Genomic DNA, 65,109 nt, shown 5'->3' on the forward strand with positions numbered 1-65,109 from the left:
CCGCCCGGTTTTGTCTTCAGTGGAAAGAAAAATCAGCTGTGCTGTACAATGGGAGGCTGATTCAATATCGACCACTTTATCGACCAAAGTTAAAATGACCCCCACCCCACTCTGTGTGAAGAAGTTATTCCTGGCTTGAAGGTTGTTATAAATCTCATCATCATGAAGAACCGACTCATGAAGTAACACTGGGCGGCCAGCTGGTGGTGCCGTCCAAGGAGTATAAATACTCGGGTGTGGGCCCAGCTTGCTCAGGATGTTTCTGTAACCAGGAACTAGTGATGTACAGGAAACTTTTTTTTATCCGGCACGGACGGGACCGACGTGGTGCCGGTTCATCAAAAATTCCGGATAACCGAACGCTATAGTAAAAGATACGGAGCTCAGAGCTCCGTATAAAGCAACAAACCCTGTTGCTTCAGCTTCAGAACAATGGGCACAAGTTGCAAGCATCTCTGTAGCTTGGCAACAGCTGCAGCCACACCCTTGCACAGCAACAAATGGAGTAAAAAAAGTAATAAAAGTTACCTGAACCTACTCCTGAATTTTGCCGGTTAACCGAGATTTCCGATTATTTAGGTGCTGGTAAATCGAAAGTTTCCTGTAACTAGAATCTCATGGTTGTGAAACAGTTGATTAAAGCCTTGTTTTATACTCAAACCAAGCACTTAGTAGTCTTTTTACATCAAAGGTGCTGGAGTGCGGGCTCGGGGTTGAATCCATGCAGGTAGATTTACTGTAGTAGAGTTCCAACTTTTTAAAAAAAGAAACTGCTTTTTCAAAGATACAAAACAAAAGCAAACTACAGAAAGGTCTGGTTACCGAATGCAAATGAATTGCTATAAGATGCGAACCATTAAAAGGTGCGATTAGCGTAAAATCTGAAAGCGGGACAAGGTACTTAACACAGTCAGCTTCTCAAACCAGCAGAGTCATAAAAACAGACAAGGGAATCCCCACGAGAGGGTGGACAGAGTGCGGTGCTGGGTGATGTAGACATTGGGCATCCAGCTTGGATCACGGATGCAATCTGCCAGAGCAGGACACAACTTGCCTAGAAATTATGGACCACAAAAGTGTGTAGACAGAAATAAGAATGAGGGAGAAATCCTTTTCAAAGAGTAAAACTGAGGTAAAGAAAAATGTGTCCGCTGTAAGGAGTAAGGCTGAGGTCGGAACCAGCGACGGTAACAGAAGTGGAGAAGGCAAAAGGAGATAAACAGTTTTAGGTCTATCAGAATAAAGTTTAGGAGGCCCCCTAATACCAGCTGGGCCTCACATACCGAGAATGTTCCTGCTCATTGATTTCAATGTATGGAAATTCATGGGCAATGCGCCCTTGATTTTCCGTTCTGTGATGGCATGAGGCCTTGTAAATCTTACCCTCTTAAATAGGAAGAGTTATACTTGTGTACAGATCCAGTAGTCAGATGCATGTCTGCAGATGAAAGATGGTGCATCCTAATCAACAGGCTTGTAAATGTTTTTTTTGTTTTCAGGATCCCATGGCAATAGAATACATCAGCTGGCCCATGTGGTTTGATTTTGGTTATTGAATCATACTGCCAGAAGGAGGCCATTTGGCCCATCGTGCCTGTGCCAGCTCTTTCAAAATGCTATTAATTAGTCCCATTCTCCTGTTTTTTGCCCATACCCCTGCAAAGTTATGCTGCAAAAATGTCTGATACAATAGCAAAATACTGCGGATGCTGAAAATCTGAAATAACAACAGAAAAATGCTGGAAACACTCAGCAGGCCAGGCAGCATCCGTGGAGAGAGAAACAGAGTTAACGTTTTAGGTCTGGGACCCTTCACTCTGTTTCTCTCTCCACGGATGCTGCCTGGCCTGCTGAGTGTTTCCAGCATTTGCTGTTGTCACTGCAAAATGTCTGTGTGTATATAATTGCCATTTGTGTGAGACTTGCCTCCTGAGCTTGACCTTGGTTGACATTAGTTTCGAAACAGGATTAGCAGTTTAGGTATATTACAGCAGTAAACAGGGTTCCAATTTCACAATGAATTCCACTTGCGGGATTCAGAACGTTTATCGGATACATCATAAAGTAAAATAGGGTGAATTTGAATACGGTGCTTTCACCTCCGGCATTTATAGTTGAATCAGCCCACAATCAAGGGATGAATGTCTCCTCTACCTGCTGGCTGTAAGGTTCCTACACAAAATGAGTTTGGACCCTCTCAATATTCCTCGTGGCTTGCGAGAGAAAACTGCCCCATGAAATTGCAGTCACATTCCGAGAAGCCGTAGGATGGCTCATATAACAACCGGAATTGTCACACGCCAGCACTATAGAGGTGATCTTCTGAGGCTGAGGGGAAGTCACATTGTTGGGACAAGAGTGGAGAAAGAGCGTTATCCGACAGATTCTTCATGCTTGATTCTGACACTGGGAGCTAAAGGTGGAAAAGTGTTCCAATTCTCTCACCTTGAGCATGAGTAAAAATAATGTATTGTGTTAGCAGCATGATGACAAAAGAAAGACTTGCATTTATGTAGTGCCTTTCACGACCTCAAGACACCCCAAAGCACTTTACAGCCAATTAAGTTCTTGGAGTGGAGTCACTGTTGTAATGTAGGAAATGCGGCAGCCAATTTGCACACAGAAAGCTCCCACAAATAGCAATGTGATAATGACCAGATTATCTGTTTTTAGTGGTGTTGATTGAGGGATAAATATTGGCTGTAGACACCAGGGATAACTCCCCTGCTCTTCTTCGAAATAGTGCCATGGGCTCTTTTACATCCACCTAAGAGGGCAGATGGGGCCTCGGTTTAATGCCTCATCAGAGAGATGGCACCTCTGACAGTGTGGCACTCCCTCAGCACTGCACTGGGAGTGTCAGCCTAGATCTTTGTGCTCCAGTGTCTGGAGTGGAACTTGAACCCACAGCTTTCATGAACTCAAAGGCAAGGGTGCTACCAACTGAGCCATGACTAACACTGGTAACACTCTGAATAACGTCAATGAACAATGGAAACGGACACGTTTCTCTTGAAGACAAATATGTGACCAAAGTGCCTGGTGTAAGAAAACTACTAGGCCCTTGGTCTGAGTATTAAACAAGGCTTTAATCAACTGTTTCACAACATGGGGATCTAGTTGTGTCCTTCACTAGTTCCTGTTAAAGAATGTCCTGAGCAAGCTGGGCCCGTGCCCGAGTATTTATACTCTCCCTGGACAGCGCCACCAGCAGGCCGTCCAGTATTACTTCATAAGTCACTTCCACATGAATGACAAGATTCATGTCAGTGCCGTTAACAGAGCCCAATAAAAATTACAGTAAATGGACAGTGAACTATTTCCAGTGAAGAAGCAACCCCCCCTTCCCCCACAAACAGGAAGACACCACCAGGGACACCAGAAAGGAATCACCTTAGTGATGAAGAACATTTAACGTAGTAAACCTTTGCTGTGTTTTATCTGGCAATATTAACTACAGAGCATTTAAAATCCTTCTGATAGTGGAGATTTTTAAAAATCTGCTCTACCTGTTGGCTTCAGGCAGTTTAAAAGGGACTTGACAAGGCACCGTCGGCCATGACAGTTTTTCAGTAAGGTCCTATTGGTCTGATGGTGACCTGTCTTGCAGCTCTGTGATTGGGGCAGTGCAGGGTGTGCTTACAAAGGGTAGATCTGGCCCAGCAAGGTTCCTTTTCGCCTTCTCTGCCCCCACCTCACATTTAAATTAGCGTTCTATTTAATGGCCTGACCAAGAGCTCACAACATTTCCTCAAAGAGATTAGGTCTCGGGGGACTAAACTCATGACCCAGTTAAACTCCGGTTGATTTTTTTTTTGAACTGAAGGTTATCACCAAGGTTGGAAAGAACATTAACCCAACCAAGAAGTGGTGGTTAATTCCTTACAGTTTTGACTGCGTCTTACTGTCCAGAATTCCAATTGCACCAAAGCAGTAGGAACGTATTAAGCTGTATGTGTACTGTGATTAAAAAGTATGACCCTCCCCCCAAATCACCGCCGCCCCCCCCCCCCCCGCTCCCACCACCAACTATCTAAATCCCTCAGTACAGCTGCATTCCTCATCCCAGGGTTCGTTCATGAATTGCTGGTAGTTATGTGGTTAAGAACATTAAACAGAGTTCTGTTTTGTTTAATTTGTTAATACCTGTAAAATCCATCTGCAGCTGCCTTGAAATCAATTTATTTTTATGAGGCAGTATAACCTGGAGCCCCACCTGCCCCAACATGGAATGCCTTGAGAACAGAATCCCTTTGTTGACATCTACGTGGGAGTCCACGACTCTGTTACTGGAGCTGCTGCCCACTTCACTCCTCCCCTTTACTCCACCACATTTCAAAATAAAATCGTTATTAGGAAGTTCCCCAGTCAAGGCCTGGTGCTTCCCCACAAAAAAGGGAGGGAAAACCAGTATGAGAGTGGCACTAAACTGCTCTTGTGCATCTCCCATTGACAGGTGATGGAGCAACAATGGCAGAGGGCTGGGGAGCGGGTCCCCTTGCTGCCCTCTTGGATGGGGTATAATGCAATGCGTGGAAGAGACCACGAGAGATTTTTAAAAAAAAGAAGACAGCATAAATATTTGAATGGCTTGATGATAGACTTGGCCTACTTTTCTAAATGGATGAAATGAAGCCAACTTTGACTCATAAGTGTCAGCCGTGACTCAGTGGGTAGCACTCTCGCCTCTGATGTCAGAAGGTTGTGGGTTCAAGTCCCACTCCAGAGACTTGAGCACAAACTCTAGGCTGACACTCCGGTGCAGTACTGAGGGGAGCGCTGCACTGTCAGAGGTGCTGTCTTTCGGATGAGGCGTTAAACTGAGGCTCTGTCTAGCCTCTCTGTTAGGTATAGAAGATTCTGTGGCACTATTTGAAGATCAGAGGAGTTATCCCTGGTGTCCTGGCCAATATTTAACTCTCAACCAACATCACTAAAACAGATTACCTGGTCATTATCTCATTGCTGTTTGTGGGACCTTGCAGTGCACAAATTGGCTGGCGCATTTCCTATATTATAACAGTGACCTCACTTATTTGGCTGTAAAGCGCTTTGGGACATCCTGAGGTCATCAAAGGCACTATGAGATAGGCAGAGATTTGGCAGATGGAATATAATATTGGAAAGTGTGAGGTTATGCACTTTGGCAGAAAAAATCAAAGAGCAAGTTATTATCTAAATGGAGAGAAACTGCAAAGTGCTACATTACAAAGGGATCTGGGGGTCCTGGTGCATGAAACACAAAAAGTTAGTATGCAGGTGCAGCAGGTGATCAGGAAGGCCAATGGAATCTTGGCTTTTATTGCAAGGGGGATGGAGTATAAAAACAGGGAGGTCTTGATGCAGTTATACAGGGTATTGGTGAGGCCACACCTGAAATACTGCGTGCAGTTTTGGTTTCCATATTTAAGAAAAGATATACTTGCTCTCGAGGCGGTTCAGAGAAGGTTCACTCGGTTGATTCCAGAGATGAGGGGGTTGACGTATGAGGAAAGGTTGAGTAGGTTGGGCCTCTACTCATTGGAATTCAGAAGAATGAGAGGCGATCTTATTGAAACATATAAGATTGTGAGGGGTCTTGATCGGGTGGATGCGGTGAGGATGTTTCCACTGATGGGTGAGACTAGAACTAGGGGGCATAATCTTAGAATAAGGGGCTGCCCTTTCAAAACTGAGATGAGGAGAAACTTCTTCACTCAGAGGGTAGTAAATCTATGGAATTTGCTACCCCAGAGAGTTGCGGAAGCTGCAACATTAAATAAATTTAAAACAGAGATAGACAGTTTCCTAGTAGACAAGGGAATTAGGGGTTACGGGGAGAGGGCAGGGAAGTGGAAGTGAGTCTAGATTCGGATCAGCCGTGATCCTATTGAATGGCGGAGCAGGCCCGAGGGGCCGTATGACCTACTCCTGCTCCTACTTCTTATGTTCTTATGTTCTTATATAAATGTAAGTTCTTTCTTTCATAAGATTTTAATTTACAATTGCCTCCAATGTTCTCTTCTCCTTTTCTGAGATCTGGCAGCTCTTGAAGTATCTCCCCCGAGTGCCCATCCTTCATGTATAAGCTAACGGTACAGAATGGGGTACGAGTGGCATAGTGGTTAGCACTGTTGCCTCACAGCGCCAGGGACCCGGGTTCAAATCTGGCCTCGGGCGACTGTCTGTGTGGAGTTTGCACATTCTCCCTGTGTCTGCGTGGGTTTCCTCCGGGTGCTCTGGTTTCCTCCCACAGTCCAAAGATGTGCAGGTTAGGTTGATTTGGCTATGATAAATTGACCCTTAGTGTTAGGGGATTAAATACGTGGGGTTACGGGGATAGGGTGGGATATGTGTCGGTGCAGGCTCGATGGGCCGAAATGGCCTCTATCTGCACTGTAGATTCTGTGATTCTGTGATTCTGTGAGTCGGAGACCATCTGGCCTGTGTGGCTTGGTACGAAAGTGGGTGGTGCCTTCATCCAGGAGGCTATCGGGGGAGCTAAATGCAATGTATATATCACATTCAAACAATGAAAATGAAATAAAAACAGGAAATGCTGGAAATACTCAGCAGGCCAGGCAGCATCTGTGGAGAGAGAAACAGAGTTAACGTTTCAGGTCAATGACCCTTCGTCAGGGTTATCGGAAGGTCATCGACCTGAAACTTTAACTCTGTTTCTCTCTCCACAGATGCTGCCTGACCTGCTGAGTGTTTCCAGCATTTCCTGTTTTTATTTCAGATTTCCAGCATCCGCAGTATTTTGCTTTTGTGTTAAAATGAAAACTAGAGTCCTGGCGAATCATATAACTAGGGCTGTAGAGAGGGCTTTAAACTAATTAGTGGGGGGGAGGTTTCTAGAGAGCAAATAATAGAAATGACAACAGAGAAGGTCATAGACTTAGGTAGCAGTGGGGGAATTAAAAAACAGAATGTGTCAGGAAGGGACAGAAGGCATGGAGCAAAAAGTAAAGTACTAAAAAGGAAAAAACAGGAACTAAGTGTTACAAAACATATTTGAAAGTTCTTTATCTGAGTGCACGTAGCATTCGTAACAAAATGAATGAGTTAACAGCACAAATAACGACATATGGGTATGATCTTGTGGCCATTACAGAAACATGGCTGCAGGGTGACCATGACTGGGAATTAAACATACCAGTGTTGCGATACCGCGGCAAACGTGGGAGTCGAGACAGAGCTATTGAAAACACAACTGCTTTATTCTGACCACATGGCAAACAGGAACTAGAAAAGCCCGCACATCCACTTAAATACTTCCCAGACAGGAAGTGCTCCCGGCAGCCTGTCCCTGCGGGAAACAAGTTGCTGGAGGAAAGGGCCCCCGGCTGGGGGCTTCTGCTTAGACTGTCTGTGCCGCCGTGAGCGGATTATGTCCAGTGGTGGCGTGTCGCCACACCAGGTTATTTAACAATCAGGAAGGACAGGCAGGAAGGGAGAGGAGGTGGGGTGGCTATGTTAATAAAGGAAGGAATCACTATAATACAGAGAAATGATATTGGGTCAAAGGAGCAGGATAGTGAAACAGTTTGGGTGGAGATAAGGAATAATAAGGGGAAAAAAACACTTGTGGGTGTAGTCTATAGGCCTCCGAACAGTTGCAACTCTGTTGGACGGAGTATTAATCAGGAAATAGTTGAGGCTTGTAATAAGGGAACAGCTATAATTATGGGGGATTTTAATTATCATATTAACTGGACAAATCAAATTGGGCAGAGCAGCCTTGAGGATGAGTTCATTGAATGTATTAAGGATGGGTTTCTTGAGCAGTATGTAACTGAACCGACCAGGGGGCAAGCAACCTTAGATTTGGTCCTGTGTAATGAGACAGGATTAATTAAAAATGTCCTAGTAAAGGATCCCCTTGGAATGAGTGACCATAACATGGTTGAGTTCCATATTCAATTAGAGGGTGAGAAGGTTGGATCTCAAACAAGCGTGCTGAGCTTGAATAAAGGAGACTATGAAGGTATGAGAGCGGAATTGATTAGAGTGGACTGGGAAAATAGATTAAAGGGTAAGACGGTACATGATCAGTGGTGTACATTTAAGGAGTTATTTTACAACTTCCAAAAAATATATATTCCACTGAGGAAAAAAGGGTGTAAAAGAAAAGATAGCCATCCGTGGCTAAGTAAAGTAATCAAGGATAGTATCCGACTAAAAACAAGGGCATATAAGGTAGCCAAATCTAGTGGGAGGATGGAAGATTGGGAAGTCTTTAAAAGACAGCAAAAAATAACAAAAAGATTGATTAAGAAAGGGAAGATAGATTATGAAAGTAAATTAGCAAAAAATATAAAAACAGACAGTAAAAGTTTCTATAGTTATATAAAAAGAAAAAAGGTGGCTAAAGTAAATGTTGGTCCCTTAGAGGATGAGACCGGGAAATTAATGGTGGGAAACATGGAGATGGCAAAAACACTGAACAATTATTTTGTATCAGTCTTTATAGTAGAGGACACTAAGAATATCCCAACACTGGACAAACAGGGGGCTCTAGGGGGGGAGGAACTAAATACGATTAAAATCACTAAGGAAGTGGTACTTGGTAAAATAATGGGACTCAAGGCGGATAAATCCCCTGGACCTGATGGCTTGCATCCTAGGGTCTTGAGGGAAGTAGCGGTAGGGATTGTGGATGCATTGGTAATAATTTTCCAAAACTCACTGGACTCAGCAAAGGTCCCGGCAGATTGGAAAACTGCTAATGTAACACCCTTATTTAAAAAGGGTAGTAGGCAGAAGGCTGGAAACTATAGACCTGTTAGCCTAACATCTGTGGTTGGTGAAATGTTAGAGTCCATTATTAAGGAGACAGTAACGGGACATTTGGATAAACATAATTTAATAGGACAAACTCAGCATGGTTTCATGAAGGGGAAGTCATGTTTGACAAATTTGCTGGAGTTTTTTGAGGAAGTAACATACAGGGTGGATAAAGGGGAACCAGTGGACGTAGTGTATTTAGACTTCCAAAAGGCATTTGACAAGGTGCCACACAAAAGATTATTGCTCAAGATAAAAAATCACGGGATTGGGGGTAATATTCTGGCGTGGGTGGAGGATTGGCTCTCTAACAGAAAGCAGAGAGTTGGGATAAATGGTTCATTCTCAGATTGGCAACCAGTAACTAGTGGTGTTCCGCAGGGGTCAGTGCTGGGTCCCCAACTCTTTACAATCTATATTAACGATTTGGAGGAGGGGACCGAGTGTAACATATCAAAGTTTGCAGATGATACAAAGATGGGACGGAAAGTAGTGAGTGAGGAGGACATAAAAAACCTGCAAAGGGACATAGACAGGCTAAGTAAGTGGGCAGAGATTTGGCAGATGGAATACAATACTGGAAAGTGTGAGGTTATGCACTTTGGCAGGAAAAATCATAGAGCAAGTTATTATCTTAATGGCAAGAAACTGGAAAGTACTGTAGTACAAAGGGATCTGGGGGTCCTGGTGCACGAAACTCAAAATGTTAGTATGCAGGTGCAGCAAGTGATCAAGAAGGCCAATGGAATGTTGGCTTTTATTGCTAGGGGGGTGGAATATAAAAACAGGGAGGTATTGCTGCAGTTGTACAAGGTATTGGTGAGACCGCACCTGGAATACTGCATACAGTTTTGGTGTCCATACTTAAGAAAAGACATACTTGCTCTCGAGTCAGTACGAAGAAGGTTCGCTCGGTTAATCCCGGGGATGAGGGGGTGGTCATATGAGGAGAGGTTGAGTAGATTGGGACTCTACTCATTGGAGTTCAGAAGAATGAGAGGCGATCTTATTGAAACATATAAGATTGTGAAGGGGCTTGATCGGGTGGATGCGGTGAGGATGTTCCCAATGATGGGTGAAACTAGAACTAGGGGGCATAATCTTAAAATAAGGGGCTGCTCTTTCAAAACTGAGATGAGGAGAAACTTCTTCACTTAGAGGGTGGTAGGTTTGTGGAATTTGCTGCCCCAGAAAGCTGTGGAAGCTACATCATTAAATAAATTTAAAACAGAAATAGATAGTTTCCTAGAAGTAAAGGGAATTAAGGGTTACGGGGAGCGGGCAGGAATTTGGACATGAGTCTGGGTTCGGATCGGACATGGCCCTGTGGGTAGCAGAGTGGGCCCAGGGGCCGTGTAGCCTGGTTCTGCTCCTACTGTGTTCTAATTCTGTGTTAGATTTCAGGAGATGGTTTTATTCCTGTTCCTGGCTGGGGTGGAGATCGCCTTTACAGAAGGTAAGTACTGTAGAAAATATAGGGACAGAGTGATCTCCTGGAAGAATTTCGATCGCCTAGATGGGTCGGAGAGGAATTTCCCAGATTTTTTTCTCCCAAATTGGCCATTGGGTCTTTATCTGGTTTTTTGCCTCTCCCGGGAGATCACATGGGTTCGGGTGGATGCAGAGTGATAGAAGATTTGAGGTTAGGATCAGATCAGCCATGATCTTATTGAATGGTGGAGCAGGCTCGAGGGGCCGATTGGCCTACTCCTGCTCCTATTTCTTATGTTCTTATGAAACTCAATTCTCACATCTAGCAGAACTGAATGGTTAATAGCATAACAGGGCACAGGAGCGGTGATAGACGTGTGTCAGGGGACCCGAGCCTGTCGGGGCCCAGAGCGCAACCACAGGAGGAACATCTAATGCACTGGCAATAGCTGATCCATGATCATTTTTTCAACTATTTTTACAGTAATTATTGCAAACATGCCTCTTCATGATAATACATGTGCTGATTTGGCACCAGATGAAGGTAGTATTTGGTATCATTGTCTAGTAAAATGTAGGGGCCCCAAACTGTACGTTTGCACGGGGCACCCACAAGTCAAACGTCACTCCTGCAGCTCCATTGAAATAAATGTTTGTGAAAGGAATATTTCCTTTCATTGCATTCCCCTCTGTCTGTTTAGTCCCATTAAGGGAATATTTAATTGTCACATTTTGCCATGTTTACAGCCCAAACTGCGTACAGACATTACAATCATTTAGTAAAAGTATTAATGGTTTGAGACAATTTACATTCCGGAAAGTCTCTCAATTAAAGTCTGCAGGGAACTGCGCGGCTGAAATGCACGACTGAGGTTTTACATGGGAATTTCTGAGATGTGGATAATGCTGTGCAGAACGGGGGAATGCCCATACTAGGAAGTGTGTATCTGTATGTTTATAATGAATGTGCAGGTTATACTGCCCCCTCATGTGTTCACTCACCATTCTGCAGTGCAAGTAAAAATAAAATATTTCCATTTATATAATGCCTCATATCATCTCTCAGAAATGTCCCGAAGTACTATGGCCTTTAGTATAATTCCTTATCTTATCAGAAGGTACAGTAGCTTAACAGATAGGATACTGGACTAGTAACCTTGAGGCTGTGAGTTCAATCCTACTGTAGCAAGTTGTGATAATGGATTTCAATAAATTGGGTAATTTGTGGGCTGGCATGTGGAAGATGACCATGACAGTTACTAGATTATATTTTTGTTAAAACCAAAATGGTTCGCTAATGTACTTCAGGGTAACGAAGCCTGCCACCCCTACCTGGTCTGGCTTTCATGCGGCTCACTATATGGTAGACCCCTCAGGACAGCTAGGGATGGGCAATAAAGACTGCCTTTCCAGTATTGCCCATGTCCCAAGTACATTTTTTATTAAAGATGGAGCCACTGTTGTAGATAAATGCAGCCGCAGCACAGCTCGATCACACTAACACCACTCAGATCAGTAACACAGTGGGCGAGAAATTGCGGTCGGAGGCGAACCTCTGGAGCACGCCTCCGACTCGCGAAAGAATGACGAAAGTAGCTGCTGGCGGCCAGACTGTGAAAACCTGCGGTCTCGGGCCTCGAGGCGGACGGCAGTGTAATGGCCGACGGATACCTGAGGCGCAGGCGGTGCGGAAGGGTACCTGGGATCACGTGGGCCTGGTTCTCCAATCAATAAGCAGAATTCCATTTTAATCATTAACGAAGGGAATCCTCTAATGAAATCCCGAAAAGTAATAATTATACAATTAACAGAAATGGAATTTTATTCGTAATTACCTTCATTCCACCAAACTCACTAAAAAATTTAATTTTTTGATAATTTTATATATCATTAAAACTGTAATCTGGGCCAATAGTTGCATAAACTCATCTTATACAGTGTATGTGCATAATTTAGGATATGAAATTGTTTAATTAATGGCTTGGGTATCCCCTTACACTGATGCAAACAGGCCCTGTGCCTGCTTGCACCAACCGTAACACTTCCAGGTGCAATTGCAGGCTAGCCGCTGAGCAAATAGCCCAACTCTGCGCCAGCGATTGCTTTTTCGTGGGCCATGCGGATGGCCTGTCGACGCGTACGTTGACGGGCCGCAAGTTCCGGATTTTGCGGAAATCCCGAACTTGTGGTGGATTTCTGACAGTACAACGTCACAGACATCCCAATTTCAGGGCCAACGTTTTTACTGGGTACTGTTGGTTGAGGGATGAATGCTGGCCCAGATGCCAGTTAAACTTCCCGTTGTTCCTCAAATAGTGCCTTGTGATCTTCAACATCCACCTGATGCTACAAATAAGATTATAAGCACATTGTAAGGTATCTGAAAATTTAAAAAAATAATGAATGCTAGAAATCTAAAATAAAAACAGAAAGTGTTGGAAATTCACAGCAGATCAGTGAGGATCTGAAAGAGAATGACAGGTTATCATTTCAGAACTATAGTTGTGATCAAGGGTCCCACATGGAATGTTAACCGATCTTTCTCATCCAGATGCTGACCCATCTGCTGTGTATTTCCAGCATTTCCTGTATTATTTTACCTGAAGATTTTACAATTCAGGTGTATTTAAGTAACCAGAATTCTATACTACAGGGTGGTATGTAGAAAGTAATCCTCCACTGACTCCAGATCTCCACTCATAGAAACATAGAAACATAGAAACATAGAAGATAGGAGCAGGAGTAGGCCATTCGGCCCTTTCGAGCCTGCTCCGCCATTCAACGAGATCATGGCTGATCATCCAAACCCTCGCACCCGGTCCCTACACCGACAACCATCCCACCCAAGCCCTATCCCCGTAACCCCACGTATTTAATCCCCCCTAACACTAAGGGCCAATTTTTATCATGGCCAATCAACCTAACCCGCACATCTTTGGACTGTGGGAGGAAACCGGAGCACCCGGAGAAAACCCATGCAAACACGGGGAGAATGTGCAAACTCCACACAGACAGTCACCCGAGGCCAGATTTGAAGTGAATGGAGATCTGGAGTGGAGATCTGGAGTGAGTGCGGATCTGGAGTGAGTGGTCCCTGGCGCTGTGAGGCAACAGTGCTAACCACTATGCCACTCCAGATCTCCACTCACTCCAGATCTCCACTCACTCCAGATCCCCACTCACTCCAGATCTCCACTCACTCCAGATCCCCACTCACTCCAGATCTCCACTCACTCCAGATCTCCACTCACTCCAGATCTCCACTCACTCCAGATCCCCACTCACTCCAGATTCCCACTCACTCCAGATTCCCACTCACTCCAGATCCGCACTCACTCCAGATTCCCACTCACTCCAGATCCGCACTCACTCTAGATTCCCACTCACTCCAGATCCGCACTCACTCCAGATCTCCACTCACTCCAGATTTCCACTCACTCCAGATCTCCACTCACTCCAGATTTCCACTCACTCCAGATCCCCACTCACTCCAGATCTCCACTCACTCCAGATCCCCACTCACTCCAGATCCCCACTCACTCCAGATCCGCACTCACTCCAGATCTCCACTCACTCCAGATCTCCACTCACTCCAGATCCCCACTCACTCCAGATCCGCACTCACTCCAGATCCCCACTCACTCCAGATCCCCACTCACTCAAGATCCCCACTCACTCCAGATCCCCACTCACTCCAGATCCGCACTCACTCCAGATCCCCACTCACTCCAGATCCCCACTCACTCCAGATCCCCACTTACTCCAGATTCCCACTCAAGCCAGATCCCCACTCACGCCAGATCCCCACTCACGCCAGATCCCCACTCACACCAGATCCCCACTCACTCCAGATCCCCACTCACTCCAGATCCCCACTCACTCCAGATCCGCACTCACTCCAGATCTCCACTCACTCCAGATCTCCACTCACTCCAGATCCCCACTCACTCCAGATCCGCACTCACTCCAGATCTCCACTCACTCCAGATCCCCACTCACTCCAGATCCCCACTCACTCCAGATCCCCACTCACTCCAGAACCGCACTCACTCCAGATCCCCACTCACTCCAGATCCCCACTCACTCCAGATCCCCACTCACTCCAGATCCCCACTCACTCCAGATCCCCACTCACTCCAGATCCGCACTCACTCCAGATCCGCACTCACTCCAGATCCGCACTCACTCCAGATCTCCACTCACTCCAGATCCCCACTCACTCCAGATCCCCACTCACGCCAGATCCCCACTCACTCCAGATCCCCACTCACTCCAGATCCCCACTCACTCCAGATCCCCACTCACTCCAGATCCCCACTCACTCCAGATCCCCGCTCACTCCAGATCTCCGCTCACTCCAGATCTCCGCTCACTCCAGACCCCCACTCACTCCAGATCCGCATTCACTCCAGATCTCCATTCACTCCAGATCCCCGCTCACTCCAGATCTCCGCTCACTCCAGATCTCCACTCACTCCAGACCCCCACTCACTCCAGATCCGCATTCACTCCAGATCTCCACTCACTCCAGATCCGCACTCACTCCAGATAGCTCTGTGGAAAGGTGTGCCAGACTCCTGCAGAGAGAAAGAGCAAAACTCAAGGAACCCTCATCACCAGGCAGTTCTCACACAGCAACTAATTGGGCAGATATGTCGTTGGGGGAGGCCTGGGAGCCTGTCACCAGTCTGCCCACCTTCTCAGCTGCAGTTGCTGGCGCTTGGTGGGGGTGGGGGTGGGGGCAGCTGGGGACAGGAGGAAACTATTTAAAAGAAACAAGAAGTCGCAAGCTCACAGGAAAAGAGTTATACTCAAGGTTGTGCATTTATACTTTGGCAGATCCCAAAGAAGTAGATAAGTCAGGGCTAGTGTGTGATGGGATATATAGAGGATATGTCACAGCCAGTGGCATAAGATATAAACAGCATATGATAGGCAAGTTCTTGATTGATTGATAAGGTATGTAGGAGAAATTGTGATTTCAGAAGGAGACAGATTTAGACATTGTTATTTCAATCTGCTCTTTGTGCCCCTTTGTGGCTGGTTACAGAATGACAGAGGCAGTGATCTGGAAACAAGGACTCTGATCACTCTGAACCTGGTGCACCGTAGATGGGGGAGGTGGGCGCCAAAAAGGATAAAGAAAATAACATGATAGATCATATTGCCTAAATTAGTTTAAAACTGAAACATTTCTCTCACCTTTAAAGAGAAGCATTCTTCACGGTATATTTATTTTCTTAATATTGTATAATTACATCAAACTGCATGTCGTCTGGCAAAAAATCCTCAGCTATGTGCGAGATAAAGTTGTCTCACTCTGACATTTAAGAATTCTTAAAACTATGCAGGTCATAAGGTCCCAAGTTAAATTCCCGGCCTGTGCTGAGTCACCTGGTTCAGCCAGGGCAGCATTTGTGATGCTGCAACTGGCCTCAGCATCTCCGAGCTAGGGAGGGGCAATTTCAGGGAGGTCCTAATCCCAAAACGCTAACCAGCTGGCGACCCCTGCTTGAAAATGTCCAAGCGCGGAGGTTGGGCGAGGGCAGAATCAGACTCGGAGGTGATGTCCCTTCTCGGGACCCGCTGAAGGTCAAACACCCTCCTCGCATTCACTGCCGAGGCTCCTCAATAAAGAAAGGCCACTTAGGTGATGTGGTAGAAGGTGCTGGTGCCCAGGGAATTGTACTTCAAAAGAAAAAGCTTGCATTGATATCGCGTCTTTCATGATCTCAGGATGTCCCAAAGCATTTTACAGCCAATGAAGTACTTATTTGAAGTGTAGTCGCTGTTGTAATGTAGGAAACGCGGCAGCTAATTTGCGCACAGCAAGATCCCACAAACAGCAGTGGGATAATGACCAGATCAGGAAACTCTCGTTTAAACAGCACCTAAATATCCGGAATTCTCTCTTAACCGGCAAAATTCTCGCTCCGAAAACACCTCAATAACCGGCAATGTTGCCGAGTCCGAGTCTCCCATGGTGGCCGAGTTAGTCAGCGGGGGTAGTTCTCCAAACTGCCACTACTCAAATTCTTGGCGCTGTCGGAAGTCCGAACACCTCAATAACAGGAGTCTGACTCGTTGTTTGTTAAAAATAGCCTCGGTAGATAACCCTCTCCGTCATCCGGAATTTTTAATCAACCGGCAGCATCCCGGTCCCGTCGGTGCCGGATACCAAAGAGTTTCCTGTAATCTGTTTGTTAGGTGTTGGTTGAGGGTTAAATATTGGCCAGGACTCCAGGGAGAACTCCCCTGCTCTTCAAAATAGTGCCATGGGATCTTTTACATCCACATCATTCCAAAGTTGGCACATCCGACAGTGCAGCGTTCTCCCTCAGTACTGCACTGGAGTGTCAGCCTAGATTTTGTGCTCAAGTCGCTGGAGTGGGGCTATGAACCTGCAACCTACTGACTCAGAGGTGAGAGCGCTACCCACTGAGCCACTGCTGACACTGAAATGAAAATCAATGCTTCGGGAGCAGAGGAGAGAATATTAACATCCCTGTTTAAAAACCTGGTGAGATGTTGCACTGTACGGAAAAGCTGTCAGTGATGCACGTGCACCTGATTCAGGAAGGACACATACACAAACAAAAAAACGATTTTCCACCACTTGAAACAGTTTTGCTGACTCCACTTTATGGGAAAAGAACAAAAGGTACTTTCAATTGCAAAGTGACCTAACAACACCCTCGGGAGGAGCAGGAACATGAGGTCAAAAAGTTGCGGCCAGGTTAACAGTGCAGGGAACAGAAGCCGGGGACAAAAGAACAGAATGTGGAAACGCAAGAGTGAATAACTGGGCATGTTTCTTTGCTGAAAGATAATAGAGCTTACATCAGAACCACACTGTGATCTGAGAGCGACTGTCCTGTTAAATGGATTGGGTGTCACAGCGGGGAAGAGGTCACAAGTCCACTTAGGCAGGCTAATTGGCAATTATGTGCATATTAAGTATGATAGCCTAAGCAAGAATAATGCCCCGAGAAGTGGTCGCTCCATTATTTTCCCCTTTACATGGTTCAAAGAGGCGATGGCGTATTAGAAATCTTGCGCTGATGGGTGGCAACGTGGCTCCTGGGAAGCAGTGAGATGCGGGGGGTCGATGTGATTGATAGCTGAGGGGCTGGACTATCACTGCCTTGGGACCTGCAAATAGTACTGTAAATCCCCATTGTAAATCTTACAAACAGACAAGTGTTAACCAAAGAACTAAAAAGGGCTTTTAATTGCATGATTTGTTGGTTGCAAAATGGGCCAAATAAGATTCCTAATGGTGGGTAATTAAAGGACAAAAGACAAGGTAATTAAATGAAGTTAAATTATGATGATATATATATCAGGCACAGAATTTCCTGGTAATTTACTGCAGCCCGTTTCTTGATAAACTGGTAGTGTTTATACTGCAATCATTAATCCTCTTTGTGATCTCAAATCAAACCACCAATGGTGGACACCGGCACCAAAAACGAAACACAGGATAGAAGAGAGCCCCAATGTAAAAAGGTCAGTCCGACAGGATTGAATCGTGGCTCTGTGCAGGTGGCGGTATTTATTCTAACAATCTGGGTGACACTGCCATGTTGGTCCGAGAAGATAGACCTTCTTCTAACAATTGTTTGCCCGTCTGAAAGGCTTGCCAGGCCACTTCAGAGTCGCACGCACAATTAGACTCATATCTACAAAAGCAAAATACTGCGGATAGCTGGAAATCTGAAATAAAAACAAAAAAAGTGCTGGAAATTCTTTATCTCATTGAAACTTATAAAATTCTGACAGGACTAGACAGACTAGATGCAGGAAGGATGTTCCCTATGGCGGGGGAGTCCAGAACCAGGGGTCACAGTCTAAGGATAAGGGGTAAGCCATTTAGGACAGAGAGGAGGAGGAATTTCTTCACCCAGAGAGTGGTGAACCTGTGGCATTCTCTACCACAGAAGGCAGTGGAGGCCAATTCATTAAATATATTCAAGAAGGAGTTAGATATATTTCTTAAGGCTAAAGGGATCAAGGGATATGGGGAGAAGGCAGGGACAGGGTACTGAATTTGGATGATCAGCCATGACCTCATTAAATGGCGGAGCAGGCTCGAGGGGCCGAATGGCCTACTCCTGCTCCTATCTTCTATGTTTCTATGTTTCTATTCTCAGCAACTTACCTGAAACGTTAACTCTTGTTTCTCTCTCCACCGGTGCCGCCTGACCTGCTGAGCATTTCCTGCATTTTCTGTTTTTATTTTAGAGTCATGTATAGGCCAGAACAGATCGAGGTAGCAGGTTCCCTTCCCTGAAGGGCATTCACAAACAAGTTGGATGTTTACAACAACCCGGCAGCTTTAATGGTGGTATTTTTCTGGATTGATTGATAACTTGCTGTGGTGGGATTTGAACTTACAACCTCTAGGTTGCTAGTCCAGTGCCATAACCAGAGGCATTGGCAGCAAATTTCAAATTGTAAACATTTCCTTCCAAATGCTGCCCGGATCCCCAACCCCCACCCTCGTGCATGCTGCAGATGCACATAATTTTTTTTTGGGGGGAGGGTTCCGTCGGAATTTTTCTCCGTGTTCCACTACCCCTGCAAAAAATTAGAAATTTATATTAAAAGCGGTAAATTCTAGTCCATTTCAAACACTTTTATGAGGTATAGGGCTATCATTTGCTGTGACAGGGCACCTAACGGCGAGTTAGACATGCCCTTCTACGTTTAGAAAGAACGACTTGCATTTATATAGCGCCTTTCATGACCACCGGACGTCTCAAAGCGCTTTACAGCCAATGAAGTACTTTTGAAGTGTAGTCATTGTTGTAATATGGGAAACGCGGCAGCCAATTTGTGCACAGCAAGCTCCCACAAACAGCTATTTTGATAATGTCCAGATAATCTGTTTTTTAGTGATGACGATTGAGGGATAAATATTGGCCAGGACACCGGGGATAACTCCCCTGCTCATCTTCGAAATAGTGCCGTGGGATCTTTTACGTCCACCTGAGGGAGCGGACGGGTCCTCGGTTTAACGTCTCATCTGAAACATTTTTTTAATGTTTTGTGCGGCAAGTTGCTGAAAGCACGAGCTGATAACGGCGCAGCGAGGGGAAACAGGGTATCTGACACCTGAGTGAACGGGGCAAGCAACTGGGTCTCTCCTTAACCAATCAGAGTGAAGGATTGTGAAATTAACAGCGCAAGGGCTGAGAAGGAAGTGTAAATTATAGAGGGTGAATTCAATGTCAAATCAGGTACAGAATGAGAAATAAAGAGAGGGAAAGAAAGATTGGATTGAGAGAGAGAGAAAAGAGGCAGACAGGAAAAGTTAAAAAAAAATAATTAAAAATTTTACATTTTAAAATTCTTCAACAACAATTCAAATCTGAAGGAATGAGACTCTACACTTTCAACAGTTAATTTTCAGTGCCAGAGAGGTTGGCTGGCAGTAATTAAGACTTATCACATCGTTAAAAGCGTACTTAGACTGGAATGGACAAAACATAACTTTCTTTGTCCGAGTTTAGTTTGTATCTACTGCGCAAATACAGCAACTTCACGGCACTCAATGCATTTCAATGGGGAGCCAGACGGTGAGATGCCGTTTTCGCGAAGCTAACAGCGGCGCAGAGCAACTTAAACAGCAACTTTTGGTTATTTGAGTTTAACCGCGCATCTGCATCCGCCTGAAGTTGCTGCACCATTTGCGTATAAATTACAACAAGCGCCGTTAACCTCACCGTTACTTTGACAGCAAATTATGGCCCCCCTTGTTTTTAATTCAGAAAACAATTCTGAGGCAATTTATGTGAGATTGGTCTTTGTAGAATCTTGAATCAGGTACTCCGGTTTAGAAAGGCAGAGGGCACTGTTATCAATAGGCCAAAAAATGGACAGAGACGTGACAACCTGTTGACATAGCTAATATTAAAATAAGGGCTGAGTTTTATTGCAAATTTGCTTGTATGATAAATGAGTGCAATAATGCTGATGCCCATGGCTAAACGTACCTTATTACAATTTTTTCTTTCTTTATCACTAGTTTGTAATGAAGTACTAATGAAAAAACATCCTAAACGTTTGCTTTATGCTCTGCATATAATTCACTGCTAAATGTTTTTCAACTGAGCGCTCAGGGATTAAATTCTACGATGTGTTATGTGATTTTTGTTTAAGGTGGGTCAGCCAATGTCCTTCTGTTGAACAGGCAATGGACACTAGAAATTATTGATGGCGTTATTAGTGGAGGAATGCTTTTTGTGTTTGTTTTTTCTAGTATTTTAACCCGTTTATTTTAAATACTCTTTTTTTAAGGCTCAAATATGGAAAGAAAGTAATTGCATTTTACGTCCCAAAGCACTTTACAACCAAAGAATAACTTTGGCGGGGCAGTCATTGTTCTTATATAGGCAAACACGGCGGCCAATTGCACACAGCAAGGTCCCACTATCAGTAAATTAGATGAATGGCCAGTTCATCTGTTTTTAATAAAAAAGAAAGACTTGCATTTCTATAGCACCTTTCACAGCCACCGGACGTCTCAGAGTGCTTTACAGTCAATGAAGTACTTTTGAGGTGGAGTCACTGTTGTAATGTGGGAAACGCGGCAGCCAATTTGCGCACAGCAAGCTCCCACAAACAGCAATGTGATCATGACCAGATTACTTGTTGTTGCGTTGGTTGAGGGAGAAATATTGGCTAGGGCACAACTCCCCTACTCTCCTATCGAAATAGTGCCATGGGATCTTTTATGTCCACGGGGCCTCGGTTTATTGTCTCATCCTAAAGTCGGCACCTCCGACAGTGCAGCACTCCCTCAGTACTGCATTGACAGTGTCAGCCTAGATTTTGTGCTCTAGTCTCTGGAGCGGGACTTGAACCTTCTGACTCAAAGGCGAGAGTGCTACTAACTGAGTCACAGCTGACACTGTGATGAGGGAAGAATGTTGGCCAGGACATCAGAAGAACTCACTATCCTTCTTCAAATAGTGCCATGGATTTGTTTATGATTGCCTGAAGAGGCAAATAGGGCCTTGGTTTAACATCTCATCCAAAATATGGCACGTCTGAAAATGGAGCACTCGCTCATTGAAGTGCCAAGCTTAGATTACGTGCTCAAGTCCATCATGGGGCTGAGCTCACAACCTCAGGGGCCACGCTGACATTTTCTGGGAGGATAATCTCATTAACGTACCTCTGTAATTCTCACACGTGCACATTTCTGTATTAAGTTTCATTGTTTTAAAGGGCACAAATTCTTTTTACCTGATCGTTTCGGACATTTAGCAGGATAACGCATGAGTAAAAACAGGATTTGATCCAACTGTCAGGCCAACCATCACTGACCAGATTGCGGCCTACTTTTCACATTGAAGGATTTTTGATTTCCTTTAAGGGGTACTTTCACTTCAAAAATTGTTTTCAGTCTTTCAGACCTGGATATCACATCCTGAAAATTGTCACCTGCATTAGCGAGTATTCTGGACCAACAATCAAAATATGTAATAAAAACAGAAAATGCTGGAAATACTCGGCAGGTCAGGCAGCATCTGTGGAGAGAGAGAAACAGAGTTAACGTTTCAGGTCGATGACCTTTCGTCAGAACAATCAAAATAGGTCCCTAGTGTTTTCAGTGATCTGCCGCTATCAACCAATATGTGGAATGTGAGAAAATGTAATACTATCTCAGCCTTTTAAATGTCATTGTAGCTGTGGGTGACCTATTTGGTTTATCTGGAATCACAAAATATCAAACATACAGGATTCATTGCAACAATAAAAGTTAATACTGTAACCTACTGGTCATGTCTCAGCTCAACCTGCCCGTACTTTACATAGATGCATGTCCTCCACTTCCATTTCTTTTTGCCTGCTGTCTTTAAGCTGGGCTTTGAAAAGACTTGCGGCAGAGGTTCACTCCGGCATAAAGAGGTTGCTGTATTCACTGTCACCTGAATCTGCCTTTAGACACTGTAAATTGGCAGATGGCATTTCAGCAGATGAGAAACCAGTGGTCAGAAAATTGCTCATCTCCTGCATTTTGCGTATAATACGTAGAGCTAACTATGGTAACGGTGAATAGCCACATGCAGGTGAACCCACCTGTGCACGGCCACATTGCTATCAATGACCCATTTCACCTACACCCACATCGAACACCCACATGTGATTTATATACTTATATACGTACTGACTCATGTCATGCACACATACACGGAGACTGCCAAAACACCTTTCCCTCAGGCAGACCTTCCGACTGACCCTCATTCCCAGGGTGATATGCTCATTTCTGAACAATAAGCTGCAGTTTCTTTTAATGTACACTTTCTCCGTACACACTTTACTGGATTTTATATCATTCAGAGTAAGTGAAGGGTGGGGTTGTCACAACCCAACGCTTCTGGAGGCTTAAATCAGTCTCTGAACCCCCAGAAAATCTGTCCGCACCACACTTGGTGCCTTCAAATACTTGGCTGAATTTTCCCCCCACATAAAAAATGTTGTCAGCTTGCAAGGTGTGCTTAAGAATCTTAGAAGCAGCACAGAGGCCAGTTTTCACCTTTTCTTTCTATGTTGGAATTGAAACTAATTCACAGCACCAGCTGGGCCCCCCAGTTTGAGTCAGTCGGCATGTTAACACCTGTATCATTTGGAGTGGAACTGGGAGGGGAGGCAAGTAGTTGGGCAAAAAACAGGAGGCAAGGCAAGAAGCAAGGGGGATTTTTTTTATGATAGCAAAATACTGCGGATGCTGGAAATCCGAAATAACAACAGAAAACGCTGGATAAACTCAGCAGGCCAGGCAACATCCATGGAGAGAGAAATAGAGTCAACGTTTTGGGTTTCGACCTGAAACGTTGATTCTATTTCTCTCTCCACGGATGTTGCCTGGCCTGCTGAGTTTATCCAGCATTTTTGGATGTTTTTTTTATTGCTGATCTACAAGTTAAAGCCTCAGCCTTGCAACGAGACTCCAGAGACATCACAGTAGATGTTTACTGCCCTCTTGTGACTTAGAAGTAGGTGCAACAATGGCTTGATGAGACACCAGTTATTTGCCAGTGTTCTCTTTGTCTCCAATTTCTTCGGGTCAGTGTTCAGGACAAAAGTGACATTTTGTTATCTTTCGCAAGGATTATAAATGAGAAACTAGCAAGATATCGCTAGTTGTGGTATTACCAGGTTATAAATGTCTTACAAAAGCAAAATACTGCGGATGCTGGAAATCTGAATATCTTAGTTGTCCGTGCTGAATTAGCTGATCGCTGGTAGGATGGCAGTAGAGGTGTTACAACTGGCTTCAGGGCCTTTGAGTTAGGGAGGAGAAAACTGGTCAGAGCTCCTGCCCCTGGTCACTATCCAATGACCCCTGCTGGATGGTCATATGGTTGAGCATCAGGAGAGGACAAAATTGGTTGAAAAGCCCACCGATTCTCATTCTCAAGCCTCAGCCATAAATCATGGACACTTCGGCATGGTACCAGAAGGCAACCAGCCTCTGAACACTGTATTCTTGCAAGGAGACAAGTCCTTGAGGAAAGGTGGGGAGGGGAGTTGTGATGTAAAAAAAACCCCGTTTGTTTACGAAGAAAAATTAAAGCAATATGTTGGGATAAAATCTTGTAATCGTTTTCTCATTGAATATGCATGTAAAAATATCTCCCCATATTTAATGTTTAAAAAAATCTTAACACAGATTGGCTGTCCTCCTAATTGAGTGATCCCATATTTGTTATTTGGAGTGATGTAGCATTGGGTGCTGATGCTGTGCTGAATTGCCATTGTTTCAATGCTCAGCTTTGAAAATAGTGGGAATGCAGCAAAGATTTTCAATGAACTACAAGTACATCAGCACTCCTGCTATCCTGCAAAGGCTTCCACTTGATAGGTGGATGTGTGTGACAAATTGTATTCGTCCCACCTTCTGTATAATTGCATTTCCCAGGCAGTGCATGCTGCCTTGACAAATACAATAGTCGCAGTAATGCTTCAGTCATCCAGTAAACTTGCAAGAAGATAGGGCTGACTGGATTTGGAAATCCATTTCCCGATTATTTTTATGTGAAATAATACACTTAATGTTTTTTTAAATAAAAAGCAATGCAGATCTCAGGTTTGTTCTCTGGTTCATGATGAGCTGGCTGATGTTAGCCAGGGATATAATTTGCAGTGTTTCTGAGCTAGGGAAATAGGATAAAAATAACCTACGATTCTCACTTGTGATCACTGTCTTGTGCCACTTGCTAAAGAGTGGGTGGGCGTGCACTATAGATGAGAACAGATCTCATTGTGATGCTCTCTGTAGTAGAATAGCCTGTCAACACTCATTGTCTTGGCTCGCACATGGAGAATAGCTGCCAGCATCATGGAACTGTCTTCTGGGATGAATCATTAGCTTGAGAGATTTTTTTTTAAACTATTTATTTGGAATAAGGATATAGCTACCGTACTGTGTTTTTTTTCAATTCAGCTTTTTTTTGTGCTAGGCAGTGAGATTAGATTAATTATTTATTTCAAAATTCTCATCCTTGTTTTCAAATCCCTCCATGGCCTCGCCCCTCCCTATCTCTGTAATCACCTTCAGCCCCACAACCCCCCGAGATATCTGCGCTCCTCTAATTCTGCCCTCTTGAGCATCCCTGATTATAATCGCTCCCTTTGGTGGCCGTGCCTTCTGTTGCCGAGGCCCTAAGCTCTGGAATTCCCTGCCTAAACCTCTCCGCCTCGCTATCTCTCTTTCCTCCTTTAAGACGCTCCTTAAAACCTACCTCTTTGACCGAGCTTTTGGTCACCTGCCCTAATTTCTCCTTATGTGGCTCAGTGTCAAAAAAATGTGGTCTTATAATACTCCTGTGCAGCGCCTTGGGATGTTTTACTATGTTAAAGACGCTACATAAATCTCTTTTGTTCTCTCCCAGCCCCCACTGGCCTTTTAATCTATTTCATTTCCTGTGCTTCTTCAGTCTTGACAAAGGGTTTTCACCCGAAACGTTGACTCTATTTCTCTCTCCACGGATGTTGCCTGGCCTGCTGAGTTTTTCCAGCATTTTCTGTTGTTATTTTGGATTTCCAGCATCTGCAGTATTTTTGCTATCGTACTATATAAATACAAGTTGTTGTTAAGGGGGTCGCTGGCTTCAGTTTCCAGCAAGCAGGAGGTGGATTATTTTACTATTTGAAGGCGTTCTGTCTCTTTAATTTCAGCCAGTGGGTTATTGCATTTTTTTTAGGTGGGCTGTCACTTTAATTCCAGGCAAGCGGCGGATGAGGATTGCCGACCGATCGCTGGGCTGTTGGCGCTCGATGCTGCTGACTGCGCCGCGTCCTCCATGGCGATGGAGGCGCTCGACCTGTTCCGGGCGCTGGGGGCCGGCGCCAAGTTCGACTGGAGACGGTTCGGGCGGGACGCCGAGAGGCTGCGGGTGAGGGGCCCCGGGGACTCAGGGCCCAGCGACAGGAGGCGAGGCTGCAGTGCCAGAGCCGCGGCAGGGGAGGGGAGGCTGGGATGGCATTACGCGAGCCCCAGGGCTAGGCCGCGGCCTCACGCGTGCAACCGTCCAGAACCTTAAGTGAATCGCCAAATGATTTTTTTTAAAGACTTGCATTTCCATCGAGCCTTTTCACACGCCCTAAAGCGCTTTACAGCCAATGAAGTACTTTTTGAAGTGCAGTCACTGCTGTAATGTAGGAAACACGCCAGCCATTCTGCGCACAGCAAGATCCCACAAACAGCCATGTGATAATGACCAGATAATCTGTTTTAGCGATGTTGATCGAGGGGTAAATATTGGTCCAGGACACCGGGGCTAACCCCCCTACCCTGTTCCTCTTCAAAATAGTGCCACGGGATCTTTCACGTCCACCTGAGAGAGGAGACTTGGTTTAACGTCTCAACCGAAAGACGGCACCTCCGACAGTGCAGCACTCCCTCACTACTGCACTGGCGTGTCCGCCTAGATAGTTTTTTTGTGCTTAAGACCCTGGAGTGGGAACTTGAGCCCACAACCTTCTGACTCGGAGGCGAGGGTGCTACCCACTGAGCCACGGCCGGCACTAAACTACAACTGTACAACAAGTGGCGAAATCATCGTGCAAGCTGTGGAGTTATTGTAAAAGCCCGGGTTCAACAAGGGATGAGAGTCTGATCTAAAACCCAACGGCTTTCATGTGCCTCCAGCCACGCTGTGTGGCTGATTTTTTTAATGCCGTCTGTAGTGGGCTAGCAAACCATTCAGTTGTGAAGTCAGGGCAACTTGGGATCAACAGCACAGAGGGAAGCCTGTCGTGCCCATGCCGGCTCTTTGGAAAGAGCTGTGCAATTTAGTCCCACACCTCAGCTTTTCCCCGATAACCCTACAAATTAGCCCTCAAGTACACCTCCAATTGCCTTTTGAAAGTTCCTATGGAATCTGATTCCACCATCTTTTCAGGCAGTTTGTTCCAGATCTTAACGACGCTCGGTGTGAAAAAATGTTAATTCCCCCCCCCCCCCCCCCCAGTTTTTTTGCCAATTATTTTGAATCTTTGACCTCTAGTTACTGACTCACTTGCCAGAGGAAACAGTTTCTCCCTGTTTGCTCTATCACAACCCCTCATAATTTTGAATACATCCATTGGGTCTCTCCTTAACCTCTTCTCTAAGGAGAACAATCCCAGCTTCTCCAATCTCTCCCTCATCCTAGTAAACCTCCTTTTTACCCTCTCCAAGGCCTTGACATCCTTCCTAAAGCGTGGTGCCAAAATTGCGCACACTACTTCAGCTGAGGCCTAACCAGAGATTTGTAAAGGTTTAGCATAACTTTCTTGTTTTTGTATTCAATGCCCCTATTTACAAAGCCAGGTATCCCATACTCTTTCTTAACCGCCTTACTAACGTTCTACCACCTTCAACGATTTATGAATATGTCCCCCAGGACCCTCTGCTTTTGTACCCCCCTCAAAATAGTACCATTTAGATTGTACTGCATCTCCATGTTTCTCCCAAAGTGCCCTTAACTTTTAGTGGCTCCTGTTTAAAATTAAGTGTTCTGATTATGGAAGGTTACATTTCATCACTGCTCCAACATCTGTTGCTGGGAGGGCAAAAATTCATTGGAATCTGAATAAAACCATCCCCATAAACTCCCTGACTGTTTTAAATGGATTAATATCGGCTAGGGTGTAGTGTTGTGGTTCAAGTGGCATTGATAAGCTACTTAGGTTTTGTGCTTGTGCTTTAGTTTGATGTTTGAACCTTTCAGTGATGTCTTACCATTCACTTCAACCTACGCTGTAAAATTGTACACAATGTCTTATTGTATATTATTCATGTAATTCCAGGTAACAAAGTCAAACAATGTCATCTTAAGTGAAAACCCTACAGACCTTGACTTTTTTAACAGTCAGCATGCTAAGAGCTGCAAGCCAGTGGGCAGTACATTGAAAAGCAATGGACTGAAAGAGGGTTCTGATGGAGAGGTCACTAATGACTCATCTGCATCCCCAGGGGGAAAAAAACTTGAGGGAAATGGATCAGAAAAGAGGAAAAGGAGCAAAAAGAGGAACAAAGGTAAGTTGAGCTTGCTAAAACAGGAGAATAATCACAAAGTTGATCATTCTGATTTCCAAATCTACAAGGTACAGTAATTTTTGTTTTTGCAGCGAGTGATTTCTTTCCTTCTGCCCAAAAAATGCACATGGCCATTCTTACGCAGTGATGAACATATTTAAAGATGCCATTGATATAATGGTTTGTACAAAGTAATAATAGAAGCAGAATGAGATGCATCCGATCCTTTCTCCCTTTCCTCACCCCCTCCCCATAATTCTGTATAACAACAGAAAACGCTGGAAAAATCTCAGCAGGCGAGGGCAGCATCTGTGGAGAGAGAAACAGAGCCAACGTTTCAGGTCGATGACCCTTCGGCGAAAGGTCATTGACCTGAAACGTTAACTCTGTTTCTCTCTCCACGGATGCTGCCCTGGCCTGCTGAGTTTTTCCAGTGTTTTCTGTTGTTTCGGATTTCCAGCATCCGCAGTATTTTGCTACCCCATAATTCTGTCCTGTTTTGGTCCCTCCCGAGACAAGAATACGGACATAATCTAGTGGCCGTTCTCTTATGTTTGAACCATGACAATGTCAATAAGTTATTTGACTTTGAGGGGCATCACATTACAGCCCAGTCCTGTCCTTTTTCAATGTCCATGCACGCACGCTTTTCAGCAGGTGGCACTGGGTAGTGATCAGGAGCAGGAATCTTGACCGACGTTGCTCTTCCCCCTCCCTCGCCAGGGACACGGAGGCCAGTTATAGAGCCTTTTTCTTAAAGGAAGCAAAGAGTTGGAATAAACGGCTCTTTTTCCGAGAGGCAGGCAGTGACTAGTGGGGTACCGCAGGGATCGGTGCTAGGACCCCAGCTATTCACAATATATATAAATGATCTAGACAAGGGAACTAGATGTAATATCTCCCAAGTTTGCAGACGACACAAAGCTGGGTGGGCGTGTGTGCAGTAAGGAGGATGCCGAGAAACTCCAGTATGATTTGGACAGGTTGGATGATTGGGCAGATGCATGGCAGATGCAGTATAATGTGGATAAATGCGAGGTTATCCACTTTGGTGGCAAAAATAGGAAGGCAGATTATTACCTGAATGGCAATAGATTGGGAGAAGGGGAAGTGCAACGAGACCTGGGTGTCCTTGTACATCAGTCACTGAAGGTAAGCATGCAGCTGCAGCAGGAGGTTAAGAAAGCAAATGGTATGTTGGCCTTCGTAGCGAGAGGGTTCGAGTACAAGAACAAGGATGTCTTGCTGCAGTTGTACAGGGCCTTGGTGAGACCACGCCTTGAGTATTGTGTGCAGTTTTGGTCGCCTTACCTGAGGAAGGATGTTCTTGCCATGGAGGGAGTGCAGCAAAGATTCACCAGACTGATACCTGGGATGGCAGGAATGACGTATGAGGAGAGATTAGGTCGATTGGGCTTATACTCGCTGGAGTTTAGAAGAATGAGAGGGGATCTCATTGAAACTTATAAAATTCTAACAGGACTGGACAGACTGGATGCAGGAAGGATGTTCCTGATGGCGGGGGAGTCCAGAACCAGGGGTCACAGTCTAAGGATAAGGGGTAAGCCATTTAGGACTGAGATGAGGAGGAATTTCTTCACCCAGAGAGTGGTGAACCTGTGGAATTCTCTACCACAGAAGGTAGTGGAGGCCAATTCATTAAATATATTCAAGAAGGAGTTAGATATATTTCTTAAGGCTAAAGGGATCAAGGGATATGGGGAGAAGGCAGGGACAGGGTACTGAATTTGGATGATCAGCCATGATAGCATTGAATGGCGGAGCAGGCTCGAGGGGCCGAATGGCCGACTCCTGCTCCTATCTTCTATGTTTCTTTATCATAGTTGTGGCTATGATGAGCTAACTCAGCACAGGAGAAGACTTGCATGGTTCAGTGCCACGACAAGCGATGCAGTTACCTACTCTGCCATCGGAGCAGCTGGCACTACATTTTTGAAGGTTTAGTATGCAAACTTTACACACAGCAGCTCATGGCTGCTAACATTTTCATTTTTAAAAATAACTTGGTATACACAAGTTTACTTTTTAAGAAGCACTCCCAGTTTTCAAACATCAATGATTTTTGGGCCGCTCGCTGTTTCATTTCCCCTATATTTCTTTTGTATGGTCTCGCTAGACTGGCACATGAGTGGGCAGGTAACCTGCTTTCGAGCCTCCTCCAGTGCTGTTTCTCATACAGCAGCCAGGATGGTCTGAGTCTGGGGGTGGCATTCCCTGTCTGAGGTTTCCTGGTCTCCCACCAGTGATCATACTAACATTAGGAATTTAGTCAAGCCGGAGATTAAATCTGCGTCCCACAACTCGGGCGCTTGATGCTTGAACTTGCTGTTACGACACTTGGGAAATATTTAAAACATCAGCATGTCACTACTCCCACATATGCCACAGTGGCAGACCACATGATTCCCCAACTGGCTGCTTTCTGAACTTGGTTGTACTGCTGACAGACGCACTTAATTATTTTACTCGAGTGCGGAGAGTTGCATCAGCAGTGACTGAATTATCTTTCTCAAGAACCCTCATGCATTTCTTGGCTGCTATATCAAAAGTAGTGTTAACAGTGGTGTTGGAGTAGTTTTCCCATTGAGCTGCTCAGCCATGGTAACGGAGGAGAGGAGACTATGTTAAATGTATAATAAAATAGCACTGAATCCAAATGATTATTTTGGTGATGGAGGGAAAGATTAAGCATTTGTTCCTTGCGACTTTCTGATTTAATTAATCTCTTTTCAACTATGGCTGTATCGTGCACTATGGGCCTTCGCTGCCATTTGGCACTAAATGTTCATGCTCTCTCTCTTTCCTCCTCCCACCCGCCCCCAACCACCATCAACAGAGACCAAAACAGTGCGTGACATTTTTGCCAACACCAAAGACGATGATGGGATAATGCTAATGTCCTCACTGGGAAGGAAGATCAAGAGTAGTACTGGCGATAGGGGCAATGAACCCAGTGCTGAGAAACTGGAACATCAGCGACGAGAGAAGGTTTGTCTTTTGTCCTTATCTAGGAACACGGATACTTACTGTAAACACTTCTTGGGGGGGGGGGGGAAACAATTTAAAAGCTCTACTGTAATGTACGCCTATGTTAAAGTAAAATTCTTTTTTTCTTTTCAAGATAAATAAATTCCGGCGTAAGCATCGGATTTACGTGGATGGAACCGATATCCCTGAACCTGTTGCTACCTTTGAGCAGCTCCAACAGGAATATAGGGTCCACCCAAAAGTTATTCAGCACATACAGGAAGCTGGGTTCCAAATGCCGACCCCGATACAGATGCAAGCTATACCCATCATGCTACATGTAAGTATTTTTCTGTTGACTCGTTAAGTAGCACACTCTCCTCTGAGTCAGAAGGTTGTGGGTTCAAGTCCCACTCCAGAGACTTGCGCACGAAAATCTAGGCTGACACTCCAGTGCAGTACTGAGGGAGTGCCGCACTGTCGGAGGTGCCGTCTTTCGGATGAGACGATAAATCGAGGCCCCGTCTGCGCTCTCAGGTGGACATAAAAGATCCCATGGCACTATTTCGAGGAAGAGCAGGGGAGTTATCCCCGGTGTCCTGGCCAATATTTATCCCTCAATCAACATCACTAAAAACAGATTATCTGGTCATTACTGACGTAATAAAACTCACTCCGCACTTGGTTCGAGCATAAAGCAAGGCTTTAATCAACTTGTTTCAGAACATGGAAGTCTAATTGTACTTCACTAGTTCCTGTCTTACAAAATGTCCCTGAAAAGCTGGGCCCACGCCCGAGTATTTATACTCCTTGGACGGCGCCATCAGCTGGCCGTCCAGTGTTATTTCATGAGTCGTTTGTTTGAGGATGAGATTTATGACAATTATCACATTACTGTTTGTGGGAGCTTGCTGTGTGCATATTGGCTCCATGTTTTGTACATTACAATAGTGACTACACTTCAAAAGCACTTCATTGGCAGTAAGGTGCTTTGGGACATCCTGTGGTCATGAAAGGTGCTATAGAAATGCAAGTCTTTTTTTCTTTCAATATGGTCCCTGTGGCGTGTTGATCCTGAGCCATGCAGACCAGGCAGGTGTCTGCTTGCATCCCAAATCTATGCTAATATAGCTGATCTTGGCTGGGGCAGAGACACTACAGATCCCCTCCGTATCCATGGGCTAGAGAGTGGAGAATTCCTGTTCCCGATCACTGTTCACTTCTGTTAGAAATGCATATTTAGCGACGTCGATGAGAACAAGAATTGGTTATTGTGGCATTGCAGTTAAATAGCTTGCTGAAACTTGGCATTCACACTAACATAAATAGTGGCTGCATGGGCAAGATACTAGAGGGCTGCTGCCATTGAATTTTGTTAAACCAAGCAACTTCTCTTGATTTTGTTATTTGAAAAGAGAAGGCTGAGGGGCGACCTAATAGAGATCTTTAAAATTATGAAAGGTTTTAATAGAGTAGACACAGTGTGTTTCCACTTGTGGGGAAGAGCAAAACTAGAGGCCATCAATATAAGATAGTCACCAAGAAATCAAATAGGGAATTCAGAAGAAACTTCTTTACCCAGAGAGTGATGAGAATGTGGAACTCGCTACCACAGGGAGTGGTTGAAGCGAATAGTATCGATGCATTTAAGGGGAGGCTGGATAAGCGTATGAGGGAGAAGGGAATAGAGGGTTATGCTGATAGTTGGATGAGGAAAGACGGGAGGAGGCTCGAGTAGAGTATAAACGCCAGCGTGGACTGGTTGGGCCGAATGGCCTGTTTCTGTGCTGTATATCCTATGTATATGGAACTTTATACCACAGCAGCAAATGTTCAGCACGTTGCTTTTGGTGGAGTGACCCCGTGGTGCAGTACATTGGTTTACTAGCTGGTTCTGATATTAGGGTTTGCACCTCCAGTGAAATTTCTCAGCTGGGCTGAGTACGGGAAGGGCTTTATGAATTTGGACCATATTCCCATAAGAAGGGTAGGATATCGCTGCTCTTGAACATCTCAGAATGACCAACTTTAATGGTGTAGGCAGATGTCGGGTGGATTGTCCTTCGCCTGTGTGACGTAGGGAGGCCCAAAACACACAGGAAAAATTGTGTGGGCAATGCAAGTTTCGTGAAAGGTATATCATTCATATTCTGAGCCCTGAATTTAAAGTTCAACCATGCTGTGTGGAAAATTGTGCAGATGTATTCCTGTATTTTGAAGACTGATAGATAAGTAAAATAAAAGGAAGTGAAAATAATGAGGCATTTCTCAATAGCTATCATATCCTGAGGACTTTTGGTTTAAATATATACTGTTATATCAGAGTTCACCTCCAGCTGTGCTATGTACCTTTAACAGAATCGTGAAATCCTGGCCTGTGCCCCAACTGGATCAGGAAAGACGTTGGCCTTTTGCATTCCACTTTTGACCTATCTAAAACAGCCAATGAACAAAGGTTTCAGAGCACTGATCTTATCTCCAACTCGTGAGCTTGCCAACCAGGTATGTTTTGTTACCAGAGGACTATTGGACAGCAAGCCATCAATTCAATTCAATTTTATTTGCCATATGTACTAGTACAATGGAATGCTTACTCCCCGTAGGGACACGTCAGCTATTCTTACAGCGCCGTGTTCAGAAAGTCAATTCTTTGGCATCCAGTGGCAGTGGGAGCACGATGTCCCTCAGCCGCTCCGTTCTCCTCGTCACCGCGGCCTCCTCCTCACTGTTGCCGGCTCCACGTGTGGTGGCCTGCTTCTCCCGCTCACCCTCTGGCCACCATTCCCGGCTCCCCTCCTCCCAGTCCGACTGCGAGTCGTCATTGTTTTAAAAACAACCTTGCAGTTACTTAGTTTTGACACACAGTAGCTTGTCAGAGACAGTTGACACAAAGCTGGCACTTAGCACCATCGAGCCTGGGCCAACATCAGAATGCATTCAATGATTCGGTGAATGAGTTGTGCTCTTGTTAAACGTGCTGATCTTAATGTAGCAGAGCAGTATAGCTTCTGAGAGAGTGGCATTGACTTTCTCAGTGTTACCACTTGTGTTTTTTTTTGGTACTGCACTGTCTTCACAAGTACATGAGCATAAGTTTAGGGATTGGCTGCATTAAGTCTGTTTTTCTGCACTCCCAGCAACTAGAACAGCGCATGTGTTTTGAATTTTTTAAGAAAATAAAGCTAACGCCTCACATTTTAAATTCTCGTCCTTGTGTTCAATTCCCTCCATGGCCTTGCCCCTCCGTACCTCTGTAATCTCCTTCAACCCTTCGAGAACTCTGCATTCCTCCAACTCTGGCCTCTTGTGCATCCCTGATTTCCACCACTCCAACATTGGCGGTCGTGCCTTCAGCTGTACAGGCCCTAAGCTATGGCATCCCCTCCATAAACCTCTCTGCCTCTCTCTCTTCCTTTAAGATACTCCTTAATGCCTACCTCTTTGTCCAAGCTTTTAGTCACCTGTCCTAATATCTCCTTCTGTGGCTCGGGGTCATATTTTGTCTGGTAAGGCTCCTGCGAAGCACCTTGGGAAGTTTTACAATGTTAAAGGCGCTATATAAATGCAAGTTGTTGTATGTATATTTCCTAGTCGTCTTAAATACCAATCTGTATATCCACGAAGAGGGAACTAGTAGAAGCATTTCTGCTTTTCACAGGACATTTTTTCCCAAACAAACTTTGGGAAGAACAAGATAAATGGTCTAAGCTCTCAAGTATTCTGACTGAACTTGAGTAAATTTGATTGTTCCTCTATTCCCAGACTCATCGGGAGCTAGTAAAACTCTCTGAAGGTGTTGGGTTCAGGATTCGCATGATCAACAAAGCAGCTGAGGCCGCCAAAAAGTTTGGTCCTAAGACATCAAATAAATTTGGTGAGTGATTTTTGCATATATCCACTTCAAAATAAAATTATTTTAATTTGGCTGGGAAAAGATGGGCCTAACATCTGGATTGAGCTCTAGTTGGAACCCTAAATTTAGATGCTGAGAGGCTGTTTCCCCTGGCTGGAGAGTCTAGAACCAGGGGGTCACAGTCTCAGAATAAGGGGTCGGCCATTTAGGACTGAAATGAGAAGGAATTTCTTCACTGAGGGTTGTGAATCTTTGGAATTCTCTACCCCAGAGGGCTGGGGATGCTCAGTCTTTGAGTATATTCAGGGCTGAGATCGATAGATTTTTGGACTCGGGGAATCGAGGGATATGGGTATCTGGCGGGAAAGTGGAGTTGAGATCAAAGATCAGCCATGATCTTATTGAATGGCGGAGCAGGCTCGAGGGGCCGAATGGCCGACTCCTGCTCCTCGTTCTTATGTCCTTTGATTCTCAACCCTCAGCCTTGAATGATGATCAAACATTGCAGGGGTTTTTACTTGGTTGCTGGAAGGAGGATTGTGTGTGTGTGCAGAGGACAACTTTGCTAAAGCAATTCAGGCTTATTGAAGCACCCCTTGGCCATCTTGAACATGCTTTAAAGCATTTCACTCTCTCAACTGATGGAGAAAGAATGGTAGTGGGCAGAAACAGTAGGGAACCTAAAAGTTGAAGTATTTTTTGTGAATGGAGGTGGCTTGCTTTTTTCCAAGTACCTGATTTTAACAACCACGGTAGTTGATTTTTTTTTTTCTTTGTCTCCAGATATTTTGGTGACTACTCCAAACAGACTGATCTATTTGTTAAAACAGGACCCCCCAGCACTGGACCTCAGCAGGTATTGGGTACTTTCTCTTTTTCAGAAATGTTACATGAAAGCCATAGTTGATGCAACACTTTGACTTCTGTTTCTGCCTTTTGGGGTCCTAGACCTGATCTTCTGGTGGAGTGTGATTGCATTTTAAAGCAGGTTATTAAATTATGTGGATTATTAAATGTTGCCATGTATGAATACTGTGAAATTTATTTATGTATCCTGCATCAGCTGCAACTGTTATGGGCAGCATTTTAAATGAGAAATCCCAAATATTCCTCAGTTGGTAAAGGCAGAATGTAGCTGAATCATACAGACCAGAAGATCCTGAGGGGTCTTGACCGGGTGGATGTGGAGAGGATGTTTCCTCTTGTGGGAGAATCTAGAACTAGGGGTCACTGTTTAAAAATAAGGGGTCGCCCATTTAAGACCGAGATGAGGAGACATTTTTTCTCACAGAGGGTCGTGAGTCTTTGGGACTCTTCCTCGGAGGGCGGTGGAAGCAGAGTCTTTGAATATTTTTAAGGCAGAGGTAGATAGATTTTCTTGATAAACAAGGGGGTGAAAAGTTATTGGGGGTAGGCGGGAATGTGGCGTAATCGGATCAGCCATGATCTTATTGAATGGCGGAGCAGGCTCGAGGGGCCGAGTGGCCCACTCCTGCTCCTAATTCGTATGTTTGTACTCCAGGTTTAATTGCCGGTCTATTGAGATGGCTGACATCACTTGCAATGGCAATAGGAGTGCTACAATTGGCCTCAGTGGCTCTTGGCAAGGGGAGGGGAAATTGGTTATTGTATCTGCTTCCGATTGCTAGCCAGTATGCTTGCTGCAACGTGTGTTTTTGGATGTCAGATGATTGGACTTGGCTGTAATCCCCATGGTCGAATATCCTACCAACACTCACAATCCAGACTCTCTCGAGAGGCTCAGATGGGTGCCTGGTGTCTGTGGAACCATATCCCGGCAGTCAATCTTTTTTCAGGAGAACGGAAGGGGAGAACGTTGGCTGAACAAGGGTGAAATCCCTGAATACAAAAGCAAAATACTGCGGATGCTGGAAACCTGAAATAAAAGCTGGAAATGCTCAGCAGGTCAGGCAGCATCTGTGGAGAGAGAAACAGAGTTAACGTTTCAGGTCGATGACCTTTCATCAGAACTTTGCGCAGTATTTTGCTTTTGTATTGGTGTTTAATTCACTGCCACTTCTTTTCCAGGAATGCCCACCTTGAAGAAGTTCAGCTCCTCTTTCTGAATTCCCTGAATCATAGAATGGTTACAGCACAGAAGGAGGCCATTCGGCCCATCGAGCCCGTGTTGGCTAATGTGAATCTGTTGGTTTAGCACACCACGATATGTTAAATTGAGGACTGAGACAGAATCATTGAATTATTTTCCTAAAATATTTGCATGCATTCTTAAAAACTTCCCTCAGTCTCATTTGATATTGTGATTATTTGTTTTTCAAATGAAATTAGTTTGTGTATTTTGTGCATATCAGTGAGAAGACAACCTTTCATCTACTTGTTAGATATCCCGCTCAATATTTTAAACATAATACACTAGAGTCAAATAACTCTAACATTTTTGTAGTGTTTTTCGAGTGTTCGTTGCTGGCAGTGTTTTCTGTTGCAAAGATTTCCTTGTATTGCAACGTTTGTTGACAATTGGGGGTTACATATTGAATGTAAAATGTGCTGGTAAAATTTAATCTTGTGCTCTGTACATAGAGGTTACCTGACGGTGATTACAGGGCAGGAAACTAATTGAGGGGTTCCACTGACAACAAAAACTGCAGGAGTGAAGCTTGGAAAAATCACTCCCATGGAGTATTGTTTTTATAATGAGCTGTGGAGTTGGTAGGACATTTTCACTTCATATTAACCCTCCCCTCCATTTGATCAGTTAATGCCATAGGTATAAGCGGAGATACTTCATGTATCTGTATGGTGAGGCCTTCCCTCGAGGATTAGCAATTGCAACATAATCACTCCCCAAGTTTATCAAATGGTGGTGTGAAGTCCATTAGCAGAAAATAGCACTGTATATAATACACAATTGTACGATGCACTTTAGTTTTTTTCAGAATCCTTAGATTTTAAAGAAAGAAAGACTTGCATTTATATAGTGCCTTTCAGTTACGTGGATAGACTGGAGAAGCTGGGGTTGTTCTCCTTAGAGCAGAGAAGGTTGAGAAGAGATTTGAGAGGTGCTCAAAATCATGAGGGGTCTGGACAGAGTAGATGGAGAAAAACTGTTCCCATTGGCGGAAGGGTCGAGAACCAGAGGACACAGATTTAAGGTGATTGGCAGAAGAACCAAAGGCAACCTGAGGAAAAACTTTTATGCAGCGAGTGGTTATGATCTGGAATGCACTGCCTGAAAGGGCGGTGGAGGCAGATTCAATCGTGGCTTTCAAAAGGAAAATGGATAAGTACCTGAAGGAAAGAAATTTGTAGGGCTACGGGGAAAGGGCAGGGGGAGTGGGACTAGCTGAAGTGCTCTTGCAGAGAGCCGGCGTGGGCTTCTTGCTGTAACCATTCTGATTCTTTCACGACCATTGGGTGTCCCAAAGCGCTTTACAGCCAAAGAAATACTTTTCGAAGTGCAGTCACTGTTTTAATGTAGGAAACACAGTGGCCAATTTGTGCACAACAAGCTCCCACAAACAGCAATGTGATAACGACCAGATAATCATTTTTTTTTTAGTGATGTTGATTCAGGGATAAATATTGGCCAGGACACCGGGGATAATGCCCCTGCTTTTCTTTGAAATAGTGCCATGGGATCTTTTACATCCACCTAAGAGGTTTAACGTCTCATCCGAATGACGGCACCTCCGACAGTGCAGCACTCCCTCGGCACTGCAGTGGAGTGTCAGCCTAGATTTTTGTGCTGAAGTCTCTGGAGTGGGACGTGAACCCACAACCTTCTGACTCAGCCGAGGGTGCTGCCCACTGAGCCACGGCTGACACTGCTTTTTCCTACCTTTAACTCTACCTTTTTTCCTCAGTTGTACCTGATGGGTACTGTTACAGTGAGTCATCAGAGCAGCTTGACTGAGGAAGTCACTTATTTGAATTCGCACTATTAAATGTAGGGAAAAGCTGAGCACTATTCCATAATCGACATTACAAATTTGATACTTCAAAGGAATAGTGTATTCATTTAAAAATAAGTGGATATATAACATATAGCATTATGCACTATGATGTATATAGTAGAGAGTGCATGCAAAGAATCTAGAGCACCCCAACACATCCAGTCCTGCCTTCCTCCAGATCACCTACAACAGCTCTAATGAGTCTTTCATGGTTTACCAGTGTCTTGAGAAATTGAATCTGGCTGTAGATAAGCAAGAGCCTGTCTGTGTCTCTGTTGATCTTTGCAGGGTGACAAGAATATTACCCAGCTCATAGCTCAAAAAGGTTCTTTAGCAATATTTAGGATATGCTGGTATCCGGTAGCATTGACTGCTTTAATATGGCAAACTAACGTGCTTTTGGTTTCTGAAATGGTCCTTTTTTTTAATAAAATGAATCTCAGGGTGGAGTGGCTGGTTGTTGATGAATCGGACAAGTTGTTTGAAGATGGCAGATCTGGATTCCGAGATCAGTTGGCCACCATCTTCCTGGCATGCACATCTCACAATGTGCGGCGCGCTATGTTCAGTGCCACATTTGCATTCGACGTTGAGCAATGGTGCAAACTGAACTTGGACAATGTGGTATCAGTGTCGATTGGTACAAGGTGAGACAAAGGGAAAAACCTCTGTGATAACCTTGCTGCTTACTAACCTGGTATTACTGATATGTTTAAAGGTACTTTTTTGTGCCATTTTATATAGTGTTTTACACAAGGAACGTAGTACCACTTTTCTTCAAATGTTAAATTGTAAACAAAGTTGTAATTTTGATACAAGGTTGCAAGCCCCTTGCACATTGAAATGTCCAGACACTGAGCAGAGAACATGGGCCTTAAATTACAGTGCCGATGGTGTGCGTACGCTGTCGGAAGCCTTGAAAAAGGCCCCGTAAGTTCCAGTTTCCACATGTGCGAAAACCCGGAACTTTCGATCTGTCACGGTTCGCCTTGACAGATCGTCCGCCCCAAAAACACACTTTTGCTGGTGCAGAGTTTATTTGCCCAACTACTGCCCAGTGAATTCCCACGAAACCCTTGCGCCTGGTAAAAGCAGGCATAGGACCTGCTTTTACCAGCGAAGGATTAAAATAAATGTTAAAATTTAAATTTTAAAAATGATGAAAACATACAAAAACATTTAAAATTAGTTTATGTAAATTTTGGCCCAGATTAAGATGATAAAATTATTTTTTTAATTACATTTTTATTTTAAATGCTTAATTAAAGGGACTTTTAATTAATTTTGAACATGGGAACATTATTTTTATTTCAGTTGTGTTAATTATTTGAGGTTTCTGTTCGTAACTGGAATCCCCATAAGCATATGAGGAATCCTCTTTTCTGATTGGAGGACCTGGCCCTCGTGATCTCAGGGACGTTTCCGAACCGCCTGCGTCCCTGAGATCCATGGACCTTTACACTGCCGTCCGCCTTCGGGCCCAGGTCTCTGAAGCCCGGGAGCCAGCCGGTAGCTGTGGATTTTTTTGGGGGGGTGGTGTCAGAGGCGTACTCTGAAGGTACGCTTCTGATCGCAAATTTCGTCCCCATGGGTATCAAAATGAGAAAATAATCACAGCTGATATTTTTTGCACATGTTCAGTAAATTGAATCTATATTATTCCATCATATAATGTGCTTTAATTTGAGTAAAAATTATAACTCCATTTTAGGAAAATGCCTCAGCCAATGGAAAATTTCACACCTCCCCTGTATGAGGGGCAGGGATTTTCCAAATGATTTGTCCAGTTAACGCCTTACCTTTTAACAGAATATCCTGTCTACTAATTCTGACCTAGCATTACATGTGTGCCCTTAATCTAACCACAACTATGTCCTCGTCGCAATTTGCACATAAATTATAAGTGGAAATACTGTACAAACTTTACATTTATTAGACTTTTTTTGTTGCCAAACACATTTAAGTCTCTTATTTGGGCTGCCTATGTTGGTTTACTAAATGACTTCCGTAAAGAGCAATGGTTATACTATTCTGGTTAAATGTGCAGTAGTTTTAAATTTTTCTTTCAGGAATTCTGCCGTGGAGACTGTGGAGCAGGAGTTACTTTTTGTAGGTACTGAAACTGGGAAACTGCTGGCAATGAGAGACCTGGTTAAAAAGGTACAGAATGAATTCGATAATTAGATGCATGTGACCACTACGGTTATTTCATTCAGCTGTTCAAAAATTGCTTAAAATATCTTCTATCTAAGTGGAAATGTTCCTGTTCGAGTAGTCAAAAAAGCAGCCAGCTAGAGTCCTGGTCAGGATGGACCCATTTGAAATGACATAGTGATGGGCCAGTAAGCTATTGTTGGGTTGAGCAGAGTGTCAGTCCTGGCACTGCAACACCATTGAAAAGTTGAGCCCTGGCTGATACTGAACTTTTTAATGGTGGGTACTAGGGTCAGCATCCAGGACTAAGATACGGCCTTTCTGGGGGAATAGTTCTGATTTGAAATTGCTCATTCACTCCCAATTAGGGGCTGACTATTGGGTGTCCCAAGTAAAGAAACTTCAGCTGTATATACAGTATGGCGTACTTGTGTAGTTTCCTCTGCCTTCCACTAGGTGGCACCAATTCATAACATTGGTGGTTAAAGATCTGCTAAATGACTTGCTTTAAGACCAACTGTAATTTCCCTTCTTTTCTATCTCTCATCCCAAGTTTCTACCTATAATTTCTAATCTTATTTTCTTTCTTGCTACCTCTGTAATATTTTTTTGGCACTGCACAATATTCTATTGAAAATGGCAGCTAGGAAACCTGCTCCCAGACTGTTAATGCCTTTTCCCCTATCGCTTTCTTTTCCACCTTGCCTCAAGGGAATTTTGGGACAAGATCGAAGCGTTACTTAGCAACTCCTGCTAATTCCTGATGTAGCATGTTGCAGAAGCAGAGAGTGTCCCTTCATGCAGCCATTCTCGCTTCCATTTACTGTTAACCTGGGGGAAATATACAAGCCTGTTCCTCACCTAGCACTTACTGATTAAGCTGTTGTGCAAGGTGGGTGGAAAGTCGTGCTTCATTATAAAGAGAAACTTTCTCTTGCTGAGCTCAGGCAGTGACGCGTTGCCTAGTGTTACACTATGTGTTTGATTAAAAATGACTGTCGGTGCCTGTGTGGGTTTGTAACAGGAAAGCCAACTGATTCAATGTTGGTTAGTCCTCTGAGCACCTATACTCTTAATCCATATTGAACATTCATTATCCATATTGAACATTCATTTTTGGTGTCGTAAAATTATTCATAGATCTCATTCTCCGTACTGTGTGAGCACTCTCTTGGTTATAGTAACAGTTTGAGGTTGTAGTACTGTGACTTGTTTCATTTGCATCTGTGCGTGTAATATGCTAACTCTTTTTCCTTCAAGGGTTTTTCACCTCCTGTGCTAGTTTTTGTTCAGTCTATTGAAAGAGCAAAGGAACTCTTTCATGAGTTGATCTACGAGGGCATTAACGTTGAGGTCATCCATGCAGAAAGAACACAGCAACAGGTATAGTGATTTTGATTTTCTCACATTTTGTTTGAAGAAACCAAACACAACAAACTAATAGGTTAACAGTTGGAACAGGGAAACTGACATTAGTAATTAACGATCCATATTTTAAATTTTCCAAAACTTCTTTTGAACAAGGGAGAACATTTATAACTCATTTTTACACTGATCTAGTACTGGTATATATTCTCAACACAGCATTTACAGGAGGGTACATCGACAACCTAATTGTGCAATAATTTAACATGCTTCAGGTCCATGGTGGACATGGAATGGGGACAGCACAGCCGGACAGGGGCTGTCTCTCCCTCTCTGGTGATGTTTTGGGATTAGACCACGATACAGTTGGAGACTAGTGACAGTGGATGTTCCCACTGGTGATTTCACTCCGAGATGGCCTAGCTCTAATTCTTAAGACGATGCCCTCTTGTTCTGGTTTTCCCTACCAGAGGAAATTAGTTTCTCTGTATCTACCCTATCGAATCCCTGAGGTTGTTGAATGTGGTGGTCAAAGTCCTGTCCTTGGTGGGTTGGACTAGTAGTGAGAGGGGGGAATGCAGAGCCTCTAGGTTTTTTTTTTAAAGTTTGAAATGCGGGGTCCAGTTTATTTTTCTTTTGCTTTTTGCCTGACCAGCACTCCATGAGTTAACACCAGCGATGAAGAAAGTATTCCACTCCACACTCTGCCATGCTTTTATGGTCACTCTCCTAATTCTGTGGGTGAGATTTCTATCAAACATCGGCAGCTGATTCTGTAGCAGTTAATTCAGGCTGCTGTCTGGGCCATGACATTGGGTCCTTGTGACTCTTGTTCAGGGAAAGGGAAGTCCACAGTGCATACCTCTTAAGGAAACGCAGCTTGATGTAATGTTTGGAGAGTTTTTCAGCCAGGAGGGCAAAATGTCAGAGTTGTAGACTTTTCCATAGTTAGGAACATTGTTGTTCTCCATGCACAACCATCTCCTGGGAGCAAGAAGCTGCCTAGATTTAGGAATAATACTTTGAGCCTGGAATGTGTTAATCTTGTATAAGTGTATATCACCATTAGAACATAAGAAATAGAAGCAGGAGTAGGCCATTCGGCCCTTCGAGCCTGCTCCGCCATTCAATGAGATCATGGCTGGATGCAGAGAAACTCCAGTATGATTTGGACAGGTTGGGTGATTGGGCAGATGCAGTATAATGTGGATAAATGCGAGGTTATCCACTTTGGTGGCAAAAACAGGAAGGCAGATTATTAACTGAACAACAATAGATTGGGAAAAGGGAAAGTGCAACGAGACCTGGGTGTCCTTGTACACTAGTTGCTGAAGGTAAGCATGCAGGTGCAGCAGGCGGTTAAGAAGGCAAATGGTATGCTGGCCTTCGTAGCGAGAGGGTTCGAGTACAGGAACAAGGATGTCTTGCTGCAGTTGTACAGGGCCTTGGTGGACCACATCTTGAGTATTGTGTGCAGTTTTGGTCACCTTATCTGAGGAAGGATGTTCTTGCCATGGAGGGAGTGCAGTGAAGATTCACCAGACTGATACCTGGGATGGCAGGAATGATGTATGAAGAGAGATTGGGTTGATTAGGCTTATATTCGCTAGAATTTAGAAGAATGAGAGGGGATCTCATTGAAACTTATAAAATTCTAACAGGACTAGACAGATTAGATGCAGGAAGGATGTTCCCGATGGCGGGGGAGTCCAGAACCAGAGGTCACAGTCTAAAGATAAGGGGTAAGCCATTTAGGACTGAGATGAGGAGGAATTTCTTCACCCAGAGAGTGGTGAACCTGTGGAATTCTCTACCACAGAAGGCAGTAGAGGCCAATTCATTAAATATATTCAAGAAGGGAGTTAGATATATTTCTTAAGGCTAAAGGGATCAAGGGATATGGGGAGAAAGCAGGGACAGGGTACTGAATTTGGATGATCAGCTATGATCTCATTAAATGGCAGAGCTGGCTTGAGGGGCCGAATGGTCTACTCCTGCTTCTATCTTCTGCCTCAACTCCATTCACCAGCCCTATCGCCATATCCCTTGATGCCTTTACTAGTCAGAAATCTATCGACTTCTGTTTTGAATATACCCAATGAGTGATCCTCCACAGCCCTCTGGGGTAGAGAATTCAAAAGATTCACCACCCTCTGTGTGAAGAAATTTCTTCTCATCTCAGTCCTGAATGACCTACCCTTTATCCTGAGGCTGTGGCACCTGCACATTCACTTTGTGACTCCTGTACAAGGACACCCAGGTCCCTTTGAGCATCTGTATTCCCCAATCTTTCACCATTTAGGAAATACTCTGCCTTTCTGTTTTTTCTACCAAAGTGGATAACTTCACATTTATCCACATTATATTCCATCTGCCATGTTCTCGCCCACTCACTGAGCCTGTCGAGATCCCCTTGAAGCCTCTTCACATCCTCTTCGCAACTGACACTGCCACCTAGCTTTGTATCATCAGCAAATTTGGAAATGTTACATTTAGCCCCCTCATCCAAATCATTGATATAGATTGTGAATAACTGGGGCCCAAGCACCGATCCTTGTGGTATCCCACTAGTCACAGCCTGCCATCCTGAAAAAGACCTGTTTATCCCTACTCTTTGTTTTCTGTCTGTTAACCAATTCTTAATCCATGCTAGTATATTACCCCCAATTCCATGTGCCTAATTTTGTTCACCAACCTCTTGTGTGGGACCTTATCGAAGGCCTTCTGAAAATCCAGATACACCACATCTACCGGTTCCCCTTTGTCTACTCCACTAGTTACATCCTCAAAGAACTCCAGTAGGTTTGTCAAACAGGATTTCCCTTTCATAAATCCATGTTGACTCTGCCCAATCTTACTATTAGTTTCTAAGTGCCCAGTTATTGCATCCCTTATAATAGATTCCAGCATTTTCCCAACTACTAATGTGAGGCTAACAGATCTGTAGTTCCCCGTTTTCTCTCTCCCTCCTTTCTTCAATAGTGGGGTTACATTTGCTATCCTCCGATCTGCAGGAACCATTCCAGAATCTATAGAATTTTGGAAGATGACAACCAATGCGCCCACTATCCCAATGGCCACCTCTTTCAAAACCCTAGGATGTAGGTCATCCGGCCTTTGAGATTTATTGACTTTTAGTCCCATTAATTTTGCTAGTACTTTTTTTTTTACTAATAACTTCTTTAAGTTCCTCATTCTCGCCACACCCTTGGTTTTCTCGTATTTCTGGGAGGTTTTTTGTGTCTTCCTCCGTGAAGACAGAAACAAAGTATTTATTTAATTTCTCTGCCATTTCCTCATTCCCCATTATAAATTCTCCCGTCTCTGACTGTAAAGGACCTACATTTACCTTCGCCAGTCTTTTCCTTTTCATATACCTATAGAAGCTTTTACAATCTTTTTATATTTTTCACTAGTTTGCGCTCATATTCCATTTTTCCTTTCTTTATCAATTTCTTGGTTCCCCCTTTGCTGATTTCTGAAAAGATCCCAATCCTCAGGCTGACCGCTTTTTCTGGCAACTTTATAAGCTTCCTCCTTTGACTTAATACTAGCTTTAATTTCTTTTGTTAGCCATGGTTAGATCACTTTTCCTTTTGGGTTTTTATGCCCTAGAGGAATATATGTTTGTTGCAAATTATGCATTATTTCCTTGAATATTAGCCATTGTATGTCCACCTTCATACCTTTTAGTGTAGTCTCCCAATCTACCATGGCCAACTTGTCCCTCATACCTTTGTAGTTTCCTCTGTTTAGATTGAAGACCTTAGTTTCAGATTGGACTACATCACTCTCAAACTTAATGTAAAATTCAATCATGTTATGGTCACTTGTCCCTAAAGACCCCTTTACCACAAGATTATTGATTAGCCCTTTCTCATTACACAGTACAGGAAACTTTTTTATCCGGCACCAACGGGACCGGCGTGGTGCCAGTTCATCAAAAATTCCGGATAACCGAGAGCTATAGTAAAAGATACGGAGAGCTGAGAGCTCCGTATAAAGCAACAAACCCTGTTGCTTAGCAACAGGTGCAAAACAATGGCCACAAGTTCCAAGCGTCTCTGTAGCTTAGCAACAGCTGCAGCCACACCCGATTGCACAGCAACAGATCATGGAAGGCAAGTAATATGAAGTAAAACTTACCTGAACCTACTCCTGAATTTTGCCGGTTAACCGAGATTTCCGGTTAATTTTAGGTGCCAGTAAATCGAGAGTTTCCTGTACCAGATCCAGAATAGCCTGTTCCCTGGTTGGTTCCTCCACATACTGATCCAGGAAACCATCTCGCATGCATTCCAAGAATTCGTCCTCCACACCATTAGTACAACTTATTAAATAAATTAACTATTTTGATCAGGAATTGTGAGCTTCCCTGATGATTCACTTGGTAGCTGCAAACTTCACCCAATTGATACTGAGCCAGACAACAGTAAGATCTCTGGCAGTGATCTGTTCTAAGTTAGCCGACCTCGGCTGCAAGCGCTGGATTTGGCAGCAGTGCCCTCGGGCTAGGGTAGGGAAGAAAATCAGGTGGACCTCCCATCATCTCTATTGGCTGGAAACTGTGCCTTTGTGGATCACAAGAAGATTGACCTTGGTTGTGAAACCTACTGTGGTGGAATAGCCCATCAGCACTCGCCATCGAGGCTCACACACGAAGAGCCACTTGTTGAGGTACTGGGTGACTTACGGTGCCTATAGTTCAAGTCAATGCCTTGTATTTTCTGGCTTGAAGCTTTTGTACAATGCATCTCTCAAACTTAAAAAAAAAATTTTTTTATTGGAGCGAGCTACTGTTGCTTTCATAGAATCATAGAATTTTACACCACAGATGGAGGCCATTTGGCCCATAGTGTCTGGGCTGAAAAAGAGCTATCCAGCCTAATCCCACTTTACAGCTCTTGGTCCGTAGCCTTTTAGATTACGGCACTTTCGCTTTGTTTTAAAATTGTACTTGGATCCCCTATGGACCGAGATACTGGAGCTTTGAATCAAGGTCTGTTTTTACTTTGTCAATGTCTGTCGGTGTCATAGCAATTGATTTTTTTTCCCTCCGCAGAGAGATAATGTAGTTTGCAGCTTCAGAGCAGGAAAAATTTGGGTCCTCATTTGCACTGCACTCATGGCTCGAGGTATTGATTTTAAAGGAGTGAATTTAGTCATCAACTATGACTTTCCAACTAGTGCTGTTGAATACATTCATAGAATAGGTATGTATACAGTTCTCTGTAGTATACAGTTCTCTGTATTCAGTGAAATTGCAAATGTTTGTATGAAAGAAAGACTTGCATTTATATAGCACCTTTTACGACCTCGGGACGTTCCAAAGCGCTTTACAGCCAATGAAGTACTTTTGGAGTGTAGTCACTGTTGTAATGTAGGAAACGCAGCAGCCAATTTGCACACAGCAAGGTCCCACAAACAGCAATGTGATAATGATCAGATAATCTGTTTTTTTTAGTAACGTTGATTGAGGGATAAATATTGGCCAGGACACCGGAGATAACTCCCCTGCTTTTCTTTGAAATAGTGCCATGAGATCTTTTACATCCACCTGAGAGAGCAGATGGGGCCTCCATTTAATGTCTCGTCCGAAAGACAGCACCTCCGACAGTGCAGCACTCCCTCAGTACTGCACTAGAGTGTCAGTCTAGATTCTTGTGCTCAAGTCCCTGGAGTGGGACTTGAACCCACAACCTTCTGACTGAGGGGAGAGTGCTACCCACTGAGCCACGGCTGACGTTTCTAGAAAAGAAAATACACTGGATAGCACTGTTAGATATTTTGAACTTTGGAAAGGTAGATGATGTCTCGCAGCCTCCTGAGCTAAGTTCCTAGACACAGGAATGTGTGCTCTTGGGTGAGGCAATGATGGCTTTAAAATTCAAGTTTTATGTGTAGCTTCATTTAAAATGCAAAAATTGTATCGCAAATGATTGTGCTGCAGCAGATCTAGCATCTTTCACCAACCCCCCCCCCCCCCCCCCCAAGTGAGCATATTCTCAAGGAAAAAGCAGATAATAGCTCTGAGTTCTAAATTTACTTGTTAAATCCCCAATGTATGATCATGCAGCTCTTCATTTTTGAGCAATAATTAACAGATTAAGTTGATGGACAGGCTGACAAATCCTCCTGAAATTTGCTGTACTTTGTGGACAATAAGAACTGATTACCGGCTTTTCAGAAAGTCGAGCCAACTCTTGTGTCTTGGATTTATTTTGTCCAGTGGTTAATCCAGTAATTGTGGCAAATATGGCCCTTGTCTAATTTAGGGGGAGAGGAAAGTTGCACTGTTTTGAAAATTAGCCTTTCCATCCATACCTGAGGGAATAAGGGAGTAATCTGGTCTCCGGTGTGCAGGAGTCATCAAGAGGAACTCAGTGCCTGATCCCTAAGGGAATATTCCTAGAATCCGTTTGGAACTTCTTCCTTCTGTTCAATCCTCTGCCTATTGCCATCATCTGAATCCCCATATTGAACTGCAACCTCTTACTCAAATTATTAATTATGGGGCAAAGTAATGCAGGACAACGTTGATGTTCTTGAAACTCGGATTTACATTGCACAACCTTGCGATTCTGTGTGTACAGCAGAACCTCGAGCACTGACCACTATGATTCCATGGAAACCATGTGAAAGCAAAATGGCTTCAACTAAATTATAAGCTGTAATTAAGCACTGACAGAAAACGAGTGACTCCTGGCAATTTTGCTTCTATTAAAATGTGTAATAATCAGCTCCCATGATGGCGTAGTGTTAGGCATTACCTGGCAGTGGTAGTCGTAAAGCCATACAGATCAGAAGGTCCTGGGTTCAGTCTTGTTTCTCAGTTTTCCCACACTTCGTGCTGTGTTAGCTTATCTCAGCTGGGGTGCAGTAGAGGTTCGATAACTGGCCTCTTTGCTCCTGGCTAGGGAGTGAAAAATTTAGCCAAGGTTCCCGTTCCTGATTGCTGTCCCGTGACCTCTGCTGGAAGTGCACATGGGGACTGTATCAGGCTCAGCTGTTAAGTCAACACTCACTGTCTAGGCTCTGGAAGACGGGTCACTTGGGCAAAGTAGCAGAGAGCAACTGTGGAACAATACCCCCATTGGCCTCCGAAGGAGAGAATATCGACGGGGAAATGTATTTTCTGATAGAAATTGGATTTCTTAGTACATCTTCTATTGTCTGTCACCTTGGACCATGGTCATAATTTCTTTGATAGCAAGAGAATACGAACAGTGTTCGTTATTACACATTTTAATAAACCAGCAACATTCACTGTTTGGATTCAATCTGCAGATCCCTGCAGAGATTTTTTAATGATGAAAGAACAGTAAATTGATTTTGTAAAAATATTATGTCTGGTGAGGTAAACCTTTGGGACACGAAGGTGTGACATTTCTCCCGTAGTACCTGTATCACATTCATACATCTCACTCAGTTAATTACTTTTGAAGTACAGTGATGTTTAGGAAAATCCAGCAGCCATTCTGCACCAACAGCATCCTGCTAACAACATTTGGGTGAATGGCTTTTGGTGGTTTCAGTTGCGGGAGAGATGTTGACCAGAACACTGGGAGAACGTCCTAGTTGTCTTTGAATAATGACGTGAGATCTTTATCAGAAAAGGCAGGTGGGACCTCTCATCCAAAGGCAAGCGCATCTGATGATGCAGCGCTCACTTGGTACTGCAGTAAAATGTCAGCCGAGATTATGACTTCTGACCTGGAGGCGAGAATGCTGCCAACTGACCTTAGCTGGGAGGGAGTGAAGAGCTTACCTGCGAGAGGGAAAAGCAGAAGACTAATCAATTCATGCCGCTTTTACATGCCTCATACAAAACTACATGCTAGTTATGAAACGGCATTGGCACAGACCTTGGAGCAGGTCTCCCGATTAGAGATGGATGGGTGGCTGGTAGAGGAGTAATTTTAAAATGTTTTTAATCATCTTCCCCTTCACTGTGCAGTAATCTGAATGGAATCATTCATGAAACAATGTATTACAGGTTCACTGTATACTTGTACTATAGTTCAGCATTGTTTTTTTTAACTCTGCTGTGATTGTATATGTGAAGCTCTGTTGTCTACTATGCCTTGATCACTCTCCGCTTCTCCCTTAGATATTTCTCCCACCTTGCATAATGTCCTGAAATATTTTACAGGAGATTTAAAAACCAATACAAAATGTCTATCTTCTATCAATCCGCATCATTAAAACACAGATTATCTGGTCATTATCACTTTGCTGTTTGTGGGAGCTTGCTGTGCGCAAATTGGCTGCTGTGTTTCCTACATTACAACAGTGACTACACGTCAAAAAGTACTTCATTGACTGTAAAGCACTTTGGGACATCCGGTGGTCAGGAAAGGCGCTATATAAATGCAAGTCTTTTTTTTCTTTTATGTGACGTGACTTTCACTTGAGTTTTGCTGACGAGTGTATTTTTGTAACTAGGACGTACTGGAAGAGCTGGTCATCGAGGAAAGGCTCTTACATTTTTCACAGAAGATGATAAACCACTTTTACGGAGGTTAGTTTGAACTTGAGTGTACAGGAAGCTGGAGGTTCTCCATTATCCGAGTAAAGCTAACCACTGTTGGGTATATAGGGAGATTGCATGCCTGTGTTTCTTTTAATAGGGGTACTTTTGGGAGAGGAAAGAAAATAATGCTTGATGTACATGCATGTATATGTATTCCATTTTTTTGAGGCAGAGCAAGCGTATTGTGAAAAGCATAATTGAGCTGTCCCTTACTCTGATTAAAATGTTCTTTTTGTATATTGTTACTGCTCACTGACTGAATATTGAAATATTGCTCACGTTGTGTAAGTGTTACACGTTCTAACAACCTACTGCATATAATGAGACTACAGAGGCTTCTTGCTTTTCCTAGTTTAACATTTAAAAAGTGACGACCATTATTAGACACAGGCAATGTCCGTTTTGCTCCAGTGAACTGTTTCTCCTTGGAGAAACAATAAAGATTAGCCATTTTGCAATAAATTGCTCGCAAATGCTTAGGTTCTTATCCCAAAGGTGCAGTGTTTTGTTTGGGTAGTTTTAAAAAACCTTAAAACTAAAAACCTATATAAAATGATGGAGGCGAGAGAGTGCCACTAACTTTGTTAAAAAAAATGGTTTAAAAAATTGCCTTCAGACTTGTTGGCTTGTTAGTCAGAAGTGCCTTTTCATCGTTTGACCTAGCTGACCCACAGGACCAAGATGACTTCCATTTAGGTGCAACAATTCTGTGTTATTGAGTTGTCCTCTCCTTGGCAAATGACTTAGATCTATGTCTTTTTTATATTTTAGCAATTTAGAAGGAAAATTACTGTCCTAACATGCTGTATACATTAATACAGGTTTTATTTTCTTATGTCTCAATTGTTTCTAAGTTCCTCGGTTGTGGAGGCGAAGAGGTGGTCAGTTGCTGTCATGAATAGTGCTTTTTTTTTGATGCCTTGCATTTATTCAAGAGAAGTGTTAGCACATACTCTCTCCTTTTGGATGCCATTCTACTTGGAGGGTGCATCATTATTTTTCTGTTGGATAAACTGTGTCCAAACAGCGCTTACTTTTCTCATTCCAGTTGACTTCCTAGCACTTCATTGGTCAGAAGCCAATTATAATACACAACTGACCACTTTAGGAATCACTGAGATATCATGGGCTGGATTTTCTCAGCCGCATGGAGGTGGGACTGCCGGGAAAGTTGCAGTATTTGGGGGCGGGTGGCAAACCCCAACCCGCTTCCGTGCCCTCTTGCCAGGAGGTGGGAAGCTGTCCTGCCCCGGGTCCTGTCCCCTTGGAGGCGGGAAGGGATTAAAGCCTATTTAATACGATTATCCCCATTTTTCGTGCTGAAGTGCGGGCTTCCCGATCTGGGGGAGCCCCGCTGGGGTGTAGGAGGTCTGCGGGGGTCTGAAAGTGCGATGTAGAGGTGAGTGATGGGTGCAAGTGTGGAGTGGTAAGTATGTGAGGTGAGTGTAAAATGTTAGAAAATGTTAACTTATCTTTGTTTCTCCCTACAGCCTTCAGCCACTGTGGAGCCGTAGTCCCCGACATCTCCATTGTAGAGATCACAGACTGGCTTTTGGATCCTCCGATCCAACAGCCAGCTGATTTCTGCAAAGTAGAAAGGTTTGATGAGTCCTGAACACAAGGACTCATCAAACTACACAGAATGTCAGCTTCACAGAGCTGTCAAACGACGACATTTCTTCTTTCAAAAATTCTTGACTAATGACACGTCAGATGTTGACGTGCTCTGTCACTGACTTCCCCCTAATTGGCCTGCTGAGCCCGCTGGGCAGACTTAACAAGGTCGATCGGGAAACTCCTGCTGGTTGGCCAGAAGCTGATGGAGGCGGGACTGAAACCCGGCAAGCAGCAGTCCCACCTCCAACACGTTTCCGTTCATAAAATCCAGCCCATTAAGTTTACTTATCTATGCTGCCATATTTAATATTAACAAGGATGTTACACATGCACATAACTAAAAGCTAACAGTAGGATGCTGTGATTTGTTCCTCTCCCTTTTGTGAATTTATACAGTTTCTTGGTCTCCATTCCCGTATTGAAATTGTTTACACTACAGTAATGCTGCCTGTTGAGATCGCTGTGCCTTAGAATGCACAGTGTAAAGCAGTACACATCCTAAATGGTAGCTAAACTAACTTTTAACCTGAATGGGATGCGGTTGGATCTGGCATCATTGCAAACATCTTGTCGCTTAGTGGACTGATTTTTAATTTGTACAAACATTTGGCAACCGCTGATCAGTCCGCATTTCACTCCGAGAATTCAGAGCAAAGAACTATTAGCTGATGTGTGAGAAACAGAAGTTCCTGATTTGTTTGCTAGATGCTTAATTCATCAGTCTTGTACTATGATGGAATCAAGGGGCTCAATGAGCACAGTAGTTATTCATATTGATCAGTGCTGACGCTTTGTGCCAAAAATGACAGTCTAGTTAAAGTTGATGTGACACTGTGACTGAAATTTTTTAGAAACATGCAGTTTTTTTGCTAATTTTTTTTTTCTATTTAATTAGTATAGCAAATGTTATCAAACAAGCTGGCTGCCCTGTACCAGACTACATGATGCAAATAAATAAACTGCAAAGGTAAGTGCCCATAATTGAAAAACGTGTTAACTAACTAATGTTAGAGATGCTGTATATGGCTGTTTCAGACAAAGAAGTGGTTTGATCTTGGGGAGTGGGCTGGGTTGCAAGCTTGGTGGTTGACTTAAGCCAGTTGGTTCTTCAAGCTCAATAACTGTAACTTATCTCTTCCAAACAAATATGTACTTACCTGGGAATGTAACAGCCTTGAACTTGTGTTTCATTCTTCCTCCCCTTTTGTCTTTTTAGTGTAGTGCGCTTGAAGATTAATTATTTTACATACACACATACCTCCCCCTTTTTTTGGAGATGGCAAAGCAAGTCTAAGTTGTAATAGGTCAGCTGTTGTTTATAATGACTTATTTGAGAATTAGAATTTTAATTGGCTGCACTGGACGAATTACACTATTTAATATTTTAATGGGAGCAGTAATTTAAAGACGGGGTCTTGTCAGCAGTATGTAAAATTTTTAAAAAAAGAATTAGAGAATTATGGTTAGTTTTACCGTCCTCATTTGTTTCTCTGCTTTGGAACAAACGTTTTTTTTCTCCCCCCCCCCCCCCCCCCCCCTCGCCTTTCCATGCTGTCGATTAGTGAGCTCTGCACACTGCTCTACCAGTGCTGCTTTGAGCTGGCTGTCGGGAATTATGTCGAGGAAGCCTGGGGTTGATTCTTCTCTCTCTTTCCTTCCCTGTGTGAAAGCAACAGGCTTCCATTTGGTGTGGCTGAGATTGCGGATGGAAGATTGATCCTGCATCCTTTTCCATTTGCAGCAGCGGGTTACCTTATGTTTAACTGTACAGATTTTATGTATCGCACTCTTCTGATTCATTAGATTAACATTTACCTTTTTGAACACTGAAATAAGTGCTCTAAACCCAATCATACACAGATACAAGTTGTAAGATTGACAAATGAATTTAAAATGTACCCCAGTTTTATTACTCCTTCATTTGTTCATCATTCATGTACAATAGACTATCCATTGTCCAGAGTGAGAAAAGGCCACAAATCAGTCTATTTCTGAATTAGCCACTCTTATGAGATTTATGTGGTTCCTCATGCACTCTGCTAATGATTGGCAATTCCATCGTTCTGCTTCATTTCATGTTCTTCCATCGATAGTAGTGGTATGCTTGCTATTTCTTCAAGACAAGTCATTCTTTCCCTTTCCTCAAACTTTTGAATGATAACAATCCTGTCAAATGTGACACATGAACTTCCATTGAAGAATGGGGATAATTGCACCAAAAAATGCCTACTTTTACATTGTGGAATATAAATGTTTTAGGAATATTTTGCCTCTACCTCAGCATAATCTGGCTAGAACACTGAGGCTGAGTCTATTCAATGAATGCAAAGGAAAGAAAGCTGGGAGCTTGGTGTCTCTGAAGTACCGTCCCTGCAACAACAGCATTGGAACACCAATCCCCAGATGGGTTTGAACCCAAATTCTGCTGGTGCCCCAAATTAAGGGTGGGTTGAACTTTTCAGCACAGCAACCTGTGTCCGATAACTAGCCCATTCTCAGTACATGTGAATGTTGTTTTATCAAATCATTTTTTTCAATTTCTGTATTGATTTTGAAACTTGTGTAATAATGGCTGCCATCTCACCCTCATTGCAGTAAACAAAAGAAAAGGTTGATCAAAAATCCAATCAAACGAGCGGGTATCAAGACCACACCAAAATACTTCCTAGAAAAGGCAGCCAGGAAGAAGTAAGGTTTTTAAAAAAACATTTCATGCGTTTACTTTTGAATTAAACTGTGTGGAAATTAGACAACAGTATTTCTAAGGTGTCTGAAACGGAACTAAATTAGTCAACAGGCCAACTAATTTTTGAAGTAAAAATTCACAGTACTGCTTTATGTGAGCCTTGTGCCAGATTGTATGTTTGGAAGACTTCACAACTACTAATGTGTAGATGTTCTTGTGTCTTGATGTACATAATTCCTCCTCTGAAAATTCATTTGTAGGATTGAGGGGAAAAGCTCATATGTTTTTAAAAACGAATTGTTTTGAATGCTTATTTTTTTTTAAACTAGCACTCACCAGAATGTTGGGTAAAGCTATGTTTAATTTATTTCTGAATTACTGCTTCAAGTATGAAGATAAAATGACTGTACTTTAAAAGATACTTTTAGTATTTCGTTACAGGAGGGTGTGTGCCATGTTAGATGGGAAAGTGGAGTTGAGATCAAAGATCAGCCATAATAATGAATGACTGAGCAGGCTTAAGGGGCCATATGGCCTACTCCTGCTCCTAATTCTTATGTTATATGGCATAGTACAGGAAACTCTTTTTTTTATCTGGGACCGGCGTGGTGCCGGTTTATCAAAAAGTCCGGATTACAGAGAGGTATAGTTAAAAGGTACGAGAGCCCCGTACACGGCCACCGATCCAGGCGTCCCTGTTGCATGGCAACAGGTGCAGGAACCCTGGCCACAGATCCAAGCGTCCCTGTTGCATAGCAACAGGTGCAGGAACCCTGGTTACACGGCCACAGATCCAGGAATGGCCACTAATATGAAGTAAAACTTACCTGAACCTACTCCTGAATTTTGCCGGTTAACGGAGATTACCGGCTGTTTAGGTGCCGGTAAATCGAGAGTTTCCTGTAATAGTATATGGAAATGACCCACTAACAGAGACCAAATGGGTAGCATTGTTTGATTTAAAACTGGCTTGAGATTACTTGTGTTCAATTTCTAGAAGTCCACTTTGATTCCTTGAATCAAATAATGGAGAATAAAATGATGCAGTAATAATTGTTGGAAATCAAATAGCAGAATTTTGAGTTATGTACTGTAACAGTAAACATCGCTTGAATGGGGCAAGTTAGATCTTCTGTTATCCAATTGGTATGTCAGCTGTCTATTGGATAGTTGAATGTGTGACTAGATGCAAGATTGCCAGTAAGTGTGGTGGTGCTTGCTGAGATATAAATGCTATATTGTAAAAGGGAGGATTTGGTGTATGAAGTAAAGCCCAAGATAGTTACTGGAAAAGTAATTGGAAAATTTGAAGACTAAATGGGAATGTAGAAAAGGGGAATGCTGCAGTATAAATCCAGTTCGTGTTGTATCTCAGGATCCCAGCTAGCTCCAGTGAAATTTAATCTTTATACTTTTACTTTTCTGTTTTCAGAAAAATGATTCAGAAGAGCAAGAAGAAGAAACAAGAGAAATCCCATACAAGCGTGCCATCCACCAGTGCTAAACGAGGTTCCACTGACAGCTAATGCAATGCTGCTGCAATCGGTCCTGATTGCATAGTCTCGTGCCTTCCACGCACGCAGCGGTTAAAAAGCGGGGCATCTGATGAACACGAACAGATCCACCAGAGATTTATGCTGAACAGCGCTATAGTTTTCACCACTTCTGTATTTTAAAAAAACTAAGATGTTTATCTAAAATTAGTTTTTTTTTTAAAGTAAGTGTTCAAGAACGCAGTGCTGCTGGTGAGATACTGCCATATTGTGGTCTCTTCTACATTGTCTGTTTTGAACCTTTAGAAATAATCAATATGTACTATCATAGCAACTGTTGTGGCAGTGAGGATGTGGTCTTCATGCACACTTAGTGGCAATTTTTATCTAATATGGTAAGTTGCAGTTTGGATACTTTAAATTATTTCTCCAGAATTCTATGGAAGTTACTCTGCGTAACAGATATAGTTACATATCTGACGGTGTTGGGAATATCACTGACATCATTTAGGGTAAGGTTTGAACAGATGCCTATGCAGTGATTAATCTTCAGCAAAAAGTCATTAGTTTTATAATTGTTAATGTAATGAGTAAAATTTGGTGTCAGCAGACTGTTATATTTATCTCATTGTTTGAGATGCAGTATTCTACAATAAAAATGTGTATTTCATAATTGTCAGATCCCTGGATTGTGCAATGCATTATGTATTTTAGTAGAAGAATCTTGAATTAATTGATACGGGGGCATGAGACTGAAAGTAAAGCCAATGAGCTATTCTCGCTCTTACAAGCTACTGTACTATGCTCCCAATTGTCCTTTACAGCTTACAGTGAAATCTTTTTATTAATCATTCTCAATGTGGGCAAGGCTGGCATTTATTGCCCATCCCTAGTTTCTCTCAAGGTGGTCGCCTTCTTGAACAACAATTAAGAGTTAACCATGTTGGTGTGGGAAGTGGAGTCACATATAGGCCAGACTGAGTAAGGATGGCAGATTACCTTCCCTGAAGGACATTAGTGAACCATTTGGGTTTTTACAACAATCCGACAGCTTCATGGTCACTTTTACTGACACAGTCCCCACCACTTACAGCATCCACACTTATCCTGGGCAGCCACCTATATGGAGCAAATGGGGCTAACTAACCATTTTCCATTACCAATGAATTTAATTACAAAGGTGCCACTTATAACACATTAAGTGTGTCGGCTATTTCAGCAATTCAGTAAGTTTTTGCACCTCATTAAGGTGCGATTAAGTACTGTTAACTGTTCACCTGAGGAGCTGAGTGCCTCAGTACTTGCAGTGTCACTGTAATGCAAAATGTTTTAACAAAAAGGAATGAATTTGGTACAAATCCTGTCTATTGAAAGTGCTTTCCACCCATTTGTCTGTTTTTAATGCCCCAGAACAGCTGATTGTAGCTACTCGAAGTTACCAGTTTCTGACTGCCTCCCGTACTTGTTAACAGTGCAAACAGCTGATTGAAGCTGCCTGAAATCTCCATCAGCTGTTTGCTAAATACAGTTAAATAAATCATTATCCGATACGGAGAGGGTGGCGAATTAATACATTTTATCAATAAGCACACCCGATCAGTATGCGGTACTGTATTTTGTATAGTTCACGTCTATTAGCAGGATTCCACTTTCACAAAGCAACATCATTTTCTTGCTACTTCAGCTGATCAATGCTGCAGGGTTATTACGGTTGATTTTTAACTAGACGTTGAAGTGAATCCCCAGCCTTGTTCTGTCACAGATTGAACAGCCATTCTTTGAAGTGTACCAGTTTGATAGTTTTATGACCAAAAGGCATAAACTGTAATTTAAGATAGTAAAATAAGGCATGAACTATAGAACAAAGTTAGATTACGGGTGTGTTAAATGAGTTCCCACCCCAAGCATCAATCCGCTTCTATCTCTATCACCACCCCGCACATCCGCCCCCCCACCTTTGGTACACTCATCGCACATTGGCAGCATTTCCCACCAGAGAGAAAATGGGAGCTATCATTAAGGTCTGAAGTTGTTGGTCAGTATTAAGGCCTGAAGTTGTTGGTCAGTATTAAGGCCAGAGGGCTGCAAAGTGTCTAGTAGAAAGATGAGGGTTTGTTCCTTGAGCTTCATTGGAACAATGTAGAAGGTCAAACACAGAAAGATCCGAGTGGATAGGGAATTGAAGTGGCTAGCGAAAAGGAGCTCCGGATCACGCTTGCAGACAGAAGAGGTGTTCAGCAAAGTGGTCACCTAGTCTGTGTTTGTAATCCTCTAATGTAGAGGAGCCTGCACAGTGAGCAGCAAATGCAGTATACTAGGTTGGAGCAAGTACAGGTAAATTGCGCACTCTCAGGAACGTTTGGCATTTCTTAACCTTGTTTTATAATGCTGTCAAAATGTTTCTGTATGGAAGGAACTTTTTTTTTTTGAAAAAGCTTTTCACACTTACACAATGGTTTAAAATGTTATACTGTACAACTTATTGCAGATCATTAAGCAGTAAGTGATTGGTTTGAGTTTAGCATTGATAGACATGATTTAGTCAGTATAGGAAGAACTCTACAGTGCACCTGTCTCGTCCTCCTCCTGATTCCAGACCTCCGATAATTCTGTTTTATAACCAGCCCTCAAGGTGTGCATGAACTGGAAGTGTTCAAACCTATCCTGGTCATAAAACACTGCTGGTGAATGGGCTGAAATCAGAAACAGTGTGGAAATCCCATCATTTCATTGTGGGTTTTTTTTTACAGTGCACTAAGAGCTGCATAAAATGGACTTTTATTAAACTAAGTAGTGGAGTGAATATTGATTGTCATATTTGATCATAAATTTACTACACAAATATCTAACTTACCTTTTTTCAACATTTTGCAATTGTTTTCCATCAAAAAAAATCTGCATCATACAGTTCCTCTCCCACCCACTCCAAGCCTCAGATCTAAACTTTAACACAACGCACGTTTAATAAAGAAATCATACGTGCCCATAAATCTGGTCTAACAACTCCCTTCTTCTCCTGCCCCAAGTAGTGTGATTTGCCCAACTTGCTCTCTGAACACACCTTGCCCGGCAAACCAGGCAACATTTCTATTAAATCTGTCCATGGACAACCATAGGACTACAATTTCCAGGAGCCACTGTGGCTTTTTCTTTTTGGCTGGGAAACTCCTAGGACTCGCCATGTGGTAATTTCCCCAGCCACATGTGGGAGTTTGGCTTCTGGAGTTTATACACCTCAACAGAGAAACTCCAAGGAGCCTCTCGCAAGCACACACACAAGTCTGCCTGTTCTTGTTTTGTTTTTTGCCAACCAGTATCTTTTTCTGTGATCAGCTCCTTCCACATCCCTCTACGTGGCAGTTTGAACAGTGTAAGAAATAAGAGAGTGGGAACGAATTCTGCTAAAACTAAGTGGAGAGAGATAAAACGAGTAAGAATGGGGAGATCAAACTGAAAAGAAATAAGGAAAGAAGCCGAGAGAAAAGATGAGGAAATGCAATGTACGCAGGTGTCTGTTTCAAATTCTTGGTTCAGTGGCATCCAGTATGCCTATAAGTGGATCTGATGCCCCTTACATGCCAGAGTACATTTGCATTGCCCAATATCAACTTATTCAATAATGCAACCCAGGGGTGTTTGTATAATAATTATAAAGCCTTGTGATCTGAACCAGTCATGTGTGTATTTTGCATATGCCTCTCTAATCTTTTTGAAGGTGGACTGAGAAACCACCTGATAAGACGAGGCCAGATACAAATGGTTAAGCTGCTCTATTTCACAGCCAAGGGAACATGCAGAGCAACAGTTATGAACAGACACACTTAATTCAATCAGGACATGTGTCTTTACATAATATAACAAAAATAATGAACATGCTATGCTTCGCACAATCAACAGATCAGATCAAAGCTCTGCAGTCCTGCCACATTCAGTCGTGAATGGTGGTGGACCATTAAGCAACTAACGGGAGGAGGAGGTTCCAAGAATATCCCCATCCTCCATGATGGTGGAGTCCAGCACATGAGTGCAAAAGACAAGGCTGAAGCGTTTGCAACCAACTTCAGCCAGAAGGGCTGAGTGGATGATCCATATCGGCCTACTCCCGAGGTCCCCAACATCACAGAAGCCATTCTTCAGCCAATTCGATTCACTCCACGTGATATCATGAAATGGCTGAGCGCACTGGATACAGCAAAAGCTATGGGCCCCGACAACATTCTGGCTATTGTGCTGAAGACTTGTGCTCCAGCACTAGCCGTACCTCTAGCCAAGCTGTTCCAGTACAGCTACAACACTGGCATCTATCCGACAATGTGGAAAACTGCCCAGGTATGTCCTGTCCACAAAAAGCAGGACAAATCCAACCTGGCCAATTACCGCCCCATCAGTCTACTCTCAATCATCAGCAAAGTGATGGAAGGTGTCATCGACAGTGTTATCAAGTGGCACTTACTCACCAATGACCTGCTCATTGATGCCCAGTTTGGGTTCCACCAAGACCACTCCGCTCCCGACCTCATTACAACCTTGGTCCAAACATGGACGAAGGAGCTGAATTCCAGAGGTGAGGTGAGAGTGACTGTCCTTGACATCAAGGCAGCATTTGACAGCGTCTGGCATCAAGGAGCCCTAGTAAAACTGAAGTCAGTGGGAATCGGGGAAAACACTCCACGGGCTGGAGTTATACCTAGCACAAAGGAAGATGGTTGTGATGGTTGAAGGTCAACCATCACAGCCCCAAGACATCACTGTAGGAGTTCCTCAGGGCCGTGTCCTAGGCCCAACCATCTTCAGCTGCTTCATCAATGACCTTCCCTCCAACATAAGGTCAGAAAAGGGGATGTTCGCTGATGACTGCAGTGTTCAGCACCATTTGCAACTCCACAGATAATGAAGCAGTCCATGCCCACATGCAACAAGACCTGGACGATGTTCAGGCTTGGGCTGATAAGTGGCAGGTAACATTCGCGCCACAGAAGTGCCAGGCAATGACTATCTCCAACAAGCGAGAGTCTAACCACCTCCCCTTGACATTCAATGGCATTACCATCGCTGAATCCCCCACTATCAACATCCTGGGGATCACCATTAACCAGAAACTTAACTGGACCAGCCACATAAATACTGTGGCAACAAGAGCAGGTCAGAGGCTGGGTATTCTGCGGCGAGTGTCTCACCTCCTGACTCCCCAAAGCCTTTCCACCATCTACAAGGCACAAGTAAGGAGTGTGATGGAATAATCTCCACTTGCCTGGATGAGTGCAGCTGCAACAACACTCAAGAAACTCGACACCATCCAGGACAAAGCAGCCTGCTTGATTGGCACCCCATCCACCACCTTAAACATTCACTCCCTCCACCACTGGCGTACCGTGGCTGCAGTGTGTACCATCTAAAAGATGCACTGCAGCAACTCCCAAACCCGCGACCTCTTCCACCTAGAAGGACAAGGGCAGCAGGCGCATGGGAACACCACCACCTCCAAGTTCCCCTCCAAATCACACACCATCCTGACTTAGAAGTATATCGCCGATCCTTCATCGTCGCTGGGTCAAAATCCTGGAACTCCCTCCCTAACAGCACTGTGGGAGCACCTTCACCACACGGACTGCAGAGGTTCAAGAAGTTGGCTCACCACCATCTTCTCAAGGGCAACTAAGGATGGGCAATAAATGCTGGCATTGCCAGCGACGCCCTGATCCCATAAACAAATTTTTAAAAAATCAGTGAGTCCTCTTCCCTGACTTAAACAAAAATAACTTGTTACTATTCTCCTGAGCCTGGTAAAAGCTTGCCCATGCAGCTTTCTGCCTAAGGACCTGACTGCCTGCGTGTCTCTTGTCTTTTTATTCCCCTGTGTTCACAACTGGAAAGGATGGTCTATGCATGACAACCCATGCTGAGCCTCCAGGGTCAGGGACCTTCCAACACAATTGGCATGACGTATTTGTTTTTCATTTACAATCTTTGGGGAAAATACATCAAAGCTTAGTCTATTAGGATTTTAATGGTCTTTATTGTGTTAACAACCCTTAACTCAAACACTTTCACATCCTTTCTGTGGAAAGTTGGTCAAAGGGTCCTGAAACATGACCGTCTCCAATAAATAAGCTCCCAATTTTTTTTGTTATTAGAGAAGTGCTGCAGTCTGAGCAACTGAGAATTGAGAAACAGACAGTTATTGGGGAAGATGTAAGCGAGAGAGAAAAGACATTCTTGAGGATCTAGTTGGGGTCGGAGAACGATGTCAAGTTGGGGGGGGGTGGTGGCGATGGTGAAAAAGAGCAATGTCTCGGGGGAGAGATAGAGATACCCTGTTGAGCACACGAGGGGTGTCCGTGGTGCTGCTGGGAGGAGGAGGAGGAGGAGGAGGAACAGTTGCTGTTGGGGCTTAGCAGACTCATGTTATGAAACATTGCTGCCAGTAATTTTCATGGAGAGCAATAACCTTTTCAGAAACCCCAGAGAAAAAGCGTGAACGGCTGTTTCAGCCATTTCGCCAGTTTTTGCCAAAGTCACAGCAGGAGATTGGGAACCCCCGTGGTACATGTTGGTAGGACGAATAAGAAGGCCACATACTCCTTGGAAAATAAGTGTCTAAATGGGGTAGAGGAACAGAGGGATCTGAGGGTGCCGATACACAAATCACTAAAAGTGGCGATGCAGATTAATAAAGCCATAAAATAGCAAACAAAGCACTGGGGTTCATTTCTAGAGGGATAGACTTGAAAAGCAGAGAAGTTATGTTAAACTTGTACAGAACCTTGGTCAGACCACACTTGGAGTTACTGTGAACAGTTCTGGTCTCCGTGTTATAAAAAGGATATAGAGGCAGTGGAGAAGGTGCAAAAAAGATTTACTAGAACGATACCAGAACTGAGAAGTTACACCTATCAGGAAAAATTGAACAGGCTGCGGCTCTTTTCTCTGGAAAAGAGAAGACTGAGGGGTGACCTGATAGAGGTCTTGAAGATTGTGAAAGGGTTTGATAGGGTTGACGTAGAGAAAATGTTTCCACTTGCGGGGGAGACCAGAACTTGGGGCCATAAGTATAAGATAGTCACTAATAAATCCAGTAGGGAATTCAGGAGAAACTCCTTTACCCAGAGAGTGGTGAGAATGTGGAACTCCCTACCACAAGGAGTAGTTGAAGCAACTAGCATAGAAAGGAATAGAAAGATATGTTGATGGGGTTAGATGAAGAAGGGTGGGAGGAAGTAAACACTGGCATGGACCTATTGGGCTGAATGGCCTGTTTCTGCGCTGTAAAAGACGATGTAAATTCTACCCAAACATCTTCTGACTTACCATGAGCAATGCCATGGGAGATCCTCCAGGTTTATTAAGTGAGCATTGACTTTAAAGTAAAAAAACATTGCAGAAAAAAACATATAGAGCATGAAGTACCTGCTGGCCACTTTAGTTTGACGGTCAGCAATGGCTCTTTGTCATTTTTGTTCTCTTGCTGCTACAGTGTTCTCTCTCCAAAAAAAAAGTCATATTTATTTGCACAGCTTCAGACTTGGTCAGATCACCAGCAAATGCCATGCTATCAGAGATGATCAATACAGCAAGCATTTCCCAATCACCTTTCCTCTGTTTAGTGAAGTCCCAATGTGATCTACGGTTTATGAATTCGGTGTTGGGTAGCAAATTGCATGCTTAGATTACCACTATACTTTTGACCTGCCATGAGCAATGCCACTTTAGTTTACTGAATAGTATTGACTTTAAAGTAAAAAGTTTTGCAGAAAATGCTGAACAACATTAACAACCTGCTGACCACTTTAGTTTGTTGATCAGCATAGCAGATCCTTATTTCAAAGAAAGACTTGCATTTATACAGTGCCTTTCATGTGCGTAGGGCATGATTGTGCTATTGTCGATAGAGATAAAGAACTCTCAACCAGTCTCTACTGCTTTTCCCAAACACTTTTCTCGTGGTCACAATTAGACTACAGTATCCATAAGCAGACAAAAGTCTCTTGTGAGCCAGAACCGTGGCCCTTACTCTCATGGATTGGTGTAGCCCAAATCTAACAAAACCCTAAATCGTGACAAATCGCTTACTGGAGAATATTTGGGATACTCGTCACATTCTCTTATCACCTCACGAGGTGGAAAACATTCATTGATGAACCACTGTGTACTGGCTAAAATTACTATCCAGATTTATTTAAATGAAATGATATAGAAAGCAGAAAGATACTATTCAGTACAATAATTAATGAAAGACAAGCAAACAAAAAATGCTCCTTGGTAAACAAAATGATAATGACGTGAACTGCTGGCTTCCTCTTGGTATAATAGTCTACTTGTTTTGACAGAAGCAGTAAGTGGAAATTACATTTTGGTCTCTGTTAATTCAACATCAAAGCACCCTTTATCTCAATTGATTATCTATCAGGCATTTGTCCTTTTCTGCAGTCAGACTGTCTCTGTCTTTCATTTTGAAATGGTGAAGTGAGTGCAGCCTTGAATTTAACTGAGACATTCAACAACAACTTGTATTTATATAGCGCCTTTAACGTAGTAAAACGTCCCAAGGCGCTGCACAGGAGTATTTTAAGACAAAAAATTTGACACCGAGCCACATAAGGATAAATTAGGGCAGGTGACCAAAAGCTTGGTCAAAGAGGTAAGTTTTAAGGAGCGTCTTAAAGGAGGAAAGAGAGGTAGCGAGGCGGAGAGGTTTAGGCAGGAAATTCCAGAACTTAGGGCCCAGGCAACAGAAGGCACGGCCACCAGT

The 65,109-nt window shown here is 43.5% G+C and overlaps 1 protein-coding gene across 3 annotated transcripts; it reads left to right on the forward strand.

The window, feature by feature from the left end:
- The first annotated feature begins 25,428 nt into the window (after positions 1-25,428).
- ddx52 (DEAD (Asp-Glu-Ala-Asp) box polypeptide 52) lies at positions 25,429-57,033 on the forward strand. 3 transcript variants are annotated; one of them, XM_085964923.1, is made up of 15 exons: positions 25,429-25,610; positions 27,508-27,736; positions 30,594-30,745; positions 30,879-31,064; positions 33,083-33,226; positions 34,487-34,598; positions 35,361-35,433; positions 38,956-39,159; positions 40,582-40,672; positions 41,927-42,049; positions 47,094-47,244; positions 50,477-50,552; positions 53,077-53,148; positions 54,777-54,869; positions 56,300-57,033. In XM_085964923.1, exons 1-15 carry the CDS (start codon positions 25,518-25,520, stop codon positions 56,391-56,393), a joined length of 1,893 nt encoding a protein of 630 aa, XP_085821049.1. In that variant the 5' UTR covers positions 25,429-25,517; the 3' UTR covers positions 56,394-57,033. The 3 variants fall into 3 exon arrangements, with proteins under 3 accessions (XP_085821049.1, XP_085821051.1, XP_085821050.1); XM_085964925.1 differs by having other exon boundaries at positions 25,511-25,610; positions 27,674-27,736; XM_085964924.1 differs by having other exon boundaries at positions 25,512-25,648.
- Positions 57,034-65,109: the final 8,076 nt, after the last annotated feature.

Source organism: Somniosus microcephalus, chromosome 22, assembly GCF_052327205.1.
Source record: "Somniosus microcephalus isolate GS21.2 chromosome 22, FLI_Smic_1.0, whole genome shotgun sequence".
Taxonomy (NCBI): Eukaryota; Metazoa; Chordata; class Chondrichthyes; order Squaliformes; family Somniosidae; genus Somniosus; species Somniosus microcephalus.

What these genes read in the sequence shown, in the direction of transcription:
- ddx52 (XM_085964923.1), top strand. Translation starts at nt 25,518, where the DNA reads ATGGCGATGGAGGCGCTCGACCTGTTCCGGGCGCTGGGGGCCGGCGCC. An exon ending in GGGACGCCGAGAGGCTGCGG is followed by an intron (nt 25,611 to 27,507) that starts GTGAGGGGCCCC and finishes ATGTAATTCCAG; the next exon opens with GTAACAAAGTCAAACAATGT. An exon ending in GAGCAAAAAGAGGAACAAAG is followed by an intron (nt 27,737 to 30,593) that starts GTAAGTTGAGCT and finishes CACCATCAACAG; the next exon opens with AGACCAAAACAGTGCGTGAC.